The sequence below is a fragment of the Nannobrachium achirus genome (genome assembly GCF_963921795.1).
Source record: "Nannobrachium achirus genome assembly, chromosome: 11".
NCBI lineage: Eukaryota > Metazoa > Chordata > Actinopteri > Myctophiformes > Myctophidae > Nannobrachium > Nannobrachium achirus.
Window position 1 is genome coordinate 17,638,071 of NC_137820.1, and position 72,089 is coordinate 17,710,159.

The 72,089-nt window shown below is 45.0% G+C and overlaps 1 protein-coding gene across 2 annotated transcripts; it reads right to left on the minus strand.

The window, feature by feature from the left end:
- Nucleotides 1-17,108: 17,108 nt before the first annotated feature.
- Nucleotides 17,109-59,909, minus strand: smad6b (SMAD family member 6b). 2 transcript variants are annotated; one of them, XM_080737482.1, is made up of 4 exons: nt 58,375-59,909; nt 52,541-52,597; nt 49,791-49,868; nt 17,109-17,769 (listed from the first exon to the last, which is right to left on the minus strand). In XM_080737482.1, exons 1-4 carry the CDS (start codon nt 59,201-59,203, stop codon nt 17,225-17,227), a joined length of 1,509 nt encoding a protein of 502 aa, XP_080593608.1. In that variant the 5' UTR covers nt 59,204-59,909; the 3' UTR covers nt 17,109-17,224. The 2 variants fall into 2 exon arrangements, with proteins under 2 accessions (XP_080593608.1, XP_080593609.1); XM_080737483.1 differs by lacking the exon at nt 52,541-52,597.
- Between the last annotated feature and the right edge of the window lie 12,180 nt (nt 59,910-72,089).

A 72,089-nucleotide genomic window follows, 5' to 3' on the forward strand; every position in this document is an offset into this window, starting at 1 on the left:
GATCCTTTTATAATGACCAACATTTCAATTAGCAACTTAACAATTGCATATTTTGTAATGCATTACATTCAAATCTTGTTGGTCCTCACTTTATTTGTGTGCGTGCATGCGTGCATGTGCGTGTATGCATATCACTATGTGTGTGGGTTGATGTACGCAAAAGGAAAAACATAAACATAACAGTGGTGGGGTCAGAGAAAGTGTCACTGGAAAATTCTCTCCACGCACACACGCAGTCACGCATACACGCATACACACACACACACACACACGCACACGCACATGCACACACACACACACACACACACACACACACACACACACACACACACACACACAAGGAAATCAAATTATCTGAAGTCATGCATTTGAACTTGGGAGCATTCAACATTCCGATCCAGGTAATCGCAGGAAAGTCTAAGTATTTCATTGATGAGTGCGTATCCCTTTTATCCTGTCCACTACAGTTCCACTAATTCATCTATCACACAAAGAGAAGGCTGAAGCTCTGTGGTCTGACAGAAACAAATGGCCTCTAATCACCACCAGACGCCCATGTTCAACCATGACAGGAGGCTTCCACTCCCACACTGCACACTGTGTGTGTGTGTGTGTGTGTGTGTGTGTGTGTGTGTGTGTGTGTGTGTGTGTGTGTGTGTGTGTGTGTGTGTGTGCGTGCGTGCGTGCGTGCGTGCGTGCGTGCGTGCGTGCGTGCGTGTGTCCGTCCGTCCGCGTGTGTGTGTGTGTGTGTCCGTCCGTCCGTCCGTGCGTGTGTCAGGGATCATCAATATGTCCCTACACAGACAAATGTGGCAAAGACTTTCTTGTCCATTTTAGATTTTCTTTTTTACACACCATTATAATGTTCATATAATAACCAATTACTGAACGTCAAGTCTCCAGGTTTTCAGAATATGTATGTCACATATTTACTACGACACTATGGCATTTTAGGAGTCTAACTAGTAGTGGTTCTCAAATGTTTTATTTGCAAGGAACCCCTTAAAGGGACATTTCACTTAAAAAAAAAAACCTTTGCTCATTTTATTGTCTAATCAGGCTTTTATGAACACCCTGAACAGTTTTTAATTTGCTTGATTCAATATTTAGATATTTGATGTAAATGCCATCAGTCCTCCTCCTGCAGGACGCCTCCCCATACACACCCATTGTAACTTCAAACTCCATTTTAACCATGATAGATTCATTAAAAACACCCATTATTTTTTCTGGTGACTCATACAGTACCACCCTCCTAAAATGTGAGCGGGCCATGTTTTTTTTGGATAACATTTGTCATTTATTTGTAATCATTCTTTGGGAAAATGGAAAAAAATAATACAATAAAGATTATTAAAAATAAATGAAAAAAGTTATAAAAATAAAACAAGAATCTATCATAGTCAAAATGGAGTTTGAACTAAGTATGGGGAGGTGTCCTGCAGGAGGAGGGCCTGATAACATTTACAACAACGTTTTTTTTAAAGTGAAATATCCCTTTAACTCTGAGAGTGTACACATGGTTCCATTTGTACACTCTTAGAACTACAGACCTCCCGTTATTGTCATTCAGGGCCATCTCTTTATGTATGACTCATTTTGTATGTCTGTGACAAAAACTGAATTTTGACAAAAGTGTCCAGTCCACTACAAGCCAGCCTGGCGATGACCCCTGGTCTGTGTGTGCAGTATGCTCGCATGCCCATCCACCACACTCTTCACTCGCTGTGGACTCCACACGTGGCTCTCGCTCAGAGCACTGGGCATTCTTGAGAAGCCAAAGAGAGAGAAATATGGAACAATTTTATGTTTATATATTGCATAACTTTGGGTGGAGTGGACCTTCCACCCCACCCCGCACGCCCCACGGTGTCTCAAAATAGTCACGGTTCATTCTCGGCGGATGGTGTAAGGCGGTTATATTGAGAAGGAGTGTTAATGAAAGGAAAGCAAACAAGCAGCAGGATGGTGGCGCTAGCATTACCTCCACTTAAAGTCTCTGTTCACGGGCCAGATATTACATGACTGCATGGAACACGGTGAATCCAACGGGAAGCGCGGGGAACACCAAATCTCCCACGGCATGGACGAATACCGTTGGAAGTCGGAAAAAGGACCTCAATGGAGTAACCTCGCGTCACCAGTCTTTCCTGAGAGGAAAGCCTGGTATTCGTTTACAACGGGCCGTTTGATCCGGTCTAGTAGGCGGAAACCACAAGCAGAAGAAGCGGTGTCGCTTTGTTTTGGTTCCCCCCGTTTGTTTCTCCAATCCATATTAAAATGCTCGAGTAGCCTAGTGTAGTCTTGCCAGTCGCTACGAGTTTGGACTAAAAGATGCATGTACCAAACGAATTTTCCAAAAGCAAAACTACGCTGCATTAAGGGGTTTATTAGGTAGGCCCTATATGTCCTTGAGCGCAGGGGAATTATTTGGGGTTAAAACTGTTTCCTGTTTGATAGTTCCGGCCAAAGTGTAGTCCTTTAAGGACTACAACATGGTGTAGAGTGGTTTCCGCTCCCGACCGGATCAAAGCCCGAAATGTGAAGCGATCCCAGGCTATCAATGAAGAGAGAAACAGAGAGAGAGAGAGAGAGAGAGATAGAGAGAGAGAGAGAGAGAGAGAGAGAGAGAGAAATATTGTAGTAGCGAAAGAAAAGCAAGCAGAGCTTCCGGGCCGGCTCATAATATAGCGGCAAACATCTTGTGACTGATTCACAATCAAAGCTGGGGGACGTACAACCTCTTACATGATGTCAAAGTGCCAAGAGCATTAAGACAACAACAAAGGACTGATGGGGAAATGAGGAATTGCAGCCTCCTGTGCTGTCAAGAGTGAGCATTGGTGGTATGCAGGAGTTAAGATGTTACAGCTGAGGAACAGTGAAAGTGTTGAGGGATCCTGATTTAACATGGGAGTTACTGCGGGCCAGAGCTTACTATGATCTGGCAATCATATTTCACTAATGGGAATAGCCATCTTTAACCTGAAACCACCCCTAATACTGATACACTGACTGTAGAAAACCATTGGATAAAGCATTTGTCTTAAAGCTGCAAGCTGCGATCCAGAATTGACACTTACTATTTTGACTAATCTGTAAGGTACACAACTCTGTATGGACCGGTATAGTAATCCAGTATAACTAGTGCAGTGGTTGGAGGTCGTCTCCCAGCTCTTCTACTGAGAAATGTAGACCCAGTGTTTGGGTAGGAAGTAGAACACTAGTGGTTGCCTGAAAAGCTCAAGGTGCAATATCTCCCCTGTTCAAGTGGGCATTCTGTTTGAGCTTAATGGTAGAAGTGGTAGTCTCCCGTGTGAGGGGAGACCTGGAAAGTCATACATCTTAGGGATTGCAGCTTTAAGGAATTTTTGAAAAAAAGTTGGTGTTGGCATGTTGGTGTCACTATCACTGAAATCACCAGAGTGACTATGTTTTCTTCTTTAGTCATCATTCAACTGCACATTTTCTTTTCACCTTCCTCATGTCCTATCCTCCTAGGCCAGGGGTCTTCAACGTTTTCAGGCCAAGGACCCCTTAATTGAGAGAGAGATGAAGCAGGGACCCCCGGCCACAACCTGTTCATAGATTCCATAATTATAGTTTCATCATTTGACAGCACAATCAATGATCAGTGTATTTTGGATTCATGTCAATGTGTGTTTTCAGATATTTAACCACTTGAACCGTCAATACCTAATAAACTTGACCTTTCACTCTGTACTTAGTCCGCTCTTTCCCCCCTCTACACCAGAGCTCTTCGCCGAAAATAGCCGGTCTACAAGCTCACAACGCCTTGTACTGTAGATCTGCTATTTTTGGCTAAAGTTCTCAAAATATGGACACTAGGTTCAAGTGGTTAATATAGAAATGGAGAAAAAAAGCTTCTATCACACAAAGATTTGGAGGACCCCCTGTAGTAACTCTGAGGACCCCCTATGGGTCTTGGACCCCTGTTGAAGACCCCTGTCCTAGGCTATATAACTGACATAGGCCTACTGGGGGAATAAGAAGCAGTCATCTGCTGCCCAGATTCCAGAGAATGTGTCCGGTAGCAGGCTCCTCAGTACACACTTATAACCCGGGACAAGGTCTAAACAATGCTGCACATCTGGGGCGTTCAGCTCAGCTGGTCAACAGCCCGCCAGAACGCCCCTCTCCGTCTCCCCCGGCGCACATAACAGCTCACTGTAAATGTTCAGTCTCATACCTTCATTGTGAACCACAACGCATGGGGACTTTCTATGTGGCTAGGGGTCAGTACAAGTTCACAAATAGCATGGGAAGAAATTCTTGCCTCGGTGCAAGTCTGAGGCTTGTTTGAAGATGTATCACATGTGAGAACACAGCCGATTTTGCGGTGGATCGTCATTGACACACGCCTAAACAAGTACATGACTTCAAGGTGACTGGAATCGTACCGTGGTGCATCTCATGGCAAAGCTCACTGCAGCGTTTGTAAGGATCCCTCAGATGAGGAATGTGCTGGGGCGCTGCAGGTAATAAACCCTCGGTTTTGGCAGATCAAATGATCAGACTGTCAGCCATCGGATTCATCCCCGGCTTGTAGATCTGTGGGAACGATCAAGTGTCACTCCGCCGATTCAGCGTGACTTATGTTGACCGGCATATCAAAGCTATGCGGCTGTTCACATCATAAACAGAAGCACTGTGTGCTGTATCATGAGTGTAGCTGGGGATGTTTCCATGTGCCACTGAGAGACAGAGGAGGAAGTATTTGAGTGCGGTTGACACATTCATTTGTGACATTTACAACGACACCACACTGCAAAATTACGTGAACACTCAGGACCTTAGGGTCCATTTTCACAACCTTGGGTTATGTTACCACTCAGGATTTGGCAGTGCAGTCAGTAGCCTAGTCTACCGTGTAGGGCAGGCTACTGTACGGTGCATTTAAAGTGACAAGCTGATGAGTGAGCAAAAGATAAGTGATTCCATTCAGCAGTGATTTCTCATCAAATAAACAAGCGTGAAATAGGCTACATTTCATTTCTGTGTAGTAGACAGAATGGTAAACTCAAATCCAAGAGTAGAAAATACTATACCATACCAATACCATAGTTTCCTTGGTTTTCATTCAGATCTATAAAAACATTGTGATTTCTTTTTTCCTTTAAATCTTTTTAGTTATAATGCAGTATAAAGTAGGATTTAGTCAGGCTTGTCTATTATTGGTGATGTGTAGCAGGGGAAGCAAGTCAAACAAATATTCTTCACATGTAGCCTACAATATGTCTGTTCCAAAATGAACCGAAATTAAGTTATTCAGTTTCATACCCATCGCCAGACACCCTAAATAATCTCTTTTGTATGTTTTAGAGGAGACCCGACCTTTTTTTTCCCCTCCCCACTCTCCTCATTTCTCTCTTCATCTTCTCTTCTCACTGAACAAGGGTTGACAAGTTCTTGTCGTTCCTGGTTGGTTGAAGGGAGACCCAACAAAGGAAGCCTTGTTTGAGACTTACCCCTGTCAGACAGCACACTTTGATATTAAAAACTCTGGTGAGAGGGCTGTGTGTGTGTGTGTGTGTGTGGGGGGGGGGGGGGGGGTGGTACTGTGGGGGGGGAAAGATGAAACGGATGAAAACAAACTCCTACTGTCTCCCAAGTCCGTGTCTGTAGGTGTAACCTCATAATGGACACACAAATATTTGTCCAGTCAAAACAAAATAAAACGGCTCTTTGACTCTGCATGTAGTATAGGTCTGATCAGTCTCCCAATGTGTCTGTGGCTTGTCCCGTGTAACAACCACCTGCCTATTCTCTCTTCCTCTCACACAGTGATCACATTGACACACTGGGCCTCTCTTTAGACGCGAGAGAGCTGAACAGGCCCCTTAGAGTGGGCCGCAGCCATTGCCTGGGGGAAGAAATCCCCTGATACTGCACCTCACCGACTGAGGCCCTGCCAAGGACCTGAAATACTAGCCGACGCCCTGGTTGTGCCCAAAAACGTGTGTGTGCCAGCAAAAATAAAACAACACGAGGGACCAAATTTACCTTGCCCTCAGTTTAAACTTGAAGCCTACTCCAGAGTAAGAACTGGCACAAGGGTTCTGGATTGGACTATAGCTACAGTTTGGATTCCAAACTGTAGTGTGTGTGTGTGTGAGTTTGTCTAGCTATACTTATGGGGACTAAACGCATGTTCACACAATCACCTGCAGGGGACCTCTGACAGTGTGGGGACAAAATAGTAGGTCCCCACAACGGTTAGGGTTAGGGTTAAGGTTAGGGTTAGGGTTAGGGGTTAGGTTTAGGGTTAGGGGTTAGGGTAAGGCCACAGGACTTGCATAAGAATGAATGGAAGTCTAAGGAATGTCCTTACAAGTGATGTAAATATAGTGTGTGTGTGTGTGTGTGTGTGTGTGTGTGTGTGTGTGTGTGTGTGTGTGTGTGTGTGTGTGTGTGTGTGTGTGTGTGTGTGTGTTCACAGTGAATAGCTGGGACACAAAATGCAGTAGGCCTAAGAAAATCTGAATTTTGCTACTGCTCTAACAAATTCACCATTCAACCAGAATGAGTGGAGCAGCTCAGTAAAAGCCTCTGTACCAGGGGCCAGGGAGAGCGACTAATGGCGGCAACACAGAGGAGAAGTCTGCACACTTTCCAAGCAGCGGTGACAAGCTACAGCATGTCAGCCATTCAGGAAGAATGCACAAGCAAGTGTAATGAGGATTTTCTTTCTCTCTCTCTTTCTCTGCTTTCAAGGCGCCTGCTATTATCTCGAGTTTGAGGAGCCCTGCGGGCAGTTATTACAGCATTTATATTAATTCTTCAGGATTGCTTCATTTTGTACATACAGGCTGGAGGGGAAAAACTCAAGTAATTAGAGGAATGCGCAAAGCAAGGAGGAGTTGTCCTCATCATAGCTGCGAAGAGAAGCTCATTGATACATGGGCGAGTAGCGTTTTTGATCTCACTTGATCTCGCCATCACTTGAAACAAGAAAACAAACAAATAAAAAGGCAGAAATAAATGCCGCCCTGCATAACTGTAACAATCTGCAAAGCTGCTACCCTTTCCGACGCTGACCTGGCTGCTGTGGCCCCAGGCTCATTCCTATTAGGGATTCTTGGCCGTGTTAATGTCTGTAAGAACATCATCAGGCCCGTCAGCTCTGACAGGCTGCCGCCGCCACTCGTACCTGCAGCCACAGGCGAGGGGATGGGCCCGGGCGCTCACATAAATCTGCATGGGAATCCGTGAGAACCGGGCTGTCGCGCGCACACCAATAAACTGACAAGAGCACAGACAACAAACGTGAGCCAGGAAGATGTACCTGCCCCCCCTCATCCTCCTTCCACTCGTCTGCTTCTAACAAGCGTGAGCCAGAGTGACGGTCTGTGGTGTAGATGGAAAAGATATCAGGGCCTGAACCTGAGCGCATCATGTCGTACATCCAGGTAGTCCGCATTCGTCTACACGATGGATTACAGCAGACAACCCTGCATGCGGTGGTGGGCCAAAGCCAGCTCAATGAAGCTTTGGCAGATCAGAGAGATGAAGACCTGCTTGCAATGTGGCCAAACTACTGTCAAGAAACGCAGAGATCTCTCCTCTCCTCTCCAAAATGTTCTTCTCTCTCCCCTGTGTAAAATCCTGAGTATTACCCTTATGGTCCATGTGGTTCCATTTGTACACTCTCAGAGTTAAATTAACACTGAGGGTTTTACTGTGTAACCCTAATTCTTCTCTCTCTATATAGGCCTATATTTCTTTCCTCACACAGGCGTTTTCTATCTAACATCCCTCACTCTCTCTGACCCAACTCCATCTCTCCTGTTTGGCCCCTTCCCTCCCCATTTCTTCCCCTGCTCTCTTACAGCGAGGCGTTGACAGAAGTTAGCATTCACAGTCTTTCTGCTAAGGCTTTAACAGGAGCCAGCTGAAAGACAGCAGCAGATTAAGATGTTAAACAGCCTCATATGGGATGGCACGGGACAAGTGAGGCGGCCAGGGCTGGAGTTCCATGGAAATGGAGACAAACAAAAGGCCCAGGAATGTGAGATGGAGATCATGTTGCACAGCCCTGGAGGAATAGGACATGTTATTAACACTAGCTGCTCTCTCATTGGACCTGGAAGCCCTCAGGGGACGCTTGTGTTCTCAGGGGAGAACCCTGGCCTGGCCCCCACAAAGGCAATGAGCAGCACAGATCAAACTATATCCCGCACCAGACTATTAAATAAGCCTAATTTATACTTTGTACACTTTCAAAAATATCAGTATTTATAACTAGAAATACTGTTCCTATGAAACAGTGTGGGCTCGCTCGTGACTATATTCTGCAGCGTGCTAACTGTCATGTGAAGCTCAACCAATACTCCACCTCATTGGCTAGTGGCTCTGCCAATGAGGTGTACTGTCTGCGGCACAAATACAGTCATGCCACCTCGGCACAAAGAATTGGCAGAAATATGCCAACTGCTGCGGCGGAAATATGCGGTGGAACTCACTCTATAAATAATGAGGATAACATAGTGTTCTCGCCTTTGGCGAGCCCACAACTAAGCGATGACATATCTTATTAGGTTGTTTGGTTGAAAGTGTTTGTGTCATATGACAGTATAGATTAAGCTTCATAGGCCTAACCTAACTGTAAACACTATTCCACAGTACAGGAGAGTGACCTCAGCTGTGAGTGAGCAGTAGTTAGATGGTTTTGTTTCTGCTAGCCTGACCCCTCAATTGAAGCAAGCATGGAATTCTTGGAGGTACTGACTTTCATTTTCACTTAATTCTAGCACATAGGCTAAATGGCTGTTAGTATGCAACCTCTGAACCAAGGGATAAAAATGAATGCGCAGAGGTATTGTGTTGCTGATTCATATTGTACAGCCAACAGTTTCTGGCCACAAGCCACCTCCTCCTCCACTGCAATAGTATTGACAGAGGTGAGTTTTTGTATAGGGCTTGGCTGCCAAGTCTGACATATTGCGCTGGCAAATGCTATATTATTCCACAAACTTTACAAAGTACTGGAATCTGGAAATACCATCGCAAACATGGGTTTTAACATCCAAGACTATGTCATAGCCCATAAAAGATCCTTTACACAGCTTTACGTGTGTAAATTTGTGGTACATTGACATCTTGAACCAATCTTATATACTTTGTCATTTGAAGTCGAAAAGTGTCCCTTTGCCTGAAAGTGCTATGAGGCATAAACGATTCATTCATGAGTATTGAACTCAAACAATAATTTAAGTTTAACAATGACTTCCTGTTTGCCTCACAAACCAATGAAACCATCGTTTGAAATGAAGGAAGCAGCACTTATATCTAATTACCGAATTGTTTCCCCCTCCTTTTTTTACTAGTAAGACCAAGTTCAAACAGTGAAATAATCACCATTGTTGGAATAATCAAAACCATTGTGTGCGGCCGCCTGGAGTGGTATCCATATATCCCTGTTCCCATTAAAAATCACAAAAAAAATTATGGAACAATTACGCAGACAAGTCAGTTTTGCTTAGCAAGACTTTTACACTGAAATAAAATGCTGCAGCACAACAGCCCAGAAGGCACCAGCAACTGTAAAAAAAAGATGCAGTGATTTCCCTCATTGTATTCCATGGCGCTTCAAGGGCACTGGCACTCTGTCTGGGTCTCTTTTTGGACTCCCAGCTGATTTTGAATGGCATGCATGAGTACACAGCTTGATCTGGAGATTGCCTGGACTTCATTCTGCATCTGTGTGGGTGTTTTATATAATATTGAACAATTTCCTTTGTATGTTTGTTTTGATCCGTTTTTGCATGACACGGTTGTAATGGAACAGAATGTGCTGGCTTGACACATGGTTTTGACCTAATGGGCTGGTGTGAAGGAAAACACGCATCCGTGCCCTCATGCAAAAACATGCACGCGTGCGTGTGCCCATGAATGCACGCCAACACAGACACATGTATGTCTACATGCACAGACGTAGACATACACATATATGTGTATGTACACACACACATATACACATATGCAACACCACATTCCAGGCCCCCAGTGGCCCTCAGATACTCCGCAGGTATGTCAGTATGGAGACAGGCTGCGGTGCGTGCCCCTGGAATGTGAAACCTGACCTCTGGGCTGGAATTTGAGCCTCCTCACTCATCTCCACTCTTCTTAAGAGATATGCTCCAAAAGCCCTCTCTCATAACCCTGTGCTGCCCAGCGGACCACTTAAAAAGCTAAATAAAGTCATCTTTACAACCGACGATAGCCTGCTGTTTATCTCCGGCTTCGGCTAAATTAAGATAACACGTCCAAGAATGTATCGCAAACGAGCAAACCACCAGCATTTAGAAAGCAGTGGAAATCACAGAGCGCAAAAAAGTAAGCAGCAACAAGCAAGGACAGTTTGGGGGGAATATTTGAGTGCAAGTCCTTCAATCCAAACATGCAGTTGAGAGGGTTGGGGCTCCAGCAGAGGCAGAGCCACCCAGCACAACCGAACCAGCGACGTGGACGCCCAGGCTCCTGAGGAGAGGCCCACATGGTTGGACCTAACCACCCTAGCAGCTCCAGCGGTCCCATCAGCCCCAGTCCACAGAACCACCGCCACTGCAGGCCAAACCTCAGACTGGAAGCTTGGAAGGCAAAGCAGTGTGACTGCATTTCCTGAGTCCACCCCATTTAAACTCACAATATGGAACATATTAAGAGCCCTGCAGAAAAATAGGGGCCGCGTTCCTAGATCTTCTCTTTTACAGCCCCCCTTGGAAAAAAAGGAAAAAACCTCTGTCAGACTTCTAAAAGGACAAACAGGGCTTGTGGAAAAAAAAGTTGTTCAGTTCTTGGCTAGATCAAAGACCATGACGTAGTTTAATATATAGGATTACTTTTCAAAACATGCGTGAGACTCAGTGTTAAGTGAGCGCATTAAGTGTTACTCAGAGAAAGTATAAAAGTACTTGTAAAGTGTAAAAAAAAAATACTTCCACGATAGCTTCCCTCAAAGGGTCAAAGGCTACATGAACCAACAGGCCGAGACACAGCATGGAGGCACACAAAATATCACTGCACCAGTGCAGTGCACCGCACCGGTGCAGTGCACTTCAATCATGTGCCATTGCCTCACCATTTAGCCAGAGGGATCTGTTGGGATTTGATTATACCCTATAAAGCAACTCTATTAAAGGCTGGCATAAATCATAGGGATCTTTGACACAATATCACACAGAGCCCCACAAACAGCTCTTTTCTTCTTCATCAATAAACCCCTTCCGAACAGCAGAGGAAAAGGAGAGCCCTCTCATTCTCTCCAAGAAAAATAGAACATCTCAGAATGTAATTCTAGCCGTTTCTGTAGTGAATGGAGTCTTGTCCCATGGTAGGGGTTAATTGAAAGAGGAATGCCGCTCTGATTCTGAGGAGAAAGAGAGAGAGAAGGCTGGGGGGTGGGGGGCATTCTTGGCTAGATTTCAGACCAAGAAACACGGGGCAGTGTTATGGCTGTTAGCTGTAAAAAGAGAGACCTGTGTGTGCAGTCAGGGCAGAGTGTGTCGTAGTAAAGTTTAAGAGTGTGACTTCACTCGGTGCCAGCCCACTCTTTGCTTGGTATCAACAGCCTACAAACAAATGATGCTCCCTGGCATGGGATGTACTGGGCTATGGCAGGGCAGCAATATAAAAGAGAATGTTGCATGTGTGTATTCTTTTGTAAACCGTGTTCATATTTTGAAAACCTCCACTTTACTTGAATGCCATAAAACTGATAATGTTTCTTCCATCCTCCCAAAGAAAAAGCATTGGAGTTGAAAAAGAGAGGGAGATGGGCGGTTGATAAATTCTGTCAGAATAGAGCCTTGGGCTGTGTACGAGTGTGTGTGTACGCGTGTGTGTGTGTGTGTGTGCGCATACGCGCGCACTGTGGCATTCTTTTAACCTCTGTGGAAACTCACTAAAATAAATCCTTTTTTCGTACGTCAGAGAGGCCCCTGTGTACCCTGTAATTACTGCAGGGAGGGTGGGATCTGTGGAGGAGCATCGGGACTGGGATGCTTTTGGATTCTGGAAAAGAAAAAAAAAACACCCAAATGCTTACTCAATGGTCCCTCACAAGCCTGTCGGATGATTATGGCACAGTAGCAAAATGGCAGTGGGTTACCAAATACCAAATAAACCATGCCAAAAGGAAACGCAAAGCTGCTTTGCCGAACGTGCCACATAAGATAGTTAGGCAACCTAATAATGACAGAATTCTCGGCAATGAAACCATATGAATCAAATGAGTGACGGTGTAGGGAAAATGTTTTATTTTAATGGTGTTTTAAACCTCATCTCAGCCTATGTGATCCGTCGGGGAAAAAAGGCTCGCACTCTCTCGCGGTGATTTTCCAAACACGCACACACACGCACTAATGGAGCGCACACACACGCACACGCACACACACACACACACACACACACACAAACACACACACACACACACACACACACACACACACACACACACACACACACACACACACACACACACACACACACACACACACACACACACACACACACACACACACACACCCTACACCAAAGCACATCAATGGGAACATCAATCAAGCACTTCTGATATTCCGCCGCACATCGAGCCTATTAGGTGGAAAAATACCCTAACGAAAAGTCTCCCTTCCCGCCATGCATTGCACGCTGGCCCATAATCCCCCCTCACGGTGTGTGGATCCCCTGTGCGCTGGCGTGTGCGAGCAGGCCCGGCTAAGTGGTGAGCGTGGCGGCTGCGAGGAGGTGTAATTAACGCCCTCAGCCAAGGTGAGAAGACTTCCGTGGGCCTACGCTCATGAGAGGGAGAGAGCAGGAAGTGTTTGAGGCGCTCTGTGTAATCTCTCCCCGTTCAAAGGTGCTATTACCTCACCATGTTTGTGTGCCGAGGCCAGATGTGCGGGAATAAGGGTCATCAAATGGAGTGAGTGGCACTGAGGATGCAGTATAGTCCCGTTATAGCTGCTCGGTTGCTATATGCCCACCCCACGGCTGCCATTTTCTCTATTATTGTGCTCTTCTTGACCTGTGTGGGTGTGTGTGTGTGTGTGTGTGTGTGTGTGTGTGTGTGTGTGTGTGTGTGTTTACAGGTGTGTGTGTGCTTTATATTACTATGATTTGTGGGAAATAATAGTTTGGAGAGCCAGCTAAATCAACCTTGTGGGGGAACAAGCCCAGAAATCCGGTCTTGTTTTTGGCATTATTATTATTTCTAGAGTTAACTTAACGGTTATAATAAGGGAAAAGTTGGGGTTAGGGTTAAGATTATGCATTTGATTATGCACCTGATGCTTAGGTAGTCATGTGTCAAATGTGAGTTGAAAATAAAGTTTTCTTGTTTGCAAGCATTTTGAGACAAACATAACACAAACGAGATGGCTGACAAGGAGACAGTTTTTGGAGCGGTGAAAGCGCTCCCAATGAACAGGTATATCCGTGGGTATGTGGCTGGCTGGCTGGCTGGCTGGCTGGCTGGCCCTGTCCGTAGCCTGGGCAATACCTTGAGTGGCCACACACAACACACTAGTTAAAGGAGGGGCGCTGTTTTGTGCAGGCCAGGCACACTCACCACTCACTCACAGGCACAGTTTACACTCACTCACTCACTCACATAGGGTACAGCTGCTCAAATTCACCGCTCCACTTCGAACCGAGGTTTGATTTTCCTTTCAGTTTCTCAACTTTTCATCGCGTTACCAGCAACGGGTAATTAGCTGTGTATAAGAACACAAGAAGATCGGAGGCATGCCTCCTCGTGTATTTTGCCGATGCACACTGTCTGTTGAAGGGAGAGAGATGAATTACGTGACTTAATGTTGATTATCAGGGAGACCACAGAGTGCCGCTGCCAATTGTGAGAGTATGGAGAGCCAGGCCTAAGAGAGGCTTACAGACAAGAATCTATAGTCTGTGGAATGCACTGAGGCTTTGGCAGGACTGAAGCCATAATAACAAGGTTTCAAAACTCTGAGCTTTAAAAAGCAGTTGTCCACACACGAGTGCACAGAGACACCCATGTATGTGTGTGTGTGTGTGTGTGTGCATGCACAAATGACGCCACGCAAACTTGCATGCATTGCACACACACACACACGCACACAAATGCCACCACGCAAACATGCGTGCACACACACGCATGCACAAACCAATGCTCACAAAGGCAAATATAGGCCTACTTAATGCAAGCATTTACACACATGCTTGTGTGCACGTACACACACACAGTTACATGTTGGAAAAGGAGCAAGCATGTTTTCTTTATACCATCCATTTCCAATCTTTGCAGATCTTAGGCTGCAGTGCAGTATGTCATAAACAGTGGAACAAAATGGCGGCTTGGTTTTTGGGCACACAGCTACGCCGACTTCTTCAGAAACGAGTGAGGGCTGCAGCCGGCTAATCAATACCATTCCTGAGCTCATGGAGCAGACAAAGCTGCTTACATGGCTTTTCCCTTCTCTCCTCCTTCATGCTCAGAGTTACAGCACGGCTGCCACAACTATTCCAACTCTGGAGTGGAGCGGAGCAGGCGCCTTCCCAGAGACGCAGCCTGAACTAGCTAGTGTAGTGTAGCCTGGCCTCTACCCAGCCCTGTCTAATTAGGCCCCCTCTCATAGCCACTGTGGTGGCTTGTGTAATCTGCCCACTATGCGTCTTAGCTCCTCGCCACCCCATATAATTGTCTGCCAGTTCCTCTCCAGTGGTGATGTGGGCCCTTTTCCCATAACAGAGACACAAAGGAGAAGGGATAATAGCCCCCAGTTGTAGGGAGGAGAGCAGAGGCGGAGTGGAGCCACTCCTCTCTGCCGTTTGAACTCTGCAGAGGCTTGGCTCCAGACAGACAGGGAGACAGACAGACAGCAGGCCTGGAGGAGGCTGTCTGAGCCTTTATGGAGGAGGGGAAAGACAAGAGACGCTGCTCTCAGCAGACAGACCTCCACTAAGGTGATGAATCCCCGAACAGGAAAATATTCCTTTCTAAAAAAGAAAACACAAAACTTGGCCACTTTTTTTGGTCTCTCTTCTCTTCTGGCTAGAAGCACATTGCTCACATACTAATCAGCATGTAAAACAAACAGAACAAACTCATTCATTGGTTTAATTCTTTCTAATAAAAAAAAGCCTGATCTCTTTGAGGAGAGCTCCTTTTAAAACACATAACATCCTTGTAACGTACAGTTCCGCACTCATTAGACTAGAATCAGCGTGTTACTGAATGGCTCTATTGCTGAATGTTGGCACAGGCCAACCTGCCCCCACCCCTGTCTCACTACCACCAGCACCAATCTGACAACCCAACACCAGCAATTACGAAGGAAGCCAGCAAAACCACATCCACCTTGGCTGTAGTTTTTAAGATTCCAGTAGGCTTGTAAAACTTCTTGGTTTCTCTGCATACATTCCAATATCAATGTGGCAGATTCAAGATGCTGCATCCCCGGTTGCTTATAACAACGTCCATTGTGAGAGGAGCCGGCCCTGGGGACGGGACCCGTGACCACTAGCCAAGGGCGTTGCGCTGGAGCAGGACCACCTCCGAAAGAACTTTCCAACTGTGGAGCCAGTTCCCCAAAGATCCTGGTAATTGGTTTGATCAGTTCCTCCAACTACACTGTCGTCGGCTCTTGACATGTCCTCTCAACCCTTACCACTGGGGCTCCTCAGGACCTAAAGGACAACTGGCTAGCCGCTAGTCTGATCACATCTTTCACCAAAGAAACATGTCACAGAAGCATGCTGGATTTTGGACACCAAGCTACCAACCTAACCCCTATGGTTGTACTTAACAATGCCATTCATCAACTATTTAGTTTTTCTTGTTTAAACAATGTGCCCATCCCTGGCACATCTTCTTTTAACCAGTTAAGTCGTAAAGGTATATATCATCGTTGTAGGGTGGAAACCTTGTATGTCCCAAAAAAATGAACTAAACTAGTGAAAACAGACGATCTACAAGCACACAACGCCTCGCACCGCGAGGCGGTGTGTGCTTGTAGATCTGCTGTTTTCACTACTTTTGTGCGACGGCATGGTCTGATGAAGCAGGGCTTTACTTAGCGAAAAAACTTGGAGATACAAGGTTTCTGCCCGACAGTGGCGATATGGTACTTTGTAAGATGAATGGCTGAAATGGCCGATCTGCCAACTCGGAATGTGTCATATCGTGATGCGTTTGTGATCTTGTAGCCAGGTTTAAAGTGGTTAATACGAACATCCAGCATGTCCTGTCCTGGTCAACAGTAGTAAAATGGTCCCTCTTAGGGCACGCTCATCTGGGGGTCATGTGCCCCCGATTGGTAAATGTTACAGGGGAAACCTGTACGACCTCCACCTTTGACATAGAAACCATATCGTCGGGCAGAAACCTTGTATCTCCAAGTTTCACATTTGTACGTTCTTTCCCAAAGTAAAGCCCTGCTTCATCGTACAAGGCCGTCGCACAAAAGTAGTGAAAACAGCAGATCTACAAGCACACAACGCCTCGAGGTGCGAGGCGTTGTGTGCTTGTAGATCGGCTGTGTGCTTGTAGATCGGCTGTAGTATAGTTGAAGTCATTTTTAAAATGATAATGCAAAACGAACAGTTTTGGACATACAAGGTGTTCACCCGACGACGACGATATGAAACAAAAGGGCTTATACTGAGGGAAAATGCATATCAATGAGCTGTGACTCCAGTGCCATTTTGAAATAGCATGTTAAAAAAAAGGTAACATTTATAGGTCACCGACTACTGTCTGGTTAGTTAGAATGTCATTAAACCCATAGTGAGTGACTCAGAATGTCAGTGTAGTAAAACAGAAGTCTAATGATACACACCAAGCAAGAAGAGATATTATGCGAATACTTTATTATCAATGTGTGAATGGTGTTAGCTTTTTGTCTGGATATTAATAGTATATGAAAACTATACACCAAATCCAGGCTCTTCCTAATTTCGCTGTATAATTTCTCAAATTGGTATTGAAAGATTCTTTATCTTTATATATATATTTATATATATAATATATAAGCCAAAGTGCATTTTCCGTTTTTTTTCCTCTTGTCCATATACACATTGCACCATACATAAATAATTACATTGTAAAAATGACTCCGTATTTACAAGTATAATATATATTTCATATAATATATAAAACTTTATATTAAATCTAGGTAGATGATATTTGGGATAGTTCGTTCGAGGGGTCCGTTCTGTGTGTGTGTTATCTGTGGTTGTTGAGTAGAATCTCCAGCCAGCAGGGGCAGGAGGTGATAAACTGTCTGGAGTAGCAGGGGCCCCAGCCCTTTGCAAAGCTGATGCGCACACTGTTGGGGTCATAGGGTCCGTCCAGGAGGTCCGAGGGGTCCGCCGCGTGCCTCAGCAGGCACGAGCGCTCGTAGTCGAACACCTTGATGGAGTAGCCCGGCATCACCTTGCGCACCACCAACGTCCGGCTGCTGGGCACGTCCAGGGTGGGCGAGTTGACGAAGATGGGGTGCTCGCTGCGGTTGTACGCCCACACGCCGTCCGGCTCCTTGCTCAGGAGGAGGCCGTAGCCGATTTTGCCGCGCGTGCGCTGGACGGTGCTGCTGCGGTGCTCCAGGTTGAGCTGGCCCAGGCAGAAGCCCGTACCCTGAGGTAGATCATAGAAGATGCTGACAGAGTGCTCGTACACTGTGTAGAGGCGGCCCACGCGCGTCCGGTGCTCCCAGTACGCCACGTTGCACCAGTGGTTCTGCTTGGGGGCGTCGGGGGACATACTGGCATCTGAGGAGGGGGGCAGAGAGACAAGAGAGAGATGGAGGAGTGGTTATTAGATGTAACGTAAACGAAAGAAAACAGCGCTAGTAAAAAGGAAGGATTAAGTTTAAAGGGATTAGCTATCTCTTTTTATTGTTCGGAGCAGATGGCCACACTATAAATACTGAAGGAGGCATTGTATTGAAATCTAAGCCTTGCATAAATACCACAGCACGCATACCCTTCCAGCACACGCACGCATGCACACACAAGCACACACACACACACACACAGGTTGCTATAGATATCCTGTATGGTGGGGGCGGAGGGTATTGCGAGGTAGGACCTGCATTTTCTCCCTCTGCCTCAAGAGGGCACCGTGCTGGCCAAACACTGACCACTCACTGCTGCTCACACAGTCCCCATTTTCATCACAAGACTAAAGAATTGCATTTTAGGGTATCCAGTGGAAATTCAACGAATAACAGCCTGTAGCAACAGGCAAAAGGAAATCAACTTTTCTAAATTCAAGTTTTTATTTTACCTACAATGACATGCCCAAAATCGGGACGCCAGATTTAAAGTGGTTAAGCCTTCCCCCCCTTCTTTTTTTAACGACGAGCTTCAAATCAGTTAATGTTTTGAAGTCAGTTTTTGCCCGGGTGTGGAAAAACATCTTTCACACAGTGAAGACGTGGCTGCGATCTCATTCCTGACCCATCTCCCTCCAGTAAATCAGCTTGTTAATTCAGCTTTCATGGCTGCAGTCTGTGAACTCTTCCCAGTGACAGCCCTCAGCACTCCAGCGTGAGTTACCGCTCCCTAGGTGGACTTCTATCTTCACCACACTAAACAGACACACACCGCCGACTGGCTGCTCAGTCCCGTCCACTAGTAAAACTGCTGCACTTTTTTGCTTTTAACCACTTGAACACCAGCATCCACATTCTGAGGGGGGAACGTTAGCCAAAAAACAGCAGATCTACCAGCTCGAGTTGCGATGCTCTGTGAGCTTGTAGATCAGCTTTTTGTTTTTACGGCGAGATTTGGTGCAGACTGAAAAAAAAAAGAAACGGTCCACGTACGGAGCCAACTCAGGTCTAGTTTACTAAGTCTAGAGGGTTTAAGTGGTTAATATCCGGTTGTGCAGAAATGTGGCAAGGTTGAGGAGAGGAGAGGGAATTGGGAGGGGGAGTGGAGTGGAGTGGGAGACTAAAAAGCAGAGAGAATTCCATGAGCTCACATCCGTCCCGTCACCCTTTACTCCTGGAGAGAGAGAGTGTGTGTGTGTGTGTGTGTGTGTGTGTGTGTGTGTGTGTGTGTGTGTGTGTGTGTGTGTGTGTGTGTGTGTGTGTGTGTGTGTGTGTGTGTGTGTGTGTGTGTGTGTGTGTGTGTGTTGCCTCTTTCCTCTCTCTCTCCTCTTCTTCCCCACATTCCAGGAGGGTGGCGTGGGGTGGGGGTGGTGCAGAGAGAGAGAGAGGGCCAGGCAGGGGTACCCCCCACCCCCGGCCCCCCCACTGCAGTCCCGGGGACGGCATTCAGCTCCCTGACAACTTAGCACAAGCCCGTAACCCGCTGACCCCCCAGCCTTCATGCTATCAGCTCCCATTAACTCACACACAGAGTGATGCCATTATTTTGCTTCAGAGAGTCTATTGGCACAGAGGATTTAAAGCCTGGGCCTGTGGCCCCATTCCTTTCAGTCCCTGTGCTCTCCGAGCTTAATGACCGCCCGCCCCATTAACAAAAACGCCTTTAAGGTGGAGCGTCGCCCGTTCCGCGGAGCAACAAAATGCTCCGCTCTCACCGAGAAACCTCTCTTCGCTGACTGTGCCGAGTGACCCGCGCTAGCGAAGTTTATACAAAGATTAGCCAAAAAACGTTGACCAGACCTGCACAAACTCCCCCCAAAAACACTTTGGTTCCAGACTGTGTTGGGGGGGGAGAGAGAGAGAGAGAGACAAAGACAGAGCTAGAGAGAGAGGGTAGAGAAAGGGGCGAGAGAGAGAGAGACAGAGAGAGAGAGAGAGAGAGATAGAGGGGGGGGGGAGCAAAGAAGCTGCAGACAGGCTCTCTGTGCACAGTAAAAATCCCTGGTGTTAATGCAGCTCTGAGAGAGTAGAAAATGGACCTGTGCACTCTCAGAGTTAAATGAACACTGAGTATTTGCAGTGTGTGTGTGTGTGTGTGTGTGTGTGTGTGTGTGTGTGTGTGTGTGTGTGTGTGTGTGTGTGTGTGTCTGCAGTGACCCCCTCTCTTCAGGGGCCCCAACATGCATGTACCATTAGTGAATTCCACACTCCAGCTCCTCCAGTCTGAGCTCAGGCTCTCTCTCTCTCTCTTTTACTGCGGCGCGGCCACACAAAGAACTCAGCCCCAACTTGTTTATGGCTCTCTATTGTCTCAAATCAAATGGAGCCCACACATCAAGGTATAAACTCGCTTTGAAACCCTGCGCACGCAAACACAAAGGAACCAAATGGGCTATCATCTCCTCCCTTTTCTAGACTAGAGAGAGAGGGAGCGAGAGAGAGGCAGGGAAATAAAAACTGTAGGGGGGGGAAAGATAAAAATGTTGGAGGACGATATCTAAGTTTTCACACGTAGCCCGGGTTGGGAGGGAGCCGGCGAGGCTGCGAGGATCAGGAAGAGGAACGAACAGGACAAAAGGTTAGACATGTATCTAAATGCTGAGCCCGAGGCTAAGGGAAGACAATGTGCACGCCATGAGCCAGGCCTCTCTTCCTGTCACTCTCGCTGTGCCGAAGGAGCCTACGTGAGCCATCACTCGCCCCCCGCGCACACACACACACACACACACACACACACGCCCCGGTCCCGTTTGCAGGGGTGTCGCACCAAATTCTGGGCCCTGGGTACAAGGATTCCCTGCGGGCCTCCCATGAATGGGAACACATTATTATGCATTATTTTGTGCTAACCAATTAAAAAGAGCAGATATACAAGCTCACAGTGAGCTTGTAGATCTACTATTTTTGAAATCTTTTGAACATTTGTGCAGGTCTTTGAATGTTTTTGACACGATTCTATAAATGATTTTTTTTTTGTTGAAAGTTTCCATGTCAGTGGTGCTCAAACTTTTTCATGTGAAAATGATATGTATTTGGCCACGGACACCCATCTCAAAATATGTAGTTCCAGGGATCCCCCCCAGAAGCAACATTTGAGTTTTGACAAATGTTCGCTACAAAATACATATATATTCAAAGATTTGCACACATTTTCACGACTTTTCAAAAATAGCAGGTCTACAAGCTTGCAGCGCGGCACCGAGAGCTTGTATATCTGCTATTTTTCAATAGCTAAAGTATAAAATAAATAAGGCCCCTCCACCTTGGGCCCTAGTAACTCAGTCCCACTTCCCCCCCCCCCCCCTTGTGACGCCCCTGCCGGTCCCGTTTGGAATGACGGCGGCTGGCGGCCAGCATGTTGTGTGCTCTCGCGCTGAACTTGTGTGTTTTGGCTAGGACAGGCCATGTGTTTGTGTTGGTGCGGAGGGAGGGCGCTCTTCTGAAAGAAGTACTCATTAGAATCTCTTCAATAAAAGAAGAGCCAATAGGCAGACTGTTTGGACGTAATTACCGCAGGAAACTATGTGCCTTCTGCTCCACAGCTTATAGAGCCTGTATGTGGCAACAAGCTGCATATACCAGCCTCTTTCTGGCCTACAGTTATACAGCCTGTATGAGCTACATGCTACACAGCTTATACAGCCTGTATGAGCTACATGCTACATGCTACATGCTACATGCTACACATACTAGCCTCTTCCTGTCCTTCTCTTTTATAGCCTCTACTGTATATCGTCGCTGTCGGGCAGAAACTTTGTATCTCCAAGTTTCAAAATAGGATGTTCTTTCGTAAATTAAAGCCCTACTTCGCCATACAAAAGTGTCGCAACAAAAGTAGTGAAACTAGCAGATTAGTACACACAACACCTCGTGGTGCGCGGCGTTGTGTGCATAGTACATACAAGGTTTCCACCCGACAACAACATATGGTTTCATTAATTAATTCCCAACTTTGTAGTATCAAAAAATATCAATATATTTTGATATATTGATATTTTTTTTAAACTTTTGAAAGTAAAAGCTGATTGTGGGTCTTAACCAATGAAAAGTATAACAAGAGCATGTGACTAAATAATAATAAAACATTTGAACACAGGTTGTTTCTTGCATTACCCGTTACCAGTAACAGTTTTGGACATACAAGGTTTCCACCCAACAGCCACGATAAGCTACATGTTATAGGCTATGTACCAACCGCTATCTGGCATACGGTTATACAGCATGTATGTGCTGTGCTGCATAACGTCACTATCAGGAAGAAACCTCCTATCTCCAACTTTCAAAACTGTATGTTTTTTCGTAAATTAAAGCCCTCCATCATACAAAAGTGTCGCACAAAAGTAGTGAAAATGGCAGATCTACAAGCACACAACGCCTCGCTTTGTTGTGTGCTTGTAGATCTGCTATTTTCACTACTTTTTAAAGGAAGGTTTTGGACATACAGGGTTTCCACCCAGGCCTGGGCCAAAGGGTAGTGGTCCAGGCACATATAGGCTGGTAATCCAGCCTTGCAGCGTCGCAGGTTCGAGTCCCGATCCTGACAATCGTGTCAATCCCCCCATCTCTCTCCCTGTTTCCTGTCAGCCTACTGTACACCTATCAATAAAGGCAGAAAAAGCCAGAAGAAATATTGTTGAAAAAAAAAAAAGGTTTCCACCCGACACCAAGATAATTATACCAGATTCTTCCTGCCTTAAGCCCTTTGCACACAGGACAGTTGCGTTTTTTTCGTTTGCGGCATGAATAAAACGCATTGGATTTGGTGTGCAAGGCTGTGCGGAATCGGCGCTGCGGATCCAAAAAGGAGTCATAAAAGGAGTGATGAGATTTTTACCGCATGCGACAAGACGCACGAATCGAACTGGTTTCGATCGAGAAAAAAACGCACGGCGGCAGCCACTCGTCGCACGGCTAATTCGAAGCCGGTGTGCATGAGGTCATAGAGAATCATTGTTTTCTTTTCAAAAAATTATATTGTCCGTTTTATCCGTGCGGTTAAACGCGCCTGTGTGCAAAGGGCTTTAACTGTTGTCTACCTTCCATCGTGTGAGTTTTTAAGCTGTGGCTCTGCAGGAGACAGATATACTGTACAGTATGAGAGGGTCTGTTAGTCTGTCTGTGAGACTGTCTGTTAGTCTGGAGCTAATCTTGCAAGCCGCTGGACCAATCAGTGCCACATTTCGTGTGCACACTGCCAGTAGGACAACGTCGCACATCAGCGCATTTCTGATCACATGTGTTTTTATATATGTTTTTTGGAAGTCAATGGGGCTCAGATCAGGCTGAAACCTTGCCCAAATGTATGCGTCATAGATACGACATAATGTACAGTAGATGTCTGATGTCACATGCTGGCCACAGAAAGACCCAAGATCCACACGAAACCACGCCGTTTCCAGCGGATCTTGGGATCCAGATGATCCGATTTTTCATTTTCTCTATAACGTCTCTGCCTTAAAAGATAAAATAAAAAATAGAGACCTGATTACAGTCCGTTAAAGTCAAGTTTAATGAATAGGGTTTTTCTTTTTAACCAGAGTGCCAGGGCAGCAGACCCAGCTGGAGGTCTCTTTTTAACCAGAGTGCCAGGGTAGCAGACCCAGCTGGAGGTCTCTTTTTAACCAGAGTGCCAGGGTAGCAGACCCAGCTGGAGGTCTTTTTAACCAGAGTGCCAGGGTAGCAGACCCAGCTGGAGGTCTTTTTAACCAGAGTGCCAGGGTAGCAGACCCAGCTGGAGGTGCCAGGGTAGCAGACCCAGCTGGAGGTGCCAGGGTAGCAGACCCAGCTGGAGGTCTGGAACTTGGGGGCCGAGGCTCGGAGCAGAGCCCAGAGCCAAACGTCACAGCAGGCATGTGCATACATAGACATCAAAGGGGGCTTGAGCCCCTGCCCTTTTACTTTCCATGCCATACCTGAAGGCACCTTTAAGAGAATTGCCGTGTACCAAACTCTCCTGAACTTGAATGCAGCCTATTACGTTGAAAGAATTGCTCCAGTATTGACTTGATTATGCTTAGTTTAGTGTGGTATCAGGTATGGAAATTAGCCGACCTCCAAGCTCACAACGCGTCGTGAGCTTGGAGGTCTGCTATTTTCAATATTTTCACCAAAAGGCCCTTTTAGAAATTTCAGCCCCTGCCTCTCTTAACATTCTCTGCACGTCCCTGCGTCACAGGGTTGGTGAAGGGAGGGGTGTGTGTGTGTGTGTGTGTGTGTGTGTGTGTGTGTGTGTGTGTGTGTGTGTGTGTGTGTGGTGACAACTCCTGACCACAGTGCAGACACCCGTCTCTCTCCTCGGCTCCATGTTAGGGCTCGTAGAGGGGTCCGCTCGGGGTGGAGCCAGGAGAAGCTGGGAGCAATTACTGCCGCTCTGCATCCATTTAACCCTGCCACCTTTAAACAGCTCCGTTTACCCATTAGAAAAGTAGCGCATGTTATTATTGTTATTTTATTCTCAAAGCCTCTTCTCTTAGTGTCAGTCTCGCGCGGGACAGCCGACGCGCTTCCTGCCCTGAAAACCCCCAAAACATTCTGATCTCAATAAGCCCCTTTTCCACAGACCCCACTCCACACCGCCCACTTGTGCCAGGTTTTCCACTACAAGGACCTGGGTAGAGTGGTGTGAAAGTGGTACTAAACATGGTACTAAAAAGTATCCAGTCTAGAGTAGGTCTGAGCTAGGCCAAACAGGGCCAAACACTTCATAATGACTGATCACTCACTGACTTTTCATTTAGACCACCAGGATATAGTTGTAATACATGATAATAGATTCTATTGCGTTATAACCACTATTATAATCTATTACAGTGTATTATAATTATCATAGTAATACATTAATACTTTATTGTGTATTATAATCACAGTTATAATCCATTATAGTGTATTATAATTTAGGGTAGTTGTAATACAAATGTATATTGTATTATAATCACAGTTAAAAGGGTCAATTTGTTTCTTACCGATAGTGGTACTTTTGTGTAATGGAAAATGTAGATATTTTTATGTGGTGCGGTGTGGTGTGGTGTGGTGTGGTGTGGAGCTAAAGCTGCAGTCGAAAATGGGCTTAACACAGCAGCCGATCCCAGAAGCAGAAATCCCTCGGGGCTAACTGAAGTGTGAGAGTCAGTGTACAAAATGTGATTTTGCCGTGTATAGAGGGATGGGGCGATAAGAGAGATTATCGTTTATCGTGATAAAAAACACGTATCGTGGAGATTTAATTTATCGTGATATCGTCCTCCGTCATGCACTGGGATAAATGCACCTTTTATTTGCCGAGCTGCATATATCCGGTACCACTTAAACCCTCTATAATTGGTAGAAGGTACTTATAATATACGTACTTGATAGTCTTTTTTTCATTCTTTCAAATGTCTTTGCCAAAAAATAGCAGATCTAAAACGCGTCAAGACGCGCTGTGAGCTTGTAGATCTGCTATTTCTTGGCAAATGTTCCGTCCAGGATAATGGCATTTGATTATCGTGATAATATTGCAAATTTCTTTTGTCACAATCATGGTGATATGACATTTTCATATCGTCCCATCCCTGGCTGTGTAATTGGCGGAGGAAACCCTCAACACAGCTAGGCTCAAAGTGCTGCCGTATCAAACCGAGATAACTCGCGATAAGATTAATGTTAATGTGGTCCTCTTATGACCCGTACCTGTGATAGTCAATCTGGAAAATATGTGGGGTAGACCAAGCTATCAGCGAGGAGGGGAGTTCTAGAGCTACGCGATAACGCAAGTCTGTTTGTGGCCAGGGGCGTCAATTGGGTATGGCAGGGGGTATGCAGCTGCCATACCCTGGGTCCAAGGGGGGAAATACAAGTTATAAATAAATATAAATCCATGAATGTCTCTTTGTCTATCTGTTCTGGTTATTATGTTGTTAAATTACAGTAAAATAACTACAAATGCAAAATTTAACAAAATGGTCACTTTAACAAGGTATTATAATTATATTCTCCACACTTGTATTCTCCCCATCTTGACAAGATGGTATATTCCATGGTTCCGCAGGTCAGCTGCACAGGTGCAATGCATTATTGTTAATTGTGGCACGTTTACTAACATGCCAAGTTTAGCTGCACTTGAACAACCGTTCCAGGATGCCATATCCAGCCCAAGAAACCGTAGAAACATGTTTTAAAAAACTGACAAAACTAGTTTTTTTTTCAGACATCTGCGAGGCGTTGTGAGCATGTAGATCTGCTATTTTCACAATAGAACCCTGTTATACAAAATGTAATGCCTCTTTGCCATGAGGACTCCCATCTTTGCCATACCCTAGCTTTTGCTGAACTGACGCCACTGTTTGTGGCTTTCCTAAAACAAGGCAAACACCTTACCCAACTCCAAACACAAAACACTCACGCACACATTTAAGTCATAATAGGTGTTGCCCCCCAGCACACCTGCAGCTGCACGTACAACACGACCGGTACAATTGCACAGTAAACAAAGATATTAACAAGGCTTTTTTTCCCCCTCTTTTTACCTACAGGGAGCATTTCGTCGTTGTCGAGTGAAAACCTTGTATGTCCAAAACCGTTTTTCATTTTTCATCTTAAAAATGATTAACCTGACTTGCGTCAGATGGTGGCAGTAGTGCGTAGGCTACCGCTCTACTTTACCATCTGAGATCTCTCGGGCAGACTCGATGTAAGGGGCGGGCCATTTTTTGAAATTCTTTAGCAGGTGATTGGATGTGGCCGTCTCTCTGTCACAGTCTGGGAGTGCCAACTCCAACCACTCATATTGGCCTGTCTGCATCCACGTGGTCTGCAATCAGACTCTATTGGCTCAGAGCCGCCTCAGAGCCCGTCCGTAGCTGCCGCTGATTGGTCCGGCCCGGGGCTTTACGAGCATCATCAACTCCCACCGAGAGATCTCAGATGGTAAAGTAGAGCGGTAGCCTACGCACTACTGCCACCATCTGACGCAAGTCAGGTTAAAAAATGATGTAAACTAGTGAAAACAGCCGATCTACAAGCACACAACGCCTCGCGGTGCGAGGCGTTGTGTGCTTGTAGATCTGCTGTTTTCACTACTTTTGTGCGACGAAGCAGGGCTTTACTTTGAGAAAGAACGTACACATTTGAAACTTACGAGATACGAGGTTTCCACCCGACAACGACGATTTTGCTTTGTTTTTTGATGTTTCATGACCAGGAGTGTGCGCTCCACAGAAACCACACTGACAAAAAGTTCATCTCTCTCCCGCCCTGCAGGCCGTCTCATTGGAGGAACATCAAAGGCAGAGCGTCACATCTGACAACACATGCAGACACGCAGTTTGATGGAGCACACAAAGCAAACAATTACCACACACTTCTGTCTGTTTGAGCAAAGAGCTGCTACCTCTTCAGCTGCGCTGCTTAGCATAAATGATGGTTTTCCGTGCGCCGGTTAAAGCTATAAGCCCATGCAGTGGCACATTCCGCACACAGTCAAATCCTCAAGTGTTCGTTTCACTCTGAGGACGTAAGAATTGACCCAAATGGGACCCCTTGTGGGTCACGAGGACTTTACTGTGCATTGTACCACTCGGATTAAGTGTCACAGACCAAACAAATAGAACAAATGCTGATTCTGTTACAGCTATACAATTGTCGCTCCACACACACATATGTAGAACAAGGGTCTTCAAGGGGGTCCTCAGAGTTACTACAGGGGGTCCTCCAAATCTTTGTGTGATAGAAACTTTTTTACTCCTTTTTTATATTAACCACTTGAACCCTAGTGTCCAAATTCTGAGAACCTTAGCCAAAAATAGCCTACAAGCTCACAACGCCTTGCAACGCAAGGCGTTGTGAGCTTGTAGATCAGCTATTTTCAGCTAAGAGGTTTCGGGTAGAGGGGAAAAAGAGCAGACTAAGTACAAAGTGAAAGGTCAAGGTTCAAGTGGTTAAATATCTGAAAACACAAATTGACATGAATCCAAAATACACTGATGATCGTGCTGTCAAACGATGAAACTATATGGAATCTATGAACAGGTCGTGGGGGTCCCTGCTTCATCTCTCTCTCGACTAAGGGGTCGTTGGCCTGAAAACGTTGAAGACCCCTGACGTAGAACAAAATGACATTAGCACGAGCCCCTTAAATGGCCGTGTTAAAACGACAGGGCATGGGTGAAGCCGTGGTAAAAGAAGGGCAGACAGCCGCACGGCTACACCCCCCCCCCCCCCCCCCCCCACACCAGAGGGCGAGTAGGGGTAATTACAACTAAGTACACAGAACAAGAGAGGGTGGGGGGGGGGGGGGGGGGGGGTTGAAAGTTTTCAATGGCAATCCTTGATGATCTTCCAGTAATGCTTTTAAAGGCAGCATGAAAAGAAGGAGGGAGGGACGAGGGCAGAGAGAGAGAGAGGAGAAAAAGAGCATGCCTCAGGGTAAACAGGGCTCCACGGCCTTGGAGTGAGATGAATGGGAGGCCGAGTGTCAGGGACAGCCAGACAAACAACAGCTCTCCTCCACTCCACGGCTAAACATCCACCCCGCCGCGCTGCTGCAGGCCCACCTCCATTACACTCCATCTCCCCTTAATCCAGGGAGGAGAGCACACATGAACTCATTCCTCCAAAACTTTTTTTTTTTTTTTTTTACTGCAAAGAGAGAGAGCGAGAGAGAAAGGGAGAGAGAGAGGGAGAAACCACTGTTTCCAGTCCCTTTAAGCAGCCCGGGGGCCAGGGGGGGGGGGGGGGGGGGGGGGGGCTAGCGGCAAGGGGTGTGTGTGTGTGTGGTGGTGCGGCGGTCTCTCATCCTGTGCCAAGGATTAGATTTCTCCCCAGCTATTAGACTCTACCACTGAACTGATAGTCGGGGGGGTGGGCGGAGGGGGCGGGGGGGCTCGGTGCAGCTAGTAGGACGACTCGGCGCATGTGAGAATACACACACAGGTATACGTGTGCATTTGTAACTGAGGTATATGCTTGTGTGTACAGTATATATATATATCGTTGTTGTCGGGTGAAAACCCTGTATGTCCAAAAAACGTTCGTTTTGCATTCATCATTTCAAAAATGTTTCAAACTAGTGAAAACAGCCGATCAACAAGCACACAACCTGTAGATCGTGTGCTTGCAGATCTGCTATTTCACTACTTTTGTGCGACCGCCTTGTATGACGAATTAGGGCTTTACTTTACGAAAGAACGTACACATTTGAAACTCGACAACGGCGATATATATATATATATATATATATATATATATATATATATATATATATGCGGTACATACATACATTCCTACAATACTGCATAAACAGTGTCTGTCACGTATGCGCGTGGAGATTTAGGTCAAACCGCCATCCCTTCACACCCAACTCGTCCTGCCCTTTTATGCTTGGTGGAATTAAACTTTCTTTGGCAAAACAAAACAACAAAGCCCCCCATGTGTGTCAGAGTATGGTATGGCTCTGATGGCGTAGACAACGGCTCCTAGAGGCCCGGCGTTGCAGCAGCTCCCCAGCAGGCCACATTTAGGCTGGCGTCTGGGCTATCTCTGCCATCAAAGTCGGCTTTATCAGACAGACATGCTAACTGGAGCTGCTCCTTTATATCTATGGATTTTTTTTCTTCCTGAGGTCTGGCCTTTCTCTGCTCCGAGGGAGAGAGACAGACCGAGAGAGAGAGAGAGAGAGAGAGAGAGAGAGAGAGAGAGAGAGAGAGAGAGAGAGAGAGAGAGAGAGAGAGAGAGACACCAGTGGTGGAAAAAGCACTCACAATCTTTACTTAAGTAAAAGTATCAATACTGCAATGTAGAAGTACTCTGTTACATTTAAAAGTCCGGAATTTCAAAATGTACTTGAGTAAAAGTACAAAAATACTACAAGTTCACAATGCGTCGCATCGCAACGCGTTGCGAGCTTGTAGATCGGCTATTTTCAAACAGCCTAGGTATAAAACATGGCTGAAGTGGTTAATGTATGTTTTAAAATATTATAACTTATATCTGACAAGTAACTAGTAACTAAAGTTTTCAAATAAATGTAGTGGAGTAAAAAGTACAATATTTCAATCCGAGATGTAGTGGAGTAGAAGTAAAAGTGTTGGAAATTCTCAAGTAAAGTACAAATACCTCAAAATTGTACTTAAGTAGATTTACTTGGTTACTTTACAACACTGAGAGACACAGAGAGAGAGACAGAGCGAGAGAGAGAGAGAGAGAGAGAGAGAGAGAGAGAGAGAGAGAGAGAGAGACACAGAGAGAGACAGAGCGAGAGAGAGAGAGAGAGAGAGAAAGAGAGAGAGAGAGAGAGAGAGAGTGTGTGTGTACAACAGTGGGGGAGCATGAGGCCAGAGAAACTGAATCCAGCCACCAAGCCCAGCCACAATGGGAATGCTTTACATTGTCATCCACTTCCTCCCTGCTCTCCCTCTGGTTCTGTTTTCGGGACGTCTCCTTGAGGGAGGAAAAAAGTGCTGTACCCTTGATAGCAGATAACTAACACAATCCATAAATTAAATCAATAAACAAGAGAGGGTGCAAAAAGCACAGGAAGCTACAGGGGCTAATATGGAGGCGACGTCTGGGCTACGCGGAGTACGATTTTTTGAGGGAGAGCATAGCTCTCCTTTTTCACGGAAGGGGGAGGAATGCGCTGCCCCGCCGTTTCCTCCGAGCTTCCTCCCCCGAAAGCTCTGCAAACGTGCCATCAGAGACACACGAGCAAGAGGCGGACAGGAACACGTTGGAGGGACTTCTAGGTTCATGGAGATGCTAGCTAGGCTCATGAGAGCAGGGACGTGCTGGGCCCCTGTTTCAGCCTGGGAAAAAGAGTTGGAGAGGCCCTCATTGCACGCTATAGAGAGAGATCTCTCTCTATAGCGCTGCTGCTACTCAAAGATTTGCCATTTCAGATCATGACAAGTGACAAGCCAGTGGGCCAATTACATGAGTTATATTTCGTCGTTGTCAGGTGGAAACCAATTGTATGTCCAAAACCGTTTGTTTTGTATTTATCATTTTAAAAATGATTTTAAACTAGTGAAAACAGCCGATCTACAAGCACACAACGCCTCGCACCGCGAGGCGTTGTGTGCTTGTAGATCTGCCGTTTTCACTACTTTTGTGCGACGGCCTTGTATGATGAAGCAGGGCTTTGCGTTGCGAAAAAATCTACACATTTGAAACTTGGAGATACAAGGTTTCTGCCCGACAGTGACGATTTACTTTGTTGGCCGCCCAGCCCCCAAAATGGAACGAAGGCAGACATTTTATTTTTATTTTTTTCCTAATGGCCGGCCTGGACCGGCCGGGAATGAACCGGCCGTTCGGGAGTTGTCCCACTTTTCCCAATGGCCAGCACGTCCCTGCCTGAGAGGATACAAGCGCTGAAAAACACCCTGGTGGCTCCTCCAACCATGGTTTATGTATTCACCATGTATCCGCAAGCGTCCTAGCCTCGGACAGGGATGGGACGATACGCGATATTATCGTTTATCGTGATAAAAAAACACTCGCGAAAATCGCATCGTGAAGATTTTATTTATCGTGATATCGTCCTCCGTCATGCACTGGGATCAATTCACTGTTTATTTGCCGAGCTGCATATCCGGTACCATTTAAACTTTCTTTAACTGGTAAAAGGTACTTATAATATACGTACTTGATACAGTCTTTTTTTCACTCTCTATCAAATGTCTTTGCCAAAAAATTGCCGACCTACAAGCTCACAACGCGTCGCGATGCGACGCGTTGTGAGCTTGTAGATTGGCTATTTTTTGGCAAATGTTTCGTCGCAGGATAATGTATCTTGATTATCGCGTAATATTGTGAATCGCGATTTCTTTTGTCACAATAATCGTGATATGAAATTTTCATATCGTCCCATCCCCAGCCTCGGATTTGAATGAATCCCTGCTTTCCCCTAGCCGTTGTCCAAATCAAACAAAGTAAAAACACTTTTAAAAAGGCATGGGTGAAAGCTCCCATCACCTGTACCTTTTGAAGACGTCCAAAAACCTAACTTATGTACGTATGCAGCAGTGAAGGTCAGTGAAGTCTCAGACAACAAGGAGGGGGGGGAACCGAAAACACAACACTTCCACGAACATCCTGCTGGGTGGCCGTGCCCTTTCACCTCCCTGCACAGCCCCTGTGTGTGTGTGTGTGTGTGTGTGTGTGTGTGTGTGTGTGTGTGTGTGTGTGTGTGTGTGTGTGTGTGTGTGTGTGTGTGTGTGTGTGCGTGCGCGCGATGGAGGTCAAAGCCATGTCGTTTGGAACAGTGTTTCCCAAACAATGGTTTGGGATCCATGTTTGGGCCATGCAGCTATTTTTAATGCGTTAAGAGAAAGTATCCTGGTTTACGTTTCCTATATTTAAAAATATATAATTTCAAAATACCCCCCCCCCCAAAAAAAACAAACAAACTAAAAACAGAAAGGCCAACAACTATGAAGAAATAGCAGAGCTACATTGAAGAAATAGAAGCTCTACATGCTCGTGTGTGTGTGTGTATACTGTAGATCAGCTTTTGAAATAGGACTCATGTTATTCGTTCGTAACGTATTTTGTACATTTTGGGTGCAGAGGAGACTACAAATATAATGAACTTTTTGGGTCTCGGCTGAAAAAGTTTGTGAACCCCTGGGTTGGAACATTTCAGTAGAGGAGACCCCGCACATTCCAGAGCGCCCCGCTCTCCCCCCCCCCCCCCCCCCGTTCCCTCTACCTCTCCTCTCGCTGTGCCTCCTCGCTTCCTACTCTGCTTAGGACTGGAGGAGGGGGAGGTGCGTCAAGAAGGCTTGCTTTCTTCCTTTAGTCCTTTAAACTCGAGGAGGTCCGGTCATGGCACATAATTCAACTGTTTTCCTTTTCCCTAATGTTCGACAGTTTCCTAAGGGCGCAGCTCGGTCGAAAACTTGCACACACACACACACACACACACACACACACACACAACGGTTACACATAATGCCAGAGTGGCAGCGAAAAGCTTTACTGTGTGTGAAAATAAAAAAAAGCTCCACGGTCATTATACACAGTATTGTGTATCATTATTTTATGCTTTAACTATTGCTGCGAGCTTGTAGATCTGCTATTTTTGAAAAATCGTGAAAATTAGAATTTTGACCCGATTCTATAAGTGTCTTTTGAATCCTTCTAAGATTTTTTGAAAAACCTATGTTTCTATGTCAGCTATCTGGCCGGCCATCGTCAAAGAAAAGGTCCTTTTCACTTAAATGGAGCTCAGTTAGTCCGTTCTTGAGAGACTACTATGTCAGTGGTGCTCAAACCTTTTCATGTGAAGGACCCCCAAAATGATATTTATTTGGCCATCCCAAAATATTTTGTTCCAGGGACCACCCATAAGCAAAATTTGAGTTACAAACGTTTGCTTTGAAAATACATATATATTCAAAGATTTGCACACATTTTCACGACTTTTTCAAAAATAGCAGATCTACAAGCTCGCCGCGCAATGAGCTTGTACATCTGCTATTTTTCACTGGTTAAAGCATTCAATAATTCTAGGCCTAAATGGGTTAAAACTATATATCAACAGGTATTCCGTTGTTTGATTCACACTTTTTCCACCAATGTCCGCGGGGGCAGTACGGGCACATTTCTCTCTTTACACTGAGAGGGGAAGAAGCAAACTTCTGGCTGGCGTCCGTACGTACTAGGGCTACGTCGACGAGGGGCTGGGGTTTCAAATGAACAATAACAAGGAACTCTATTATTACGAGTTATATTAGTCGGACTAATTTAAGGCGAAAGGCGGGTATTTGGTTACCACCAGGCCGGGAGGTGGAGCAGCAATGATGGACACGGTCGCCGTTCAAACAATGGCTTCCTATTGATCGGCCCAGTGGATCAGAGTCTGTGAGCAGAATGTGTTCTGTCAGGATAATGTGGCACCAGAGTTTCTGTTTCAATCACAACACTTGCCGGGCTGTAACCCACACTGCTCCGCCACGGGCACCCAGACACCAGCGCCCCAAACAAAGACAACCATCCACCCCCGCCCCCCACATCCCATTCCACCTCCTTCCAACCCCCCTAAGCTCTGACAAGTTGGCCCCGTTCACAACAAGCAAGACGTTCATTAAAAATGCAGGAGTGAACATTTCCAATAATTCATAGAGTCCTTCCCTGTCAACATCTGCAAAGGATCTTGAAGCTAAAGGGAATGGCAGGATTTCATTAAGTAAATTACGTGCTGGCAGTCGCTGAGAGGGGAAGAGTGGGGGAAGCTGCAGCCAGGCCTCTAATCTAAACCGTACCCTGAAATGCGACAGCCTGACTGCACGTACCAAGCTGCACAGCCAAGACCTTAGAAATGCACACAAATGCAAGATAAGTAAAACACACATCATGACAAAAGTAAATATCGTCCTCCCCGGGGAACACAATCAATGAGAATTTTTTGCATGACTATGTTTACAAACTCGCAACTACTTGTTCCCGGAGTTGAGTTTGTACATTCTGCAGGCCACAAAGAACATACCATTTGGATACATGCACTTACCAGCCACCAAATGCCTGGTGTGTGCTACAGTACCTGGGCAAATCAGTGAGCTAAACCGGGGGTCTTCAACTTTTTCAGGCAAAGGACCCCTTAGTTGAGAGAAAGATTAAGCAGGGACCCCCACAACCTTATCATATATTCCGTATACTTTAATTGTTTGACAGCACGATTTTGGATTCATGTCAATTTGTGTTTTCAGATATTTAACCACTTGAACCGTCAACTTGACTTGACCTTTCACTCTGTACTTAGTCTGCTCTGTTTCCCCTCTACACCAAAGCTCTTTGCCGAGAATAGCCGATCTACAACTGCGAGGCGTGAGCTTGTGAGCTGGTAGATCTGCAATTTATGGCTAAGGTTCTCAGAATATGGAATATATGAAAAAGGAGAAAAAAAAACTTTCTACCACTCAAAGATTTGGAGGACGCCCTGTAGTAACTCTGAGGACGCCCTAGGGGTCCCAGACCCCCTGTTGAAGACCCATGAGCAAAACCATTGAGGAAGACGCATGAAGCAAGCATATTAGACACACAGGGATATTTCTCCAGAGCAAGCATCTCGGGGAAAACACAAGACAAGCTGACTATTGTTCTTAATTGTCAAAAGTCAAAATAATGGTGAAGGGTTTAAGGTCAAATCTGAAAGGCCTGTCAGCTCCCTGGCACCAGATCAAAGACGGCAACTTATGTCTAATATGCTTGGCTCCGTGTTAGGACAAGGGAGTGGAATGAAGCGATCTCCAGTAGATCAAATTCAAGATAGTGAAAGATTAATCAGAAATCATGTTTCTCTGTCTGGGTTAAACTTGATAGAGAATAGAGACTTCACTCTTACCAAAAAAGGTTCTATATCAAACTGAAACCGTTAAAAACTAATCACGTGGGTAACTTAGAAATAAACACTCAAAAAATCTTCAATTTAGACACTTTTCCGAGTTCCTATGTGAAGCAAAGCATGCAATAAAAGGTGAGCATGTAACCCTGTTGATGGGGAAAAAGAGACAACTGGGCGCTTCCATCCATCCACCATTAGGGCCTGTCCCTTGCCTTTGGCTGCAAAGGACTTGTGTGGAGATGTCGAATGACACGGGGCCTCTACAGTTAATCCACACACAGCATTCTAGAGGCTCAAAGAATGCGCTGGCTATTCTGAGTTTTAAAAATACTGACAGCCATAGGTTCAGGCACAACTGTCAATGCTCCTCTGGGGAGGAAGGGAAAAAACATTCTTACATCTATTTTAGCCGGCAATCAGACCACAGGCCTAAATCATGGCTGGCCTCGGCCGGTCTCTGGATTTATAATTGTGGGTGAACCGGTCAGAAAATAAAAACAGCATCCACAACTGGCACCTCTTCCGCTGCCCTGCCCCTCCTCCCCAGGCGATGCAACCCTAGCACATTTACAGTGGCCAGCTCAAATGGAGTATTGTTCCCTCTCGCAGCCTTGAGAGTAGGCACGCTAAAACACTAAACTAACAGTTGGACATTCCATACATTTTTAATGGCATTGCGCGCTCTTTATTTGTTGCTGTAACCCCGTGCCCCCAAGCTGAATGAATGGCGCTATTGGTGTAGGGCCTGTGCTGCTGTGCTATGGTGAGAAGGAGAGAGAGAGAGAGAGAGAGAGAGAGAGAGTTGCCTCCTAGAGCAAATGACAAGATTAGCTCACTCACTTTGTTTGCTAAGGTATAATAAATATGAGATGAGAATGATAGCCAAACTTCTTGTTATTGCTACTAACTTTGTAGCTCTAGGAGCAAGTGTGTCTCCACTCCAGTCTTAAAATAAGAACACCACACACCTTATCCTGGGTGAGTTCAGTACACTGTGCAGTGATTTTTCTCAGGCGCTGTACTGTAAGCACAGGCTCACAGCCTGCGCGATGCTGTAGATAAATCTTTATCTGTGAGCCCTTCAGATGTTAGCCAAATAGCCAGCAGTACTGGCACCACATCGGGTTGCCAAGAGGAGATAGATAAATACTCAACACAGCGGGCTGGTTTCTGTTGACATGTAAGGGGTTTCAGTGCTCTCCCAAAGACTGCTTTAGATTAGCACGGCTCTCACTCCGCAGGTAGAGGTCACATTACCTCACCAGTCGTAAGCACTAGTGTTGTCGGGACAGACACATCAAATAACACAAGACTGAAAATGAACAAAGAGCACAGCGAATAGAAAGAGGAAAACAGCACAACATGCGGACACCAACCATCCTTGTCCTTATCGCAAATCTGAGATGACGAAAAGGCTCGATGGTTATGCTAAGGACTAGATCGTGTTTCCACTGCAGGAAAACTCCCTGCCCACACTAAGGAGATAGTACAACAATGATCAAACCAAACCTTCCTCTAAATGCCGCACATCTTGAAGTCCTTATGAAACTCAAACAAGCTGGAGAGAAAACAAAAGATCCTAATCTAATAGCCACAAGAGCTCATTGCAACTCCACAGAGGAGCCAATCTGCATTACTCTGACTGTACACATGCAACAATCACAGGCACGTTCAAGTGCACGCACGCACACACAGACACAAAGCACAGACACGCAGGACACACTAAGGCCTGTAGTCCACACGTACATGGGTACTATTTTTTTTAAACAGGCTCTGTGCCCCTTTGTTAAAAACAAAACAAAAACAGCCATCTACACAAGCACTGTTATAAAAAAAATCTAAAAAATGCGGCTGTCATCGCAAGACTGACAATTGACAGCCTGTGTCAACACCTGACAGTCTCGCAATGACAGCCCATACTACCCAGTCAACAACTTACTCTGTGCTCTTTAGATAAACTCGTTAAAATGATATAGTTTGCACACTGAAAAAAAAAAACAAGAAATCAGAACACAAGGGGCGATAGGTCTTCTTTTATTTACATTAAACAATTATTTGATAAAGGTTAATTAAAAGTTAGTGTTTATTCATACAATTGATTCCAATGTATTCCATCACTCTAGCAGCTCTAGTTTGCCTCCCAGTGCCTAGAATGTGATGTATCTGACCTCTCTCTCTTTTACATAGCCTTCTTACTGTCTATTACCAGTACAGAACAGGCGACGTTGGCAGCAGTGTCTGTGTTGTCAGACTGTTGGATTACATAGCAGTGACCTCCATATCACAGTCTGACACCTCAGTTCAGTAACCGTACATTTATGTGTAAACATGTCAAAAGTCCTTTTAGCAAGGTTAGAACCATCTCTATTTTGTGCACGTCCAGCATCGTATTTATACAAAGGAAATAACTCCGGCACACACTGTGACATGACAGCCAAACATGGCTGAGTTTATAAATGTCTTTTCCAAAAATACAGTTTGCATGTGGATGAAAGCGCGCGCGCACACACACACACACACACACACACACACACACACACACACACACACACACACACACACACACACACACACACACACACACACACACACACACACACACACACACACACACACACACACACACACACACACACACACACACACACACACACACACACACACACACACACACACACACACACACACAGTTCAGATCACGCAGGTCAATAATGAAGTTCCTTCCAGTTGCTAGTGTAACTGACCCCCCCCCCCCCCCCCGACACAAAAACTGAATTTGTGTGACGCATCGCGCACTCGAACAATGCTGAGAATGGGGAAAACAAAAAAAAAACGTCCCTTATCGTTTTCATCGATGGCGCTCTCATTTTTCTGCGTTGTGTGTGCGTGCAGCATTACGTAAGGGGAAACGGAAGCACAGCCTCCCAGGACAGGAAGAGATACTTGAGGAGAGGGCTCTCTGGGTACTGGCTCACGCTGCTACAGAGGGACCGTAGCACAAGGCCATTCAGGATGTACAGCTCTGTACGTACAGCTCTCCCCCCTGCTCCCCTCAAGGCCCGACTGAGCTGGACACAGCAAAAACTGGACATGACAAACGGTGCTAGGAGAGCACCCTTCCCCCCAGAGACCACTGGCCTTCTCTTCAACATTCCTCAGCCTCCCCCCCCCCGGCCCGGCACCGTCAAAGGGGCAATTCACCGCCCCGCGCTTGCTACAAAACCCAGGCAGCTTTTTTAAAACAGGATGTTTGTCTGAGGCCTCCTTCCCCTCAAATAAACAATCCGCAAAACCTGATTTCTGGAGGCAGGGTGGAAGTACTCGAGTCACATTATTTCCACATCCCGTATCCTGGTGCATTGGGGCTCCTGAGGGAGTGTGGGCGGCCAGGCGCTGGGCAAGGCTCAGGGCTTGCGGTGGAAACCTGAGGCGGCGTGCCAAGCAGCGAGGGGGGAGACGGACCTGCAGGGGCCACGACGACGTGCTGGGGTCTGGCCTGGAGGAGGGGGTGACACAACCCTGACAGGCTTGGTGGGGGGGGGGGGGGTCGTTCCATCAGTCGCACCATCAGGAGCGACTGTCTCTGTTTAAGCCAGGGGTCTTCAATGTTTTCAAGGCCAAGGACCCCTTAGTTGAGAGAGAGATGACGCAGGGACCCCCACAACCTTCAGTGTATCAGTGTATTCGGATTCATGTCAATTTGTGTTTTCAGATATTTAACCACTTGAGCCGTCGCTACCTAATAAACACGACCTTTTATTCTGTACTTAGTCTGCTCTTTTTCCCCTCTATACCAAACCTCTTTGCTGAAAATAGCCGATCTACAAGCTCACAACGCCTCGTGCTGCGAGGCGTTGTGAGCTTGTAGATCTGCTATTTTTTGGCTACAGTTCTCAGAATATGGACACTAGGGTTCAAGTTGTTAATATAAAAAGGATTGGAAGATTTGGAGGACCCCCTGTAGTAACTCGGAGGACCTCCTAGGGGTCCCGGGCCCTCTGTTGAAGACCACTGTTTTAAGCAATGCAGTTAGAGCACTATTGCATTAATAGACCAAGATGGGTCTATTGATGGGTTTCTGTAGAACAGGCAAGAGGTGTATGTATTACACACACGTCACTGTGAAGTGCAGGTCATCCGAAAGCGGATAGAGGAGTCAGACTCGGTACTGATGCAGGATTCTGGTCGGTGTATTCCATTGCATATGATGTTTACTGTGCTCTATGTACACCGCACTCACCATAAATTAAAAATCAGTCGGCTGTGGATTAGGGCGTGTTGTAAATGATGTCACCTACATTATGTCACCCCGGCATCCCACTTTAGCTTAGCAGGGACAAAATAAAACCAGCCGCAAGGCACCGTCCATAAAGAATCCAGGAACACGGCGCCGAATTTAGGGTAGATGATCTAACACAGAAAAACACATTAAGTGGGGCTGAGGGCAAAATTGGAGGTGCAATCTAGAAGATGTTGTCTTTTCAGATGTCTAGATATGCTATTTAATTGGTTCCTCGCCGCAGTGGAATCACATGCCTTCAAAGCCAGCTCAACATTTATGGGTCCAATCTAATCCGCTCTAATCAAGAGCAACATCACATGCCTTGATTACACTGTCTAATTATTCCATGCATTTTCACTGTCTCCAGCTGACGTAGGCCTACATACACACACGCGCGCGCACACACACACGCCCACCCACATGCACGCACACACACACACACATACAGGGAAATGGGCTGATGTCTAGTGCAGGCTCCACCCTGACGTAGACGGCCAGGCATGCTATGATTAGAGTCGCCTGGATGCTTCTCGTAGTTTTAGTTGCATGCAACTGAAACGTTTTTCATGTGTGTATGTCTTTGTTTGTGTGCCTCCCACATCTGCATGCATAGATACTACTAGTACACTGTTCATGCAGACATGTAAGGGAGACAATAAGAAAATAATTATTCTTCATCATAGTTTCAAGACAAGCTTCACCAAGTGGTCTGTGTAGACCAGGGGTTTTCAAAGTTTTCAGGCCAAGGACCCCTTAGTTGAGAGAAAGATGAAGCAGGGACCCCCACAACCTTTTGATAGATTCCATAGTTTCATTGTTTGACAGCACAATCAGTGTATTTTGGATTTGTGTCAATTTGTGTTTTCAGATATTTAACCACTTGAACCGTCAATACTTAATAAACTTGACCTTTCACCCTGTTCTTAGTCTGCTCTTTTTCCCCCTCTACACCAAAGCTCTTTGCCTAAAATAGCCTATCTACAAGCTCACAACTCCGGCGTTGTGAGCTTGTAGATCGGCTATTTTTGGCTAAAGTTCTCCGAATATGGACACTAGGGTTCAAGTGGTTAATATAAAAAAGGAAAAGAAAAAAGTTTCTATCACACAAAGATTTGGAGGACCCCCTATAGTAACTCTGAGGACCCCCTGTTGAAGACTCCTGGCAGCTGTACACTAACATTTCCCTGAGTGAGATATGTTCCTGAAGTCGCAGAAGGCCCTTCCCATCCATCTATGCTAACTACCCCATTCTGCCTGGAAGAACCAGTCAATACCAGAGTGGACCTGACACTCTGTCTGCCAGCGAGACCTCCAGAGAGACTGCGGTGTCCTTACTTCAACAGACAGGCAGGCAGGCAGACAAAGCAAGGTATCATTACTCTTTGGGAGCGCCGGCTACAAGCCGGTGCCCTCTCCTCCTCCTCCTCCTCCTCCTCCTCCACCTCCCCTGCCGCGAGGGCGACAGCACTATGTGTTCTCCTTGTCTGGCAACCTTCAATTTTTCCACTGCTTCCCATCCAATTTTCCTACTTTCTCATGGATGGCAAGGGAAAGACGGGGATAAACAAGGACAGCAACTCTGTATGTCACCAGGTCTATTCCCCGAGGCTGTTCGGACCAACCTGAAAAGCCAGAGTCCAAAGCTGCCCCCGTCTCCACATAACTGCAATTAACTCCAGGCAAAATTGTTGGGACCCCCCCCCCCCCATCCCCCTTACTCCGATGGTCTCAACTCACACCAGAGTGAGTGTGTGCACACAGTGTTGTGCTGACAAATTCCTTTGGGTTGATTAAGGTTGCACTTCCTCTTGATGAGTGAAGAATGTGGGCACAGCGGAGCCAGGATCTGACAGCCCGGGCTAAACTGGGCACACAGGAAGGCCGGCACCAGACCTCAGTGTACACATAGTTAGCATGGCTGCTCCTCAGCAGAATAACATGGTTCCCACTGAAAAGCGCTGTGTCTCTTTGCCCCTGTGACGAATACCACGGAAAATGACTGTCATCAAACGCGGCGTTGCCGACTGAAGTCTGAAATCGGGGGGCGGCATTAAAATGCCTCAAAGGCTCTGCCTTGGACAGACACGCCTCTTTAAGAAGGGGGACGACGGCGATGCCCGCGCGGCATTACGTTAATGAACAACTGACAGACATAAGGAGCCCCTACAGTCGGAGACAATGTGATTGACATAATAAAGTCAACGTGCGCTGGAGGTGGTGGTGGTGGTGGGGGGCAGGGGGGGGTGCAGTCATTCAGGAAGCAATGAGACCTGCTTCAAAGGCTTTTATTCTGATGTCCACACGACCAGACCCAGGCACTGAGGAAACAGGTGTGCAGGCAGACACAGAGGTTCAGCGTAGGAGCAGGACTGCGCATTCTCTCACACACACACACACACACACACACACACACACACACACACACACACACACACACACACACACACACACACACACACACACACACACACACACACACACACACACACACACACACACACACACACACACACACACACACACACACACACACACACACACACACACACACACACACACACACACACACACACACACACAGCCTAAAACCAGAGGGCCCTGCTCGCGATGTACGCCGACATCAAAGTGGCCAAGCCGGGGCTGTCTTTCTTTTTGTGATGCTGCCGTACTTAAATACATCACCGGGAGTATTCTAAATATGCATGTTGAAGAATACCATACCGCCATATAGCATAAGAGGCAGGGGTCCAACACACAGCTTTTAATAGAACAACCGCAACAGGGCTTAGGTAATAACATGACACTTACAAACTTATGTATACAATAGTAGAGGGATATTGTAATGTACCAGGACAGTTGGATTACTATTTAAAGCAGTTCCACGCACATTCAGTTTTTCACGTAAAAACAATGAAAGTATTATGGAAGGTGTGCTATTGAACTATACATCTAATCTGTGAGGCACCCCAGTGGAGTAAGAGCGCATCGTGTGTGTATATATATATATATATATATATATATATATATATATATATATATATATATATATATATATACACACACACACACATACATACATACATACACATAATTACTTACACATACATATACATACAAAATTCCTTAATTGCGCAGCATTAGCTTAACTACACATGGCACTTATTTTAAAACATCTTCCGTGGTAACATGACACCAAATAATCTAATGCTGAGAGAGGAGACTAAAATAAAGTTGGAATATAAGAGCCGGAACAAGATTATCTACCAAACCAACCAGTTCCCATCCATTTTCTCTGCCATTGTTCCACAGAGGAGAAGGTTTAGAGTGGGTATTTCTGTAGCCCAGGGCTGCAAACTGCAGTTGTGTATTTGGCTAGCAATCCCCCCCCCACACACACACACACACACACACACACACACACACACACACACACACACACACACACACACACACACACACACACACACACACACACACACACACACACACACACACACACACACACACACACACACACACACACACACACACACACACACACACACACACACACACACACACACACACACACACACAGCTATAGTTGTGAGGACATCAATATTTTAAGACAGCGATTTTACAATTTCACAATTTTAACCCAAACCTAAAACCAAAAATAGTCGATCTACAACTCACAACGCATTGTGGGGCGATTGTGAGCTTGTAGATGAGCAACACTGGCATGCAATTATCATTCAGACACAACTCTAACCTCAACCCCTGATGTAACCTATGAATGACTAACCCTAAACGTTGCCCAACCTGAACCTTTTCCTAATCGTAACGTAAGCCTAACTTTGGTCCTCACAACACAAGTACACACACACACGCACAGGGCCGGACTTACCATTGGGCAAGGGTGGGCACGTGCCCAGGGGCCTCGGAGGAAGGGGGGACCCGAAAAACAATTCATTTTTCAAAAAAATTATTTGGACCCCAAAAAATGTAGTAGGCATGATCGCGAAATTCCATGTTTAACCCCCATACCAACCCCATGTTTGTTTACATTTCAAGAAAACATAATGGCTGCTAGCTCATGAATGCCTGAACGGATTTCCATTCGGATTATTTTGTTTGAAAGCTGTGAACAGTGTGCACACACGTGATGCATGATCTAGGCATGGGCGTGCATGATCCGTGCACTATGAATTGCATGGAAGTCTACAGAGAGGGAGGCGGTGTGGAACTTGGAAGCCATTTGAAAAGACCCTGAATGAGTTAATTTAATGATGAAATTTGAAAATATTGCAATCCAAATAAAGCGATATTTGTGTTTAGTTTACATTTTATTTTATTATGGTAATAGCATTGAGAGCTTCTGCTCTGCTGGCCGCACTGCATGTAGCTGCCCTGAAAGCTCGCCCACTCTATGTATCCGGTACTATCCACACACATAAGCTACACACATGCACACAAACCCCACTTCTGTATCCGCTTTAGACCCTTCCAATGAGCCAATGAGGATAAAGATACACAGTCAGATTATGCACGGGCCGGTCCGGAGGTGAGGTCACGGTGTGGTCAGGTGGACCGGAGGTGGAATTTTTGCGCGTGCTCGAGGACCTCTTTATTTCCCCTTGCCCAGGGGCCTCATGTCTTATAAATCCGGGCCTGCACACGCATGCGCGCGCGCACGCACGCACGCACGCACGCACACACGCACACACACACACACACTCCTGTATGAAGGTGGAATTAAGATCACACACAACAATGCATACAGCTCCGCAGCAACGTAGTACAATCCTGAGTGTTCATTCAAATCTGAGACTGTGTACAATTCCCTTACAGGTCCGTTTTGCACCCAGTGTAAATATTTGACACCATCAGTAGTGGATCCTTGCGTGTCCGTCTTTACACTCTGTGCAGACATTCTATCTGTGCAGTCAACACGCGAAAATGGGAAAGGGGATCCACAGGCGATGTCATCCCTGGGTCAGCAATAATTTCCAAATAGGATAATCTGTCCAATTGCATTATACAGTAGGCCTATATACTGCTGAACACAAACAGGCCATATCAGGAGGAGGCCCCCTGGCTCTAGTTCCTATGATTGCACACTACAAACTCAGCAGCAAAGCGCAGTGTGCTCACGTGCACACAGAGCGTACAGTATGTCATTGAGCAGTTCATGTTGTCTTGTTTCATTCATTATGTATGGTCTTTTGCTATCTGAAACACCCATACCCAAAGCACTAACACACTGTCAAAATACATAACGACATGATGACGGACAAACTGGCCTAAGCGAATTAGCTTGTGGCACGTAAAACCGATGCGCTTAATAGGCCTGTCACAATTATTACATAATCGTCTAAACACAATTATTATTATTGTTTTGTCATAATCATTTACATGTTGAAAAATGTCCATTGTCCATATAACATTTTCAAAAATAGTGGAAATAGCAGATCAACAAGCTCACAACCCGTCGCGATGCGATGCGTTGTGAGCTTGTAGATCGGCTATTCCCACTATCAAGGTTCTTTTTTCAAATATTAAGTTGTCAAATATGTCAGTCGTTTCTTTGTATAAGAGGTTATGTGTCATATCTGCCATGTGCAACTTCAAAGCCTATAAGCCAAACAGAAATGTAATTGTCAACGACAAAAACACAATTAAAATCGTTAATCGCAATTATTTGAGTGACAGTCAATCTTCGTGTAAAAAGTCATAATCGTGACAGCCCTAGTCCTTTAGCGCACACCGGGGTCAGCGTCCGCACCAAGAGTGCAAGCCGACCTGGCCCCCGCATGGACGGACGGACGGACGGCAGCACAGTTGGAAGAAACCAAAGCCTATGCATGTCTAGATCTTCCCTGCTCACCACAGTCCCTGAGGAATTGTGGTGCGCGCTCCGACAAGCCCCTCATTTGTTGACTCAGGGAGTGTCGCCGGTCCATGCTGAGGTGGTGACAGCATGTGTACAGGGGAGGGGAGGGGGAGGGGAGGGATGGGGGAGGGTTAGTGAGAAGGATGGCAGCAGGGCAGACCAAATACGCAACTGCCAGCAGGTAGCCATGTCAACCTGCTCAGTGCCCGGGTCGCCGCTGAGCCACGGCAGACACCACGGCACGGGAAATGCAGTTTCTGTCCAACGCACTGCCCCAAGGGCGTGTATCAAAACAGCATCCCGGTATCGGCAGTGGAAGCTTGTGATTGGCTGAACCGGAGGTAGGGAGCGCTCCGTTGTGTTCCCCTGGACCGCACGGAGGTGACGAAATTCGGGGGGGCTGAAGGTTTACTATTCTGTCTATAACGGCACATAAGTCGGTAACGGTGCTGAGTCGGCTCATGCGACCGTCGCAACGCTCGACTATGCGATGTTTCATAACATATATAATCATAAACATTCTATATTTATAAGGTCAAGTATTATACTTAATAATTGTGACTAATTAAGAACCATTATCATAGTTATAATAGGCTTACATTTACAGTAGTTTAGGCATTTTGGTTTGATAAGGTTGTGGGCAGAACAATTTGTCCTTGTTTGTCATTTGACTATTTTTACTTTAATTATAATTAAAGACACTTCATAGTGAATTAGTGATTATAATAAATAGCCTATGTCATGATTGCTAGATCAGATTGTGTTTATAATATAACGCCGGCGAGCCTCCCGTCATCTCCACCGAAAACAAGCGATCCCCCCTTGTTCCATTGTCGAAACCGGGATGCTGTTTTGATTCACGCGCCCCAAGGGCTGTCAAGATCATGTCATTTTACATGATGATTAATTGTCACTCAAATAATTGCGAATCGCAATTTAATTGTGTTTTTGTTGTTGACAATTACATTTCTGTTTGGCTTGTAGGCTTTGGAAGTTGCAAATGGCAGATATGACACATAACCCAAATATACAAAGAAAATAAGGACATGTTTGACAACTTTACACTTTAAAAAGAACATTGACAGTGGAAATAGCCGATCTACAAGCTCACAACGCGTCGCATCGCGACGCGTTGTGAGCTTGTGGATCTGCTATTTCCACTATTTTGTTAATGTTTGAACATATATAAACATTTTTCAACATGTAAACGATTATAACGATTATCCCAAAATAATTGTGATTATGTCAAATAATCCCCCTCCCCCCAAAAAAAATTGGATCCCGACGAATTCCCTGGTCCGAATGAACCCGATACCGTTTCAGTACCGTGCTCTGCTCCCAGTTTGAAAAGGGTGAGTGGGTGGGTGGGTCGAGGGGGTGGGGTGGGGTGGGTAGGGGTTATGTTGACTCTGTGCCATGAGAAGGGAGTGTTTCATTTCAAATCAGAGGACAGGACTGTTTCTGCTGGCTTCCTTTGGTGTGGCCCCATTCACAGGAGCAACTTTACTTCCCAGAGCCCACCCCCTCCCTGCAGCCCACTTACAGCCAAGCTAGATAGAGCTGTGTGTTTGTGCGCGCGCCGCACGCACGCCAACGTGTGTGTGTGTGTGTGTGTGCGCGCGCGTCTGTGTGTGTGTTTTTGAGTGAGCTTGGATCTTATTACAGTTTGATCCCACTCAAATATTTCTGAAAGAAAAACAGAGGAGGGGAGGCCGGCTCTGTGGCCGGTGCACACGCCCCGTTGAACCTCTGCACTGCTCACAATGAAACCTTTATCTCGGCGAGCTCTGCACTGCTCCTAATGGCCTTTAATGAGCAGGAATAAAGCACAACATTAAAATGAAATTACCTTGCTAAGTTTGCGCATTCATCCCCACCAACACTCAACAGCTCCACACACACACACACACACACACACACACACACACACACACACACACACACACACACACACACACACACACACACACACACACACACACACACACACACACACACACACACACACACACACACACACACACACACACACACACACACACACACACACACACACACACACACACACACACACACACACACACACACACACAAACAGTAAGAGAACTACAGAAAATGCTTTGAGAAAAAGGCACAACTTTAAGAACAAGTTGTGCTTTCTTCCCTTCCCTCCCCCAGACCCGGTTTAACCATTTCAAAGCCAAGCGGGGTGATGCAACCGTCAAAAACGCTCAGTTAATTTATTACCCGCTAAATCTAAATATGTGTGATATGTGCCGACTGGGTGAGCCAAAGGAGAACTCTGATAAGAATATGATTCATAGAAGCCATTATTCAGGCTTAAGGCTGTACGCACACAAATGCAGGCACACATACCAAGTCAAGCAAACACACGGGCACACACGCACGTGTATGCAGACACACACACACACGCACGCTTGCGCGCACACACACGCGCGCGTAAACCCACATCCAGACAAAAAAACACACCAAAAGCATATTTTGTTTGAGCAGGGAACACATTCTGTCTAAAGTCATTATCTCTAACACAAAGCAGTCCTGGGTAAAGCAGAGGATGTTGTTCATGACTCAAACCCTCGGAGGCAAACGCCTTGATTCAAGTACCAAATATTTTTTCATTATACGGTTAAATGGGTTAAGTTTAAGGTTGCGATTTAACCACTTGAGCCCTATGTACTTCGTTGTACGACGAATACAACGCGTACCGTGGTGACGCGGCGTGAGCTTGTAGATCTGCCATTTTCGCTGTTATTGAATCGTTTCTGAACATTTCTGAACCTTTTTGAAATGTTTCGATGTTTTTCACCTATAATGACATGCTCAAAATAGGTCGAAAGTGGTTATGTTCATTAAGGAAAAAATATATATACTTTTTTTGTATCTCTGAGCATGAGTTGCACCCATCCTCCAGATTATGGTGCTACCGTAGATAATTCATGGTTTGAACATGGCCTCGAGCTAGTGGAGGTACTGCCCTACCAGGCAGCTACCACTCTTTTGTCTCTCAAACAGCTGTGTCCTACCACGAGCAAAGTCGGGAAACAAACGACGAGGTTTGCTCTATAGCAGTGGCTCTCAACCTTTTCAGGCCGTAACCCCCAAAATACTCATATTTTAACTGGGGACCCCCACTCTGACGAGCACGAAGAGTTGAGGAATTACATTTTGTATAACACGGTTCTATTGTGAAAATAGCAGATCTACATGCTCACAACGCCTCGCGTTGCGAGGCGTTGTGAGCATGTAGCTATTTTCACAATGTCTGCCTCTAATATTTGACAATTTGGACAATGTTTAATTTGTCATTTTAGAGGTATTAACACATCTACTGCCTCTTAATCTGAAGGTTGCTTGGTGCCTCGGCGCCACGTCGTTTCCTCCGTCGGCCGCCGCTATTATTTTGAAGGGCCGGAAGGGGGTTGTTTTTGTTTTTTTGGATTATCACTTGACGGCAACGATTACGTCATCTAGTCACATGACAGTGTGCGACAAGAAGATGAAGATGGCTGCGCCCTGCCTTTTGCCTTGTTTACATTTAGATCTGCTGCAAAATGTCTCAAAATGGCTATTTTGTTTAAATGAAGTTTCTTTATGGGCCTCGCCATTGACTTAACATTGAGGAGCTTCACTTCGCGTGCACGCCCAACGTGCGTTGTAAACAAATCGCCGACATTACCGATGCGAGCGGGACCGGAGCGACATTAAGTAAGTAATAATATCTTTACTGTATATACAGTAAGATTCACAGTCCTCACCGTCAACGGCGCCATGGTATTAACCCTTTCAATGACAATCCTCACCGTCAACGGCGGCAGATGGGTTAAAAAGTCCTTAAATTGTCACTTTAGAAACGTGCATAATACCCTCTATACACTTAAACCTTATGTTGGTTTGTTTACTTTTGAGTGAGAAAACAATGTTGCACATTAAATTAATAATCTGGGGACCCCCCAAAATAATTTGGTGACCCCCCTGGGGGTCCCGACCCACAGGTTGAGAACCACTGCTCTATAGGACCACAATGGAAACAAGTTAGCCTGGCAGGGTCAGACAAATATCACTGCGTAGATCTCTGTGGGAACCTGCATTTCACAAGGTCCAAATTAAAAAAAAAATGCCTCTGGCGATAAACCCGCCCCACATTTATCTACTGGGCCCTGATTGGTTCCTCACTACTTTAGAGGGAGTGAAATCCAATCACAACTGATCGGTGCCAGACCAAATCTGCTGAGGGCAAATTATTCTTTGCAATGGCAGATTCGTCTGGTTTCCAGGCTAGAATCCTTTTAGCCTTGATGTCTTACTTTACCACGTTGCCGTTTACATTTCTGATTAATAAAGTATTCACTCAATCAATTTTCAATGAGAAACAAATCACATGGCCCTTCATAAGAAAAAACATCAATGCTGATGAGTACAGTAACTGAAGGTTGAGAACAGGCAGAGAGGCACTACGCTTACCTGAGAATTCCCCCGGCGTTATGTTTGGTGAGCTTGCCGCCTCCATTTCAGTGTAAGACAATGTGGAGTCTGACAGATCTGCAGAGAACAACAGAGAATTCAGATTCCTATCCATTATAGACCATATTCACACTACGGACATTTTGCTTTTACATAATACTTTTTCCGTTTGGCCTCACTAATCAGTTAATGGTAGGAACTCACAAACTTAAAAAAAAAAATATATATATATATCATTCAGAGAGAACTAAATATTTCAACCACCCCCCCTAAAAATAAATCTTATATTTATTTTGAACAATTTTATTTAAGGGATCAAATAAACCAGTAAGACTCCCTAATCGGGAGATAAGCGACCGTTGGTCGCTTATCTCCACAAATATCACAACCTCCACCTCTCACGTCATACGGGTAGCCATAGTTACACCTGGAATGTTGAATCTCCATATATGGAGATAACCTACGCATCACACAAAGTCTGACCTCACCAGCCCATACTTGGGCATGGACGACTTATATCTCCATATACGGAGATGGCCATATATGGAGATACGATGACATCACAGAGTCCACAGCTGATGATGTGGCGTGATGTCATACAATAAACAAACAAGCCCTATATACTGATGCGATACGATGACATCACAGAGTCCACAGCTGATGATGTGGCGTGATGTCATACAATAAACAAACAAGCCCTATATACTGATGCGGAGATATGAGCAGGGCAAAGGTGTGACGTGTGACGTGTGACCGACCGACGGACGGACGGCCGGTGGAGGTTTTCATAGTAAACTGCTCCCTGACGGTCGCAATAAATATGTATGCTTCCTTTTGTGAATTCTACTTTACTTGCTATGAGCACCTTCTTCTCCCTCTAATACATGGGTCTTCAACAAGGGGTCCAGGACCCCTAGGGGGTCCTCCAAATCTTCCAATCCTTTTTATATTAACAACTTGAACCCTATAGCGTCCGTATTCTGAGAACTTTCGAAAAAATAGCAGAGCTATTTTCGGCAAAGAGCTTTGGCGTAGAGGGGAAAAAGAGCAGACTAAGTACAGAGTGAAAGGTCAAGTTAACTTTTGATGGTTCAAGTGGTTAAATATCTGAAAACATAAATTTACATGAATCCAAAATACACTGATGATTGTGCTGTCAAACAATTAAACTAGGCCTATATGGAATCTATGAAAAGGTTGTGGTGGTCCCTGCTTCATCTCTCTCTCTCTCTCAACTAAGGGGTCCTTGTAGGGCTGTCACAATTATTAACATAATTGTCTAATCGTGATTATTTGACATTATCGCAATTATTTTGTCATAATCGTCATAATCGTGAATGTTGAAAAATTTCAGAAATAGTGGAAATAGCAGATCTACAAGCTCACAACGCGTCGCATCGCGACGCGTTGTGAGCTTGTAGATCGGCTATTTCCACTATCAATGTTATTTTTTAAGTAGTAAGTTGTCAAATATGTCAGTAATTTCTTCATGTATTTAGGTTTTGTGTCATATCTGCCATGTGCAACTTCAAAGCCTAAAAGTCAAACGGAAATGTAATTGTCAATGACAAAAACACAATTAAATCGTTCATCGCCAATTATTTGAGTGACAATTAATCGTCATGTAAAATGTCATATCGTGACAGCCCTAGGTCCTTGGCCCTGAAAACGTTGAAGACACTGTCCTAGCAATAGCAGATAATGCTAACAGCTCTCGACTTGCAGCAGCATTACACCTGGCGAAGCCCCCCTCATCACCTCCCGGAAACCGCAGCTAGACTCGGGCTTGTGGCCCCCTAGCTTAGCAGCCAGGCACCAGAGAGCCCCAATAGCCTCACACCGCAGACGTCCCACACTGGCTCCGACTGGCATGCTTGCTGACATTATGCCACATACTAGCTTGGCCCTAAGTCTCAGCTCAAAGCTACTGCGCAAATTCCCAGTCACTGTGCCTAATTACAGCCATTAAAATTCTTCACGTTGTTTTATTCCTGCCTCTTCCCCCCCCCCCCCCCACCCCTCACACTCCCTCTCTATGCTGAAGGACTCAACTATTCAGTGTGGTTTATTGTACAACTTGAGTTCAAAATAGCTGTCGTTGTGAATAATTAATGAACGACGATTAATCACCCCGCTGTAATAAGGTTATTCCTTAGCATTCATCAAAATACTCCCATCCTTTAATAGGCCTAGAATTATTGAATGCTTTAACTATTGAAAAATCGTGAAAATTAGAATTTTGACCCGATTCTATAAGTGTCTTTTGAATCCTTCTAAGGTTTTTTGAAAAACCTATGTTTCTATGTCAGCAATCTGGCCAGCCATCATCAAAGAAAAGGTCCTTTTCACTTAACTGAGTCTGGAGCTCAGTTAGTCTGTTCTTGAGAGACTACTATGTCAGTGGTTCTCAAACCTTTTCATGTGAAGGACCCCCAAAATGATATTTATTTGGCCACGGACCCCCATTCTACATATTTAGTTCCAGGGACCACCCAGAAGCAAAATTTTAGTTACAAACGTTCGCTTTGAAAATACATATATTCAAAGATTTGACTTTTTCAAAAAGAGCAGATCTACAAGCTCGCAGCGCGGCACTCGGTGCCGTGCTGTGAGCTTGTATATCTGCTATTTTTCACTGGTTAAAGCATTCAATAATTCTAGGCCTAAATGGGTAAAAAAAAAAGAATATACTAAAACTGTGCATTATGGGGTGTGTTGTGATCTAGTTCCAGCTTTTGTTTATTACTCACCCAGTGGCTTGTGTTCTTCGTTAGGGGAGAGCCTTGAATAAGGGGGTGGAGGCGACTCTGAAACACAGAACAGTCGTTTCAATAAATTGGTAAGGAATATAATTCTCTCTTAACACCCAAGGGGCCAAACTCGTTCAGTAACGAGATAAGGCCACTGGAGGTCGCTGTGCCAAAAGGAGTTGTCTCGTTCAGGAATGAGACAAAGGGTTAAGTGTGCAGCGTGCTGCTGCGCGCATGTTGTGTTGTCTGTGAAAGACCCTGGTCCATACGTCATAACGTGGCTCGCAGAGAGACAAAATGGCGCGTCTAGGCTGCATTGATTTCTATTCTATGCTGAAACATAAAAAGGGCTTTATCTATGAATAAGGTGCAAAGAACGCCAGGGAAGCAGAGATCTGCCTGTTTTCACGGCGACACTTTACCGCGATGGTCGGCCCCGGTTTGGATTTTAGTTTCGCGAGCGTTTGTAAACAAATGGACTATCCTCCTCAATCGTCAGTGGACACTCACGTGCACACGCACGAAGCTTACGAGGCTCTTCAAAATTAAAGCGTAAGTAAACGACGGCAGCAGCAACAGCTAGAAATGTTAGAAACCTTGGCTTCCCATGTGTTAAAAAGGGGAGAAATATATATATACCCAATGAAGAAAGCTAAATTCCTCATGACATAGCATTTACCTCATTCAAGCTTTTTTTTATCAAGGGTTTTTATTTTTTCAATCACACAATTAATGAAGCAATGCTTTGATGTTTTAGAGTTAAATAAGGACACAGATAGGAACTGTAATTAAATGGAAACATCAAGGCCTGTTGATACTCTCCTCAAACAAAGGCTTTAATGTTCGGTTGCTGATAAAGCAGAGCTATTAAGACATTTTAATTGTGTTTTTAAATATCCCACAACTAAATACCACACTTCTAGTACATGATTATAATACTAAATGAATCAAACATTCATTGGTTATGTTGGATAATGACTAGTAACATTATAGTTTAACAGTCAAACAGTTAATAGTTTAACGTTTTGACAAGGTGAGAGAGCCATATCACGTTTCACTAATGGGCTCAGTCAGACAAGTACAGACATCTATCTATTACGTTTAGAATAAGCAACACAAAGCATTTGAATGCTGTCTTCATTATTTGACCACAAAATGTTATTATTTTTGTTAGGCTAAATGATTAAATGTAGGTAGGAGAAACTACCAAAGCACAACAAACACCTTTGGCCAAAGTTCAGTAAAACATGATAATTCCCTACTTTATTTGTGTTTATTTTTTAGAAATCTCAGTTTATTTCAGAAGAGGAGGGAATTTAAGAGAAGAAAAAACTTGCCAAAAGCCAAATGCACAAAAAGGGAAAGGAAAAACTTTGTGAACACACTGTGACCTCGCCTACAGGGGAGAGGGGAAGGAGAAAAGCATAATAGCAGCGGGTCCTTTAAGAGTGGCGGCAGTAATTGCCAGGATCTGAACTCAGTCACTCAGATACACAGCTAGTCAGTCTGGCGCCAGTAGTATGCAAACTGTATATTATCACCACTCCTTCACCTAAAGCCGGATTTATACTTAGTTGGGTGCTGGTGTTGCGCACCAAAAATAGCTGATCTAGAAGCTCACAACTCGTTGCAGCATGACGCTTTGTGAGCTTGTAGAGCCGCTATTTTCGGTGCGCGGCACCGTGCGCAACAAAGTATATCAAGCCCTTAAATAGCATGAGGGGACCTCCTTAGGACAAAAGGGCTTTTAAAGCGCAACTTGAAACTGATCTCATTTGAAAAGCATAATGCCTGACCAAATAAAAGGAAAAGGTTTTGGTCTGTTTACATCCAAGTTCTTTTGCCCAACATTATAAACTTTGGTATGCTTTAGCAACTTTTGAAAAATAATAGACATAGATCAAAAGTTGATCATTTGTAGCCGTATATTTAAATCGAAAGAAAGATTCAATTGCATAATATTGTGCAATTTAACCTTTCTTCAATCCAGACGATGCATCGTTTGGATTGTATGTTCTCCGAAGATGAAGACCCAGTGGAGCATGTTTTTCCAAATGGAACAATTAGTAATTTCTTACTTCCCCACTTACTAACAATGTCAAAACCAGTGACTATGGTTCTGATTTGAAGGCCCCTTTCTTGAATAGCATGAAAGAAATACCAGTTCTATTGGGACACGCATGAGCGCATGTGAGCTATGTCTACTACGAGCCCAAGTCCCAATAAGGGGTATGCGCCCCTCTCCCCCGCTCTTACAATTCATGTGCCTCTGGCTTAGGTTTAGGTGAAACAACTTTCAACAACACTTCAGCCATGGAAATGTATGTTGTGTCACTCCTCCTTATAACAGAGTCTATTCAAACTTCCAAAACTAAACTTTGACAATCAATAGTGACTAGTTAATAGGGATGAACAATCATGATGATGACGCCTGCCCTGGAGGCTATACACAGAGTTTGGTCCGGTGTGTTCTGTAGTTGCTCTGGAAAACTTTATATATGTGACAACCTGAAAGGGGTCTGAACCTCTACTGTATGGTCACAATCCTTGTGTAGGGAAGGAGTATTTCTACTTTACGCAGCACTGAGAAGAGCACCTTTGCGGATGGGGCATAACTCAGAATTGATAGCGCCCACATGTGGGAAATTGATGTGGCTTGGGCCCTTTTGTTTCACTGTGAGATGCTACCAGAACTGGACCGATCATAAAGCGTAGCTGCCATAATTTGTAGACGTAGTTAGATAGATATGTATACTTTCATTTATTAATCTCAAAGGAGGTTTTTGCATTCAACTGCTCCAGATGAATGTATGGCAACTGGAGCATTTGAATGCAAAACATCTCCAGCAGGATTAAGAAAAGTATATACATCTATCTATAACTACGGCTACAGTACAACCTATGGCAGCTACAGTAGGCTTTATGACCAGTTCAGTTCTGGTAGGATCTCACAAGTGAAACAAGAGGGTCCAAGCCACATCAATTTCCCACATGTGGGCGCTATCAATTCTGACATTGTTAGACTTATGACTTTGAAGTGCCTGTCACAGCCAGCTGGCTCTAGTAAATGTGGATGTTATGGAAAATCCATCTCTTGTGCCAGTGAGGAGACAGAAATACTGAGGCTTGCATCTTTACACACGATACCACACGTTATCCTCGGGTCAGAGGGGTTGAGTGGCCCAACGTTCTGGGTTTGCCAAATCACAGGCCTCCTCCTGCCAAACTGTAGTCTTAATACAGGTCAGAGAGGTTGTGTCATAGATACTGTAGGTCAGGTCCCTTCAACGTTTTCAGGCCAAGGACCCTTTGGTTGAGAGAGAGATGAAGCAGGGACCCCCACAACCTTATCATAGATTCCATAGTTTCATCGTTTGACAGCACAATCGTCAAGTGTATTTTGGATTCATGTCAATTTGTGTTTTCAGATATTTAACCACCTGAACGGTCAATACTTAATAAACTTGACCTTTCACTCTGTACTTAGTCTGCTCTTTTTCCCCTCTACACCAAAGCTCTTTGCCGAAAATAGCTGATCTACAAGCTCACAACGCCTCGCAGCGCGAGGCATTGTGAGCTTGTAGATCTGCTATTTTTGGCTAAAGTTCTCAGAATATGAACACTAGGGTTCAAGTGGTTAATATAAAAAAGTCACTCAAAGATTTGGAGGACCCCCTGTAGTAACTCTGAGGACCCCCTGTTGAAGACCCCTGCTGTAGGTTTTCTTGTGGAAATACAGTTCAAAGCCTCCACCAACGGCTGTAATTACTGTTTATCTCGGACCTCTTGACTGCCATCTTTCATGTGAAGTTATAGTCATGTTATATCTCGTGGTTTTTTTTTTTCAACTTGGCACAGTCTACCTGGCACTGACCCCCCAAAAAACACAGGCAAGCCTCCAACCCTGCCCCCCCCCCCAGATACCATTACACTGCACAGTTAGTAAAACTGTGCAGTGTAATGGTATCTGTCGGTTACCATCACTGGCATATTCATTTACATTAGACATATTTTGGATGTTATTATGGACAACTAGCAGTGGGCAACGTAGAATGGCCAAGGTAAACTACTGCTGTCTTGTCGAGCTCAAACACTTCCACTAAACAGGCCTAGAACGCAAAGGCCGGTGTGACAGACTGTTATCTTACAAGACTGAAATATCCATGATGATGTGTGTGTATTTTTGTCAACATTACCTCCAGACAGAGGTAATCGTATAATATAGTATCATCACGCAAATCGGTACACACTTGCTCTACACTCATGTCATCAACATGGATCTGTCCCATATAGCGCCACCATCAGGCCGATTTTTTTCAAACACTGCTCCTACAGATTTCGCCCCTAAAATCACGCAAATCGGTACACAGTATGTCTACACTTATCTCATGAACATGGATCTGTCCCATATAGCGCCACCATCAGGCCGATTTTTTCTAAGACATTTTTGGACACTGCTCCTACACATTTTGGCCTACAATCACGCTGCGACCTGATGGTCGCTTATCTCCCGATTAGGGAGTCTTACTGGTGATATGTGTGTATTTTTGTCAACATTACCTCCAGAGGTAATCGTATAATATTAGTATCCCGTCGAAAACTCTTCCAGGAAGATAAAGAGTCCAACCTGCTTACTACTAGCATCCCTACACATCCATGCTGTCTCAGAGCTATACCCCAGCAGACAGCCATTGAGCAAATTAGGTATTTTAACTTGTAGTTTTCTGGTCAATTTATTATGTCTATGCTTAAGCCAGAGTCCAGTCTCCAGTCACATCTCTGCAGGTACACCTTACAAGGTTTACCATACTTTAAAGCTGCACTATGTATCTTTCCTCCGGATTTGAACCCGGTTTCCTGCGCAAGTGCTGACATCTTTTACCATAGAGCTCCAGCTCCAGCCTGCCTGCCTGCCTGCCAAGGGGATGAATTGAATCTTGACCAAACTTTGGTCAAACTTTGTCAGATCTTGTGTCTAGGTGAGACATGACCTTTGAGGCTTTGACACGATCTAAATGTCTCAATGGAAGAACAGGGAGACAAAATACAACCGCTTCAATTGTATAAGTTACATTGTAATAACATACTCTACCATACAGATTGGATTCAATTAAAAAAAGGATTTCCAGTTCCTCACCATGGCCATGGATGCATTTGAAAAAGAAAATTGGCTTACATTTTAGCCCAAGAATGACCCAAAAAGAGAAATCGCACTACAGGGATAATGAGAATAGAACTGTAAGATACACACTGTTAAGAGACAGACCTGAAGAAATAGAAGACATGGTTTTATGCCTTTTGTGCCACACAGTAGAACTATTTTGTGACCATTTTCTAAGCAACACAGATTACATGTTTAATAGGATGACTATAAGGCTAGTCTGCTGTGTGCCAGACATTCAGAATGGAAGTAGTTGTCCACACCATTGGTTCTCAAAGTTGGGCCCGGGGACCCCCAGGGGTCTGGCTTAAGGGAGTTCCAGGGGGTCCCCAGCTAAATGATAGCTAGGAACCAAATGGACCCTTATGGGTCTGTAACTCTCTGGGTTGAATTAACATTGATTTTAAAATATAAATTGGGATCCCAGAGATAGAAATAGGCCTATTAAATGGGGGTTCGTAGCCTAAAATGCATGTCAAACTGGGGGTCCTTGAAATGAAAATGGTTGAGAATCACTGCAAGAGCCGTACAAATCTTTTATGTGGGGGTCCCTGGCAATATCTTTTAAAATGGGGGTCCGCGCGCTAATAAGTGTCAATTTGGGGGTCCCTGACATGAAAAAGTTTGAGAACCACTGGTCCACACATGCACACAGGCAGAATGATGCCCTTACCTGGGCCACAGAGTCGGCTGTAGTGATAGGGGTTGCAGCATACTGTCGGACTGTCCGGGGACCCAAAGCTCATGCACTCACAGAGCGGTTTGAGCTGGGCCGAGTGCTGAAGGTCGGACCACCTGTACAGTTTACAGACAAGCAGCTGTGGGGATGCCAAATGGCCGCCCAACCTCAGCTCTGTCCGGGACACCATTACACAGTCGCTGGGCATCCCTCCTCTGGACTCCACCGCCTCCAGTAAGGTATCCAGCGTTTTCTCCTTTAGCCGTTTCAAAAGCGCATAGGTGGCCGACTTGAGTTCTTGCTCTAATACCGTGCGCGGCATAGCCTCCTGCGCCTCGGGAGAACCGCTATCCCGTGCGGGTCCTCCTCCAAGGTTCCTCAGCACGAAATGACACGTCCCCGGTTCCCCCCTGCCCTGAGCCGTTTCCGACGGACCCCGGGTCTCCGAGTGGTCCCGGTCTTTAAACAGACAGCAAGTCACGGTCCTGCATTCGCTGTCGTGGATGGAGCGGGGGCTCCCCTGGTCCTGGACGCACACCGCGCCCCCATCTTGGTCCGAGCCCGAGGTGACCCCCACCACCACGCCGCCGCTCTCCGCGGGACTCCGGGTGCACACACCCCCTATGTCCCCTACAGGCGACCCGCTAGGGGTCATCGGTCGGAGCTCCGTTTTGGGAATTTTCTCTGGGTTGTTGCCGCCGAACAGATCGTCCCTGCACCCTTCGCTGCTGGTCTTGCCATTGCCATCTCCCCCCTCTTTATCTGGGATCAAACGACTTCTCCAGAGTCGCCGCACAAGACCTGAGCGTTTCGTCCTGAACATACGACAATTTGAAAATCTATATGGGGGTTTTGTTCTTGTTCAGAGATCCGAGTACCTATTGAAGATACTTCTATGGTCGTCGTGCAACATTAATGTCTGTTGAGCGCCGTGCAGTGCATGCACAGCCGACTGATGAGCATTGGCAACAAACCCGCAACATCAGAGTCAACGCTATATTGTTGCATTTACAACAACAAACCCCCACAATAAATGCAGCGCTGCATGATAGTCAGATTGCATTCATTTAGCCTAATGTATCAGAGAAACACGAGAGCGCAAAGCTAATACTTGCTACCCGGGATCGCTGCGGAATGAACTGTTTATATGTTTTCTACGAACGGATAACAAACGCAGCGTACATGATAACATAACATAATAAACTATAAGCCATAAAATCCACACAACAGTAGCCCTTCAATTAAACAACAGCGCGCAACACAGACTCGTTGTCTAATATAGTTAGTTTATTATGGACTTTAAACAGCCTCAAAATCTACTTCTCTAAACCCCCGGCACGATCGCGAGCATGAATGAGGTACGAAGCGATTTTTAATCCCAGTAAAAAAAAGAAATGCTCTAGAGCCCGGAATCCTTGTCGTCTCCTAAAGACCTCGAGCTGCGCGTTTCTTTTACAATCCAAAAATATCCATGTGAGCTGAAAACAAGAAAAGAATCAATCCCGAGTGTCTGAAACACAGCGCTCCTGCTTCCCCACTCAGATCCAGCAAACTGCAGCCCAGATCTCTTTCTTTCTCCGTTTCTCTGTCTTTTTCTTTTTTTCTTTCGCTCTCTCTCTCTCTCTCACACACACACACACACACACACACACACACACACGCACACACACAGGCGCGCGCCTACACACACACACACACACACACGCACACGCACACGCACACGCACACACACACACACACACACACACACACACACACACACACACACACACACACACACACACACACACACACACACACACACACACACACACACACACACACACACACACACACACACGGGCCCCCGAGGAGAGCGATGGAGCCATTGGCTGACTACCGTCATGTGCTAGTCTAGACACTTTGGCGGCTGTGAGGGAGCTGCACTGATTGTTGCGCAAACAAGGTTTCAAGTTCCTTAACTCTTAAAGGCGTAACATCCACTTCTCATTTATGAAATTAAGTTACTAAAACTTATTTACATCCATGCAGCATGTATAATTTAAGGCTATTGAACATAAAAAAAACAAAGAGCAAAGATTCTTTGTCTTTAAGAAGTCAGCATCTTGCCTTTAGCCTATGTATGCTCAAATGAAATGTTCTTTTAGATATTGATATTAGACTAATGTTGAGCTGCTGATTTTTTTGTGTAACATTTTATATGACTGTATTGTATATTGTAAAACACTTGAATTGCAAGCGACATATGTATTCAAGTCAAGTGTATTATTATTACCAGTAAGACTCCCTAATCGGGAGATAAGCGACCGTTGGTCGCTTATCTCCATACATAGAGCAAAAATGTGTTTTTCCAAAATCTTCCTGATCCATGTTGTTGACATGAGTGTAGACATACTGTGTAGTGATTTTCGTGATTTTAGGGCAAAATCTGAATCGGCCTCATGGTGGCGCTAGAGGGCCATGTGAGAAATGAGGGGTGGGGTCTCCTCGCCGCCAAGGCGGACGAATAGGTACCGGCCCCGGCTCTCCCGGTCGCTCCTAGCCCGAGTTACGGCATTTTATGTGAGCTGCAGTGGCAGGGGGTCCTCCACTGGGGGCGCCACCACTTTTGCATCCGTTCTGGAGCACCAGGAGTGGGTGGTCCCCGGGAATGCCCCGTGAGCAGCCCCGTTGGGGTGGTCATTTGGTCATTTTTGCACATTTGGTAATTTTTTACACCTGGGGGTCCCCCAGGGACCTGGGGGTCCCCGAAACTCCGGGGGTCCTTGGAGGTTGTAGTTTGGCAGGCAAGGAGTGTGTGTGCAAAATCTGGCATGGATCGGGGCAACGGTTGCAGAGATATGAGCAGGGCAAAAGTGTGACGTGTGACGTGTGACAGAGGGAGTGACGGAGGGACAGCCGGTGGAGGTTTGGATAGTGTGCAAGTAACTGCGACCTACGGTCGCAATTATATTGTGCACTTTATGTTTTCGTCCCTGTTTGTCTGTGGCTAATCTCGCAAACCACTGATTACTAGAATGGTTAGCACCACAGCTTGGGCAAGCTGCAAGTAGGCCGACGAATTAGGCTACCTCCATTTTTACACATAGGCCTATTGTGTATTTTTTTTAAATGTTTAAATACTGTTATTAATTATTATATGGAACTTAATGGAAGTCAGAGGTGGTTGGCGAAACCTTCTCCAAATATGAAGTCATACATAGATAACTGCCATGAGTGACATCATTAATTGGCTATGCCTATTATTTGTGTATGTTATTAGCGTTCTTACCCATCATCCCATGTAACCCTTCAGCCAATCAGACATCACAATATATTTATATTGTGATGTCATCATTTTCCCCCTCTCTGATTGGCTCATCATTAGAGTCTGGCAAGTGGCAACCACACTTGCAATTTTCAATTGCACCTTCTAGTTATTAGTATATTAGTAGTAGTAGCTTGTGTAGGTAGATCTCTGCCTAGTACTGATCATAGACATATAAAGGTAAACGCCTCCTCCGGCTCTGGGGCGTTGGTAAAAGAGGACTGGCAAGCTTCCGGAATTCTGAAGGACGCTTCCTTGTGCGTCACAGAATGGGATGCTCGGTAAGCCAATCAGATGCGGATGAGGTATCTAGCTTTTTATATCTGTGGTACTGATGCTGATAGAAATCTAATTTCAATGTAGTGACATAACTGCATGTTCTTTCTCCACAGTTCGAGCCAATACATTTAATTCAGATGTCACCAGGCGTATCGTATAGGCAGAGATCTTCAATTGTTTGGCTACACAAGACTAGGGACCATGGCAAGGGACAGGTAACCATTGTAGGCCTATACGGTTGTGCATTTCCCCTGTAGTGGAGCCCAATGCCACATGCAAGTTACCTGCACGCAAGGAATTTTCACTGGAGCGGGAAGCCCACAAATTCCTTGCATTGACCTCATGATGGGAAAGGGCCCCTCATTTGGGTGTGAATTCCAGCCACTTACAGCCATCAATCTTTACAATATAATTAATACTTATTAGCAGTGGTGTAAAGTAACTAAGTAAATGTACTTAAGTACTGTACTTAAGTACACTTTTGAGTTATTTGTACTTAACTTGAGTATTTCCAATTTCCAGTACTTCTACTCCACTGCATCTTGGATCCAAATATTGTACTTTTACTCCACTACATTTATTTGACAACTTTAGTTACTTGCAGATAGTTGCAGATATAGGCTAAATACTTATATTATAAAACATACATTAATCCAGCCTATTTTATACCCTGGCTATTTGAAAATAGCGATCTACAAGCTTGTAGATCTGCTATTTTGTACTTTCACTTTTAGTACTTTAAGTACATTTTGATGCCTACACTTTTGTACTTTTACCAAGTACATTTCTGGACTTTTACTTGTAAGGGTGCCCTCACCCCAAAATACCTAGAGTGGAATCCGCCAATGCAATTTCAATGAGAATGGAGCGTTTTTTTTTTTTTTTGCAGAAATCCTCTACTGGCAAAAAACGCTCCATTCTCATTGAAATGCATTGGCGGATTCCACTCTAGGTATTTTGGTGTGAGGGCACCCTAACGGAGAATTTTCTATACTGCAGTATTGATACTTCTACTTAGGTAAAATATTTGAGTACCTTTTCCACCACTGCTTATTAGGCTATTATTAAACAGGACTTTGCAGTAAGGATATAGATATAGATAGATAGGCCTATATTAATAAGGCTAATATTAAACGGGACATACCGGTAGATGCAGTAAGGCTGTACTACTAGATGCTATGTTAAAAGGCTATTATTAAACAGGACTTTGCAGTAAGGATGTGATATATTTATAGGCTAAACAGAACTTTGATGCAGTAAGGATGTAACCTATATTAATATAGGACAGTGACAGAATGAGGATGTGCTGTAGGTGCATTAGCCTAGTTCAAATATGAAACACAAACCTATAATGTATAGAATGGAACATAGAGCGTATAGCTTAAGGTATTTTACAACATAATCTATAAAAAGCAGTGTTATTACATGGAAGAAAGAAAAATGGCAAATGACTAGGTAGGTACGTATCAGTAGCTTGCATGCTTAATACTAACTAGGCTGATGCCCGACTTAATGTAGTAGTACCCATTCATTTGGAGGCCAGTCTATGACGATATTTGATAACGTTGTTGAATACCTAGATATCGATATTACTCACGAGTTTTTAACGTTTTTCTGCTTTAGGTGTTAATTAATTTGACACATACACCAATACCTCATTTCAAGCCGTCTTCGTCGATATGTAGACCTATACCTTGCATGTTGATACCTCGATATCGATACATTTTCATGAGTGTCTAAATTATTTAATTTACTTCTTTCTATTGTTTTAGAGATTTTTATTTCAGTGGTTGGGGGCATGCGTACAAGTGGCTAAATATGTCATTTTACACAGAATAAGCCCATTCCCAAGATACAACGCAACTTTTCATGGTTGGATGTGACTTATGGGGGCTAGAAGTGTTACTGTAAATAGCAATAAAGAAACTGCTGGCTTATTGTGTCTAAAAAGACATATTTAGCCACTTGTATGCATGCCCCCATGCGTACGCATGCCCCACATTTTAGCACGGTAAACGTGATAAAACAATAGAACGAAGCAAATGAAAACATTTTAACACTCACTTTTTCTTTTCTCTAATTACAATCTAAAATATGAACCCTTGTTGTAAAAAAAAAACAAAGTTGTCCTTTATTGAGGGAGAAATATAGGGTGGGAGTTGAACCATGCCTACGGTAAGAGCTGAGGTCATTAGAATGTCTTCTACATTCCTTGGGGTGAAGTTTTACAATGGCTTTAAGTGAGAAGAGAAGTTAACTTTAGGAGCTAACTTTGGGGTCTTCATCTGGGCTACTGTCACAATAATTCCTGATCGGTGACGTCTGTCCCTGGTTGTCTCCACCTGATCTCATGTTTCTGCTTTCTGTCTTAAGTCAGAAATCTCCTGTTGAATAACCAGAAGCTAATCTTTCTTCCATGATTGAAGATTCTCCATGCTCATTCCACAGATTGCCCCACTATCACTAATATAAGTGAGTGTTGGAGTACTATACTTGTGCTTCCACTGAGCCTGGCTATTATAGAGTTAAAATATGCTGGCTCTGAATGCAGCAAGGCAAAGCCACACCCCCAGATGTATTAACTTGTTCCAAGAAGCAAAAGTTCACTCATAAGCTCTGCCGATTGGTTCAGAAACATTCACGGCATGCCCACTAAGACAGAGATTGGTCCAAAAGAGGAAGAGAAAAAAGAAAAGTAGAATTTGTAATCATCAGTGAATGAAATACAATTATTTAACTCCTGGCAGTGTGCCAAAATACATCCTGAACTCTCTTCCATGTTACCAAGCCTGTTAAAATAATTATCATTTCAAATTGATTACACTTCAAATATGAGTTATTGCTTAAAAATTAAACACCACTTCTGATTATAAGTAGCCTTCTTGGTTCACAGATGGATGGTGTTGTATATGCATTACCACTTACAAGGTCGGTTGTGCGAGCAGTTTTATATTTTTGAATCCACTGATGATGAAGGATACATGGATGTGGGCTTTTAAAGCAGTAAAATACAATATACATCAAGGCATGTACTACTGTATGTGTGTACACGCTCTGCAATAACACACACACGCACGCACGCACGCACGCACGCACACACACACACACACACACACACACACACACGCACACGCGCGTGCCGTGCACACACGCACACACTCTTCACCACACACACACACACTCTTCACCAAGCCATAGAGGATTGCAGAGGTGGGGAGTGTGAAGGCTGCAGCAGCAGAGTGTGCCAGTGTATGAACAGGAGTCGGGTTTCCCTGGCAGGCTTAGGGCTCCGGGGCACAGGGAGGTTACTGAGGGTGGACATGGAGGCCCTCATGCCTGTACTGTGTTAGTGGCACCTGTTGCAAATATATTCCTCTTTGTAACTCAATCACATGTCAGACAAGGAAAAGAAAACTGTTATTGCAGAGCACTGCTTCATTTAAATCACTGTCATGCAATTTTGTAATTAATTCAAAGGAAAGTGGAATTAGCTAATGAGTTGTTATGGCTCTGTTTAACCCTCCATGCTTAAAGCGATCTCTACAGGTTAACTCACGTGTAAGCATTAGGTAATGTACTTGACTGGGTCACAGAATGAGATAATTGTCCATGTGGGAAAAAAAGTGCTTATTATTTATTTGTCTTTCTCCAGAGCGTACTCTGACATTAGTTGTAGTATTATTTCAAAAGCACACAAAGCTTCTATCATTGAAAACTACTTAGTAAGTAAAGGTCTTCAGTTCCCGAATAATTGATAGTAAACCTAGAATTCACATTGCTTGCATCATAATGAAAAGTAAAAAACACGCACACTCATGCGCGTGGCTGCACGCACGCAAACACACACACACACAGACACACACACACACACACACACACACACACACACACACACACACACACACACACACACACACACACACACGCACAAGCACGCACGCGCACACAAACGCGCGCGCGCGCGCGCGCGCACACACACACACACACACACACACACACACACACACACACACACACACACACACACACACACACACACACACACACACACACACACACAGACACACAGACAGACAGTCAAACGGTCTTCTAGAGATGGCTAGTCCCTTCGGTGCCAATGCCATGCCGTAAAAACTACAGACGAGTCAAGCCAGTTCCATGCAGTGGAAAAGCGTCTTCTGATACTGATCTTTCTCCGAATAAAATGAAAGCAGGTTCTTTAACTTGATTATCAGTGCTCAAACCCAGAGGTATCACACTAAAAATAGTCCACCAACATCCTGTGTAACTTCCGTTGTTCCATTAGAGTATATTTATTACAGTAATATCGTAGAACTAATATGAAAGGTACACACCAAGACCAAGATGAACCATCAGGGTTTCTTCATGCAATCGTTATGTATAAACACACAGAGCTACGATTTTAGATGATATCTGTCATATATTTGAACTCTGTTCTATACAGAGCGGTCGAGCAAGCATTGCTTAAAATAGCATTGGAGCTATCTCTCTGAGATCTTGCTACAGTGGCCTGATGGGGTTAAAGGTGATACACCATGAAAATTCACTTTTCCTATTTTAAAACCTTTTTTTGGGGTCCCACTAGCACCTTCTATCCTCACAAAGTCCCATTTCTGACCGTTGTGTCTTTCTCTGGTTTTGAGAAGGCGAAGGTTAAAAGTATCCCACGGGTTCTCAAAACAGGCTGTCCAGATTTGCTGCCGATTGTGCCGTCATCTGCCGATTGTGACGTCATCATAAAAAAAAAAACTTTTTTTTTCAAAAAGATTTGGGGGGGTGGCGCAGTTCAGGCCAAAGGTGGTACTGCAGCTGAAATGCTCTGAGAGCCATTAAAAAATGAGAGAGGCTCTCTATTCAGGAGTGGTAATTTAGCCTCAAACCTTTTGAAAAACGTTTTTGGGACATAAACAATATGACATAAATACTTTTTAAATGCATGGTGTATCACCTTTAAAGAATGGTTTTCACCATGTGATGGGCACATGTTAAATTATTATATTTTCTTATAATATGAAACACTCGCTGAGTTCTATTTACTGTAGAACAATTTCAGAATCTATAGTTGTAAGAGGGGGGGAAAAAAATTAACCCTTTAAGAAAAACGAGATTATATGGACAATCTTTTGTGACATCACCAAAATCTCACACTGGTCACCTCGCAGAATTGAGAAATCAAAGTTGAGGCATTTGAACTCTTCATCCCGCGGTCATATCCAAGTCCTACTGCCCTAATGTGTGCTGCATGTGTGAAAGTGTGTAAGGAAAGACTTCTTCAAAGAGAAGGAGGTAATTGAGTCGGAGGGTCTAAAACAGGGCACAGCTGTTCACACAGGCCCCGTCCCCTTGGTCTGCCCCTTTCTCCCCACGAAGGCCCAAGACCCATGCACCCCTGGAGACCTCTGGGTAATAATGCAGTGGTCACGCCAGCCCAGCTCAGCACCGACGCTTCAGAGGAATGGGAGAGCAAATCAGATTAAACATGGCTGAAAGATGTGATTGGACGAGGGCTACCACACACGTCCACAATCATCAAAACTTTTCATAGATTGACAGGACTGAATACATAAAACTTTGAGGAGTTTCCTCCATGTTTTTAGTGCATTGTTGGGGCACAAGTTATGCCATACATAATAGTATAGTGAATTCTTATATGGCTGTCCATGTCTTGCAATAACATTTCACTGCAAAAATAGATATGTTAATAGTGTCACTTAATGTGTTCTGTTCAACTGCAATCGATTCAACCATAGTAGCCTACTGTAGCCTGCCAGTTGAGACTGTTTTGCCAAATAGAAAAGGGTGCACATGCTAAATATTACAGATGTCTCCGCCAGGCTAAAAGGCATGGCCGAATCTATGTTTGTCTGTCGTCTGTCCGTCTGTCTGTCCGTCCGTCCGTCCGTCCGTCCGTCCGTCCGTCCGTCCGTCCGTCCGCCCGTCCGTCCGGGTTAGGGTTAGGGTTAGGGTTCCTTCTGTCTGTGGACAGCTAATCTCCGGCACTGTTGACTTGATGGCAGCAAAACTGTGCACACCCACTCCCTGAATGCCGGAGCAGAATCTCTGCCCTAAAGTTTTAACATGGGCCTGTTATAGCGCCACCAGGAGGCATATATATATATATATATTTCTTTACAGTACTCCTACATATTTTGTCCAAACATACGTACCGGTATATTACTCCTTAGATGCCAAGGAAAAACCTTTTGCCCTGCTTTGTCACATGTACCTTTTATTTACACATTTATTCAGATTTTATCCACATTTCACGCAAATTATCTCTATAGTCATGTGACCAAGACGGATCTGTTTTTTCTGTTTTTTTCATATTCCATAGATTTAATTTTCATAGATTTAAAGTTTGCATGAGTAGCTCGTCTTGAACAAAATGCCGCAAATCATGAACGCAGCATCCTATTGCGATGACATTTTCCTCGTATACATTCACACTCGTTGAGGAACAAATGCCACCATTTTAACATTGCCCATTGCCCTATTATAGCGCCACCATGCAGGGGGCAGATTTAAACAATTACATGTATTAAGCTGGTTGCACACTGCTGCGTTTTTCGGGCCGAATATCGGACTGAATTTCGGAGCACGCAAATAAAAAAATCAACCTCACGTTATGTCAGTCACGTTTGCACACTGCCGCCCTTTTCGCGCACCACTCGGTCCCTTGCTCTCTCTATCTCTCTCTCTCTCCTTGCCCTGAAAAACGCATTTCGCAACGAAACACGCAGCAGTGTGCAACCACCTTAACTCCCACAAATGTTGTACAAACATCACACAAATCACTCCACATTATCTAGTCAAGTGATCAAGACGGAACCGTCCGAATTTTAATATTCAATTATGATTGGCAAATTCCGAACATTGCTGGCCCCCAATACCTCACCTGGTGGAGACCTGTGCTCCGAGGAGCACTTTTTCTAGTTGGAAATCTTTGTTTGACTAGAAATCACATGTTGTCACTGGGAGCTGCCAAATGGTTTGATTGATTGAATATGTTATTGACAGAAATGTAAATGTAAACACAGCACAACTACAGCAAATGGTAAATAGTGCATTTATATAACCCTTTCTCCAAAGCATTTTACAATGCACATTACACACACACGCACACGCACGCAAGCACGCACGCGCGCACACACACACACACACACACACACACACACACACACACACACACACACACACACACACACACACACACACACACACATACACACACACACACACACACACACACACACACACACACACTCTCTACCTTGATCTCTAAGCCACTGCTACCGAAATCAGGGAAGACAGCAGAGTAGCAAACAATCAACACTGTTACAAAATATACAAGGCTGTGATAGTCTTTTGTACCGGCTGCTCTCAAGCTATACAATGAGACACACAACGGTCGCTTGACAAGGACTGCCATCCTAACCTAGGATGATGGTAGACTTTTTTAATTGACTAGTTGAACTGATCTGACCTCTAAGGACCTTTCCAGGGAGAGTGCTCATGTGCGTCTTGTTGCGTCACCCTTTCTTGTTTTTCTTTTTTTAGTTTGTTTTTTCTCTCACTGACCATTGGACACTTTCGTTTTGTTTGGCTCTGCACTATTAGGTTGTGTTAGTAGTATTGTGTGTTCTTCTTGTGTTTGACATGGTGGTGAGATACTTGTAGCACTGACTAGCATTGACTGTTATGGACACTTTTGTTTGGGCACTGTACTGTATTATAGTTTAAGGTTTGCTTTTTTTTGTTCAAGTTGACTGTTTCACGTTGAGCATTGACAGTTTTTTGACACTTATGTATATATTCTTCATTCCCTTTCTTGTTGTACCTTGCTCTTTACTGTACTCTGTTCTTTTTTATCCTTTTCATACATCTCTGTAACTTTGTAAATATCCTTATACTGCTGTGCTGCCTCTGGGCGACTGATTTACCCCCCGCGCTATATGGGACAGATCCAAGTTGATGACATGAGTGTAGACATACTGTGTACCGATTTGAGTGATTTTAGGGCAAAAATTGTAGGAGCAGTGTCCAAAAATGTGTTTTGCAAGAATCGGCCTCATGGTGGCGCTAGAAGAGGGCCATGTGAGAAATGAGGGGTGGGGTCTATGGTGAATAGGTACCGGCCCCGTCTCTCCCGGTCGCTCCTAGCCCGAGTTACGGCATTTTATGTGCGCTGCAGTGGCAGGGGGTCCTCCACTGGGGGCGCCACCACTTTGGCATCCGTTCTGGAGCACCAGGAGTCGGTGGTCCCCGGGAATTCCCCGTGAGCAGCCCCGTTGGGGTGGTCATTTGGTCATTTTTGCACATTTGGTCATTTTTTACATCTGGGGGTCCCCCAGGGACCTGGGGGTCCCTGGAGCTCTGGGGGTCCTTGGAGGTTGTAGTTTGGCAGGCAAGGAGTGTGTGTGCAAAATTTGGCATGGATCGGGGCAACGGTTGCGGAGATATGAGCAGGGCAATAGTGTGACGTGTGAGGTGTGACAGACAGACTGACGGACGGACGGACGGACGGACTGACTGACTGACTGACTGACTCACAGTTTGTGGAGGTTTTGATAGTAAGAGCGACCTGACGGTCGCAATTACTCTAATAGACCACCAAGTGTGGATATAATGTGCGAATTTACCTTCCCTTTGAATATTTGGTTACTTCCCGACTGAAAAACACAGAGTTAATGACATCATATAATCATCCCCTCACCTTTTACCATATTGCATTTTTTTTATAGCGCTTTCCTAAGCAAGTTGCGAACTCAAAGCGCTTTACAATGGTTCATTCATTCATACATTGGGAGGTGAAGCGGTGAACAGTCAACGCCAGCGTCCTCACTTCCCACATTCATACACCAATGGTGGCAACTGACAAGCTAACACCATTGGAGGCAACGCAGGGTTCAGTGTCTTGCCCAAGGACACTTCGACATGTAGACAGGAGTATAGCCGGGATGTGAACCGCCAACCCACGGATCATTGGCCATTGGGCCAACCTGCTCTACTTCCTGAGCCACAGCCGCCCCACATCATCATCACCATACACCCAACACTTCAGCTGGGTCACCACCCACCTGACAACCATGCATACTTAATGAACTGGTGGTTGTGGTCGCATAAAAACCTAATTTTAACACTTTCTGTTTTGGGAAACATGTTCCTCCTAGTATAATCATAATACGTAATCATTGCCTGGCTCCAGACCATAGACCCGTCCACTCTCTGAGCGGTCCAGCACTGAGTCTGAAATCAGGCTAACCTAATCATCATGTTATGGGGGGAAAATATCATGGCACTCCATCTTTAAGAATGTGATTTAGATGATACTTAGATGCTAGGTTCATTGTTTACCTGGTATCTTATAGTTTCAAATATAGAATGTTATTTACTAGCATGTTGTGCAGGAGACAGATGCCGGGCACTAGAGGTACTAGACTGTTCTCTCTGCATTCTATTTCTACTAGTCCTGTGCCCGGGGGTGTGCACCGTATACAGTATGAGGGATTGAATGTCCCTGAGGAGTCTCAGGGACTGGAGAACCCAGACCGGTGCCCTTTGGGCAGAATAGTCACCAGTGATGTCCAGTTGTGCAATACCCGTTGTATCTGTCTGTCTGTCTGTCTGTCTGTCTGTCTGTCTGTCTGTCTGTCTGTCTGTCTGTCTGTCTGTCTGTCTGTCTGTCTGTCTGTCTGTCTGTGTCCCTTTCATCCCCATACATTATATGGAGATCTCTTATCTCTGTCTGTCTGGCTCTCTTTTATGCCCATATATGGTGTTCCGTGTCCAGGCCATTCTGTGATGTCATCTCCAAATTTGGGCACTGTAGTGATGTCAGTCATCTCCAAATTTGGTCACTTGTTTCAGACATTATTTGGGCATTGTGTCAGCATGTGGCTGTTACCATGGTGGCGACACTGTTTAATATCAGTGATGTCAGCAGGCAGATTGTTTCACCCGTTTATGCCATAGACTGTAAAAAATATATGGACGATGCGAAGCCATTGGTTTCTATGCGGCGAAAATGACGCTTTTTTTGTCCCTTGTATGGGTGTTGCCATCATTGTTTGAATGGTACCCCAGGAATCATAAGGAATGCTAT

What these genes read in the sequence shown, in the direction of transcription:
- smad6b (XM_080737482.1), bottom strand. Translation starts at nt 59,203, where the DNA reads ATGTTCAGGACGAAACGCTCAGGTCTTGTGCGGCGACTCTGGAGAAGT. An exon ending in CGAAGAACACAAGCCACTGG is followed by an intron (nt 49,869 to 52,540) that starts GTGAGTAATAAA and finishes TGTTCTCTGCAG; the next exon opens with ATCTGTCAGACTCCACATTG. An exon ending in AACGCCGGGGGAATTCTCAG is followed by an intron (nt 17,770 to 49,790) that starts GTAAGCGTAGTG and finishes CCCCCTCCTCAG; the next exon opens with ATGCCAGTATGTCCCCCGAC.